The following is a 72,089-nucleotide window of genomic DNA, read 5'->3' as shown; positions in this document are numbered from 1 at the left end:
TTTTTTTTTGCATACTTTAGATCAATAAAATTAAATGATAACAAAATTTGTCGCCCCGCCCTCGGGTAAAGCAATTTCGGCTCAACGACCTAGTCTTTAACTCACGACGAATTTTAGAAATCATTTTTTAAACTTAATGAATTAAAGTAAATTTTGTTTTTAAATTCACACAAAACTTAAATTTAAAAAGCATATTAATTTCATATAAAACCTACAAAATAAAAAAAAATCAGAATGGGGGGAGAAAACTAGTTCTTTAGTGTCAGCTAGTGGAAAAGACCAATCGGATTACATTCTCGGAACTACACGAGAACAGAACAACTAACTCCAAACAGCATTTTCTTTTTAGAATATTTGAATCTCCTCACACTTAGGTAGATGTGGTGTCGAAATTGTGATTAACTTCATCGTCAATTTCTCTTGGACCATAATCAACTTGCATATCTGTGACTTTTGCTTTAAGCCAGTGACCAGCTTTTTCCGTAATATCCACAAATTCAACTAGCTTCGCCTTTTCTTTAGGCGACAGATTGGATACTAACCGGTTATATAACTTAAAGTTCCCCTTACTTTTAGCATCAATAACCCGTTTAAAAAGTTTCTTCATTGAACTGTTAATAACGGGGTCATTTAATTTCGTATCAACTATGGGGTTCTTTATTATCAAGTCATCATTAGGTGTTACTTCATTTTCCCCACACTTAGGTGTTCTATTATTGTTAAGCATTACCGTTGGAGTTGGTAAAACAACATGGTTCTTACCAATCGTTTTTTTCGGTTCAACGGTTTTGGTTTGTGGATATTTAGACTTTCGAATCATAAAGGTGATCGATTTCTCATCATTACTAAGTGTCATTCTACCCTTTCTTACATCAAATAACGCCCTGGTGGACGCTAAGAATGGTCGACCTAAAATTAGAGGAATGTTTGGGTCCTCTTCTATGTCAATGACAATAAATTCGACTAGAAAGGTTAAATTGCCTACTTGAACGGGTAGGTTGTCAGCAATTCCAACTGGGTGCTTAATGGTTTGATCAAAGAGTCGAACACTCATATCCGTTGGACTTAACTTACCTACACCTAATCTCTTATATAAGGAAAGAGGCATAACACTTACACTTGCACCTAAATCTGCTAGTGCATCATACATGACACAATCACTAAGTAGACAAGGAACAATAAATTCACCCGGATCACCTACCCTAGGTGGAGGTTTTGGTGGAACTGTCTTCACCGGGTTTACTTCTACGGCTTTTGTTTCTTGCACTTTCTTATTCTTCTTCTTCTTCTTCTTTCCAATGGTATCACCAACTTTATTACCTATTACTTGCTCATACTCAACTCCTTTTCTTGGAAACGGGATGGGTGGTTTATATGGTGCCACCACTGGCTTTACATACTCTGGTGGTGGTGGTGTAACTTCTTCATTTTTACTCTCATCTAAAACCTTCCCATCTTCCGGAGCTGGTTTTTCAGAATTTGTTGAAACCATATTAACATTCTCTTTCCGAGGATTTACTTCAGTATTACTCGGTAGCTTTCCTTGTTCCCTCTCACTCATCATGCTAGCAAGAGTACCTACGTGTTTTTCTAGATTCAAAATGGAAGCTTGTTGAGTTCTTAATGACTGATCAAACCTCTCGTTCGTTTGAGTTTGAGTTTCAATAAATCGTGTTTGAGATTCAACTAGCTTAAATACCACTTCTTCCAGATTTGACTTTTTCTCTTCGGTTTGTTGTGGTGGTTTATACAAGCCAGGTCTTTGTTGATTGAAAGTGTTGTTTTGAGTTGGTTGGTTATTCGGACCTTGTTGGTTATACGAGTTATTGTCGGGTCCTTTTGGATTGTAAAGAATGTTTTGATTTTGATTGAAGTTTGGCCTTGGCGGTTGATAATTATTCTGATAACTATTTTCCAGCCTTTGGTTCATGTAGACAACATTCTCACGTTGTTCCATCGTTTGTTCAATGTTACAATCTTTCGTTAAGTGTGGTCCACCGCATTGCTCACAACTGATTCGTATTGCGTGAATGTCTTTAGTCATCTTTTCCATTCGTCTCTCGAAAGCATCTATTTTTGCGGAAACAGAATCAAAGTTATGGCTAGAATCGGCTCTAGCTGCTTTAGATGATCTAACGATATCTTTTTCTTGGTGCCACTCATGCGAGTGGGAGGCTGTGTTATCAATAATTTTGTAAGCTTCAGTTGCGGTTTTCTTCATAATGGATCCACCAGCGGTTATGTCGATGTCTTTTCGTGTGGCGATGTCTACGCCTTTATAGAAGATTTGTACTATTTGAAAAGTATCTAATCCGTGTTGAGGACATCCTCTCAACATCCTTCCGAATCTTGTCCACGCCTCATATAATGTTTCATTTGGATTTTGCGCGAACGTAACAATTTCTCATTGAAGTCTCACGACTTTGGATGCCGGAAAGAATTGTTTAAGAAATTTTTCAACTAAAACATCCCATGTGTCAATCGCCCCTTCAGGTAACGATTCTAACCAATCTTTGGCTTCTCCCTTTAAAGTCCAGGGAAATAACATGAGATAGATTTGTTCGTCTTCCACTTCTCGGATTTTGAATAGTGTACAAATTCTATTAAACGTACGAAGATGTTCGTTTGGGTCTTCATTCGGCGCACCACTGAATTGGCATTGATTGGTCACCATGTATAGAATTTGTCCTTTGATTTCATAATCTGGAGCATTAACTTCTGGTTTAATAATGGCATGACCTTGGCCCGTGCGTGTAGCTCTCATTCGGTCTTCCATACTTAGAGGTTCCGTTACTTCCATAATTGAATTTGTTGAATACGAATCACTAGAGGATTCTGATTTAATGGTTTGTGGCTCAGGAGGAATAATTAGTGGTTCAAGATCTTGGAATTGTCCTTGAATATGCTCCGGGTTCTTAATTGTGAAGTCGGGTTCAAAAGATGGATTATCGGAAATTTGAGTTGGAGTTCTTGTTCGACTAGATGACGATTCTAAAGAAAAATCAACGGCGACAATATTTGCTAGATGTCTTGATCGAGTTACAGGTAGTGAATGTATGAAAGGTGGTGAACGTTTTGCTCGGTGCATTCACAGAATATCCTATTAGTTATAAAAATAGAAAAACTTATATAAGTTGTCCAATTAATAGACTTTTCTGATTTTGCCCACGTTTTGAATAGCCAAAAGATGCAGCAGAGGGGCAGGATTCGTTTGGTCTCAATATAATTGAGTACTGTTTGGCTCCAATAACCCGGTCCACGTACAAATCCAACTATTACTACGAACCAGAAAATTTTGATGTCTATCAATTTAACCACTTAAAATAAATTTTCGTAATTTTAAGAAATTTAGATAAGAAGTAGAATAAAAATCTATGTCCTAAAACTAGAATAGCGAGAAATAAGAAAGAAAAAGATTGCGCGTCGAAAAAGGTCGAAAAATAAAAAGGTCGAAAAATAGGCGTCGAAAAATAAAAATAAGAAAGTAGTGCGAAATACGGCGTCGTAAAATTCTAAAGCACCTAAAACTTAGTCTAAGGAATAAGCACTTAAGGGATTTTACGGCAAAGCCTAAAAATTCTAGAAGTAAAAATAACTATGGCAAAACTAAACTTAATACTAAAAGTTGCCACTATAGTCTAAAAATCTAAAGGTAATAAAACTAAAAAAAACATTTTTTTTTATAGACAAAATCTTAAAAAAAATATTTTTTTTTTTTAATAATTTTTTTTTTTTTTTACGTTTTTGTTTTTTTTACGTTTTTTTTTTTTAAAAAACAATTTTTTTTACAAATTAATAATTTTTTTATAATTATTATTTTTTTTCAAAACTTTTTTTTTAATTTATTTACTATTCATGAATAGTAAATGAAAAGAAATTAATTAATTTACTATTCACATGAAAGCGATATGATAGAAATTATTAATTACAAGTTACATAATATACCCCTGAAGTATTTAATAAATACGACTTTTTAAAACTTTACGTATCAAATTTTGATTCTAAAATATTATTATATTATTATATTCTATTTCAATATTATTATATTCTATTTCAATATTATTATATTCTATTTCAATATTATTATATTATTATATTTTATTTCAATATTATTATAATTAAAAATATAGCGTTTTAGCGCTCCCCGGCAGCGGCGCCAAAAACTTGATGTGTGTAGCGTGGTGTACGAAATAGTTATATATTTTTAATGCGGATTGCTACAAAATATGACAAGTTTTAATTATTTATTTACAAATGGGATATACCTAAACCTTGCTACAACACTATAGGCAGTGTACCTAATCGTAGAGTAGCGTAGTTTTTAGTAAGTCCGGTTCGTTCCACAGGGAGCTAGTGAAGTTTAACACTATATTTTTAACAACTATATTTATACAAAATATATATAATTATATAAGTAGTATTATTATTATATAAAGGGGAGTTTTTACCGTTTAGTGACCGGTTTGTCGATTTTAAAACTTAAGTTACAATTAAAACCTAATGCAAAATATTAAATATAAATATATCTTAATTTTAAAGCGTAAAGTAAATGACAATAATTAAAATGACAGAAAATTAAAGTGAGATAAAATATGAAATAAAGGAATTATGCTTATTTAAACTTCCGTAATCATGATGTTTAGCGTGTTGATTTTAATTTAGTCCGATGGGTTAATTGTCCTTTGTCCTGGAATTATTTGAAACCTATCTGGCTTTTGACCAAAATAGTTCATCGGTTATAATTATAAAATGCTCGGCAATTTAGCCTTATACCCGAAGTCAAATAACTCCAACTAATTGGGGATTTAAACTGTAACAAGGTCTTAATTCTTTGTTTAATGAATACACCAGGTTATCGACTGCATGTATTCCAAGGTTTTAATACTCTGTTAACAATTACACCCAAGTTTCCTTAAATGTAATCCACCCCTGTTTCAACTAGTCTAGTGACCAATAATTCACCCCCGTGTCCGGTCAAATGAACAATAATATGTACTTATAAATATTCCGCCCACCGTGTCCGATTAAGCGTATATGGATATTTATAGATACATAAAATTATAACCTTTATATAAAATTAATGAGGTATCGTTAATTAAATATAAAGCCCATTAAAAGCCCATAGTCTAATTTCCACAAGTGTCGTTCTTTTGTCCAAACCCCAATTATGGTCCAAAGCCCAATTACCCAATTTTAGTATTTAGCCTAACATCACGATTACTTCGGTATTAAATAAGCATAATAACGGCTTAGCTACTAAACAATAATGAAAATAATATAAACATAACTTACAGTGGGTATTAATAGCGTAGTATTACACGGGCAGAGCTTCGACTTAAAACCCGTAAAACATTTCTTACAATAACCCAATTATTATTAAACTTAAATTAAAATTAAAATTATAAATATAAATTACATATAGGGAGAAAGAAAGATTGAAAAAGGTGTACTTAAATTCATCGATTACATGGCCTTTTATAGGCAAATGATTAATTTGAATTTTCACTTATGACCCCTGAACTATGCTCAATTAACAACTTTTTATTATTTAATATTATTCTTATTATGAATTATTTAAATATTATATTATATTCTTTTGCATAGTTGACTTGTACTTTCAGCTCCGTTGCGTCGAGCGTTGAAAGTTGGTTCATGCCTCGGTTCCGGATTTTCGAACGTCCTTTCGTACAATTTTATATCGTGTACTTTGCGTTTTGTAACTTGTACTCTTGTCGTTTTTAGATGTTCTTCATCAATAATTTGAACCTTTTTAATTGTATCTTGTACTTTTTAGCTTTTTGGACCTTTTTGTCTTTGAATCTTCGTTTTCGCCTTTTGTCTTCGCACTTATTTAATATAAACGAATATTACTTGAAAATGGAACAATTGCAACTAAAATCTTGTCTTTCTTGGGGGATAATGCTATGAAATATATGTTCCTTTTTAGCCTTATCAGTTATCTAAATTCATATCTTTTGTTAACTAACGTTCTTAATAATTCCGTTATTCGATTATAACATCTCCCGTTAATTCGCGTATCAAAATTTATTCGTTTGATTGATTCACACACCCCATTAAACTCGAGGGACCAAAGTTGCCAAGGGGCCTAAATAGTTGACTAGGTCAACTAGTCAAACCCCACCACCACCATTCATTTCATTTCACCTCCCCAAAATATCTCTACTACTTCCATTATTCTCCATTTTCACTCAAATCACTAATTCATCATCTAAATCCAAACTAGGAGGCTAACATCAAAACAAATTACATATTCGTGATCCTCTTTCATCCTCTACATTTCCAATTTCGTCTCGTTTGGGTAACATTTCTAAAACTCTAGATTTCTCAAATTAGATTTTATGAACTTGAAATGGTATTAGTTACTGTCTATGGCTCAAGTATAACATGAATATGTGTTTGGTTTGCTCGATCTGTTGTTTTGAGTAACTAGCATGAACACTTGAAATGGGTGTGCTTAATCTTGAGTTTTGGATGATTAAATGTTGTTTAAATGCTAAATTTCTTGTATTAAATATGTTACTAGCATCATTAGCTTCAATTTGATGTGTAGGTTGATTTGGAAAACATCACTAACATGATTATTGATTTTGTGATTCTTGGTTAGGGTTTGAAAGCTTTTAAAATGAACTTTTGATGCTTTGAATGCCATGAAATGTTATTAGTAAGTGTTTAGTTGTATTGTATGTTTAATTACCTTCAAAACGGCGTATCGTATGTGTAAATTGGATTCCCGAGTCAAGAAATGCGTTTTATGAACTTGAAACTTTGATTTTGAACGTTTAATGATCATTTATTGATGTTTTCATTATTGTTAATGATGGAATTAATTGATGAAATGTGTTTAGTTGTATTCCTCTTTAAATTACCATTCCAACGATATAAGATACATGTTTGAATGTTTACGGTTCATAAGTTATGGTTGTTTGAAGTTGAAATCGTCTAAGTGTTAAACTGCCCAGAAATTGCTGAAACAGATGCAGATGTGGCGCATCTGCCTTGGATGCGGCGCATCTGAGGCAGACTGCCCAAAAATGTCATTTTTCGTTTAATTCTAGCTATGCTATGCACCCCCGATTGTCATAACCCGACCTTAACCATAAGGACGAATACAATAACATATGATTTCATCGCGAGGTATTGACCTCTATATGCGACATTTTTCAAAAACTGCATTCGTTTTTACAATACAAACCATAGCTTTTATTACAAATACAAGGTTTAAACAACTTAATAATGATTATCGTTTAGCGATAATCTTAGACTTACAAACTTTACATGTGATAATAACAATACGACCTCCAACATATTTTACATTACAAATCCTCCGATATGCAGTTTTATTTTTGACACAAATATGCATACTCAAGATCTTGCTTAAATTCAACATGTTGCATCCGAAGCTTTTAGTTATCACCTGAGAATAAACATGCTTAAAACGTCAACATAAAGTTGGTGAGATATAGGTTTAATGCCGGCAGCGTTATAAATATAGACCACAAGATTTCATATATAAACGTTTTAATAAAGATATTCTAAGTTGTTGAGCACTTGATAACCATACTTAACATTTAATCAAAGTCGCATATTCCCTTTATTATGAAATCTTACTACACCGTACCAAGTGTAGTCACCGAAACGAAGTACTGTGTAACCGTTGAATACTGGTCGTCCAGTCCGGTTGGGGTTGTCAGGCCCGATAGATCTATCAACAGGATTCGCGTTTACAATACCTCATGTAAATAGTAGTTACCAAGTTACAGGGAAGTATGCCAGTGGTACAACTCAACGTAGAATATATATTTTTAATCACTTGTGTCCATAACGTAAATCATAAAATGCATGTATTCTCATCCCGAAATATTTAGAGTTTAAAAGTGGGACTATATACTCACTTTTGTCTTGAAGGTATTTAACTCGACTTGGTCTCCGATAGATATCACGAACCTAACCATATATATAATATATCAACATATTTTCTTTTTAAGCAATCGTTATATATATATATATATATATATATATATATATATATATATATATATATATATATATATATATATATATATATATATATATACATACTTTTAATATTTTCTTAGTCCGTAGTTAGCAATCCGATGTTTAGTGGTCCACAATTAGTTGCTTAAATAAAATAAATAAAGACCCCATCGTATTCGTATTGATCAGAATTAATCTCGACCCATGGTACCATGTTGTCAAGTGACGTGTTGCGTACATAAAGTACCGTGTTGTCAAATGACGTGTTGCGTACAATCATGAGGTCTTATGATTAATCTTCTCGTGTTGTTTACGGGTGATCCTGAAATATATAAAATCAAATCATAAGTAAATATATATTAAATATTATGTTAATTAGCCAAGATATGATTAATCCGATTTTGTCATAATATGATATATTACAGGTCTTGAAGTGTTTTTAAAAATCAAATTAGAAGGATCTATTTAGTTTGCGAACAAGTTTGAAATCACTCAAACTATGTTCTTGTTGTTAAAATTTTACAACACAAAATAAGATAGCTATATAAATATGAATCGAATAAGGTTGTGAATAAGGTTACTACCTCAAGTTATTTGGACAAAGCTACTGGAAAAGGTAAGAAAAATCTTAGAATCAAAAGAGTGGTGGAGTGGGATTGATAGATTGGAAGTAATCTCCTTGAAATCGGATGACTATATTGATACGTTCTTAAGTAGGTAAATGAAGAGAGATTAGGGAGTGAATTAACTTGAAAGAAAATTGGAAATGAAATTGTATGTGTGTGTGTGTGTGTGCAAAATAGCATGATTATGGGATGGATATATAGGAGATTTAGTTTGTTTTCTTGCACAAAAGTCACACATGAGGTTAAATGGCTGGTTCCCACATGTAACATCATGTCTAGTGGCTGATCATTGAAGTTTATTGTTGGCATATACCAATAGTAAATACGTATAGAAGCTGGGTATGATACGGTTACATATACCCTAGATATACTTGTAGAAATTTTGAGGAATCGGAACGAGAATTCAAATATGGACGGGCTTATAACTGTAAAAGAGGCTCAAAACTGGTCATTTATTTTTGGGTCAAACCGGGCCAAAATAAAATTTTAAGACATTTTTAATAAAGCAATGTTAGCCCTAACCCCCGTCAGCTCGACCCCAGCCAGGGGCTCTGCCCCTTGGACCCTGCCAGGGGTTGCCACCCCTTGGACCCCGCTTATTGGGGGCGCTGCCCCCGAACCCCCGTCATAATCAAGATAAGTTCAAACAAGTGTGCACTCCACACTTCCCCAAACTTGTTCGGCATTTATCAAGATTATTTTGGTTACAAATTAATCCCATTACACTTAAATCATATTGGTGACATAGATCACCAACACATTATAGATTGTAAGTATATATGTCAAAGAACGTTACATATAGTTATCGTTTTGAAAACTTAAGTTAGTGGTCTCAAAGTATACTTATAACTCATTGTTGTTAGTTCACAATGAAATGTTAAACCATCCTTAAATCATGTTAAATATGTATAGATATGTACATATACATAATCGTATAATTATCGTGTGTTATATAGTTCGTGATATCACCGGTCAGATTGGACGGTCAAACGTTGTGTGAAACTCTTTTCAAAAACATAAGTCTCAACAGTTTGGATTGCTTATCATGTTGGTAAGGTTTATTTTATGTAAATATTAATCTCATAAGTATAAAATGATCGGAAAAATCCGGGTCGTTACATTGATTGACATGAAACTTGGCCAACATGCTTATATATGACTTCTAAGCTTAGAAAAATAGTTCGGGGCCCGAACCGAACGTGTTGACTTTTTCGTTGACTTTGACCAAGTTTGACTTTTAGTCAAACTTAACAAAATGCTTTTTCAATCGTTCTAACATGCTTTTATACTTGATTCTTGCATGAAACTTGACAACGTGATTCACATGCTATATATTCGAGTCGTAACGAGCCATAGGATTAATTGAACACATTTCTACCGACCTTGTGTCGTAAACGGTTAATTGATACAACTTACTTGTTTAGGTCAAGGCTAAGCAACTTTCATGCACACGTTTACTTTGTGAAGTACCTTTATACTCATGCACTCGAGGTGAGATCATAGTCCCACCTTTTCAACAACTTTTATACTTTTAAATTGTGGGCTGAGAAACATATACATTACATACTTATATACATTTCATATGTATATATACTTTTCATACTTTTATACTTGAACACGAATACAGAAGCAAAGATACATATGAGTTAGAACAGAAATCCTCAAGTCCAATTACCATTAGTTACACTTGTAGGGTGTAAGCGAGAACTTATGTTGTGTGGCCATACGCATTTGACGAACCCTCATCTGACAGATGAAACATATTTTCGGGGTATAGTGTAGGTTCTAACACTATTATGCAGAGGTAAGATTCAGTTAAGTTTTGGTAATTGGGTGCTCGTGATACAAACAACATCCTTTGGGATGTATACGCTTGATATTCACTTTATACTAAATCTTAAGGTTCACAAACAACATCTTTTGAGATGTATATGCTTGATACAAACACATCTTTAGAGATGTATACGCTTTGATACTAAACCTTGTGGTTCAAAAACATACTTTTACAAATACACTTATAATCTCACCAATGTTTTTCGTTGACAGTTTTCTACATGTTTTCTCAGGTTCATACTTGGCTATTTGTTACATGCTTCTGCGTACACTCATATTTTCTTGGGGTCAAGCATACATGCATACACTCTGATTACTTGCTTGGAGTCAAGCTTACATACATACTTACGCTATTTATAGCAACCGTGATTTTAAACTAATTATGTCGCAAGTTATTTCATTTATACTTTATAAATTTTGTAAACTTAAACTTGTTTTCGATTCGTTTGGTAAACAAAACTTTGCAAGTCTTGCACGTTTCAAATGAATGCGACATAATTTTGGTCAAACGTGTCTCATATAGGGACTACGACCACGTAACGGGACCTAAGTTAACGACGCCATCAATGATGATTTTGTCGGGTCGCTACAGATGGTATCAGAACGTTGTTTGTAGGGAACTAGGATATGCATTAGTGTGACTGACAGAGTCGTTAGGACGCATTAGTGAATCTAGACTACAACCGGATAGTTAGCCATTGCATTCTGACATACATTTGCTATAGATAGCACTTACTTGACTACTTGTGCATTATACTTGAATCATTCTCAGGCAAACCTTTTAATGGTACCAAACTTTCATCATACGAATCCGTATTCTACCACTTTTTGGTAACACACGTAAACTCAAGATTCATACGCGTAAGGATGACGACGACTTCATTAGTCACACTTGTTCGGGAACTCTGTCTCCTAGATTGTTATTCGCCACCGTCTCAACTTGCTATCTGTGTCACACCGGTGTTCCTTACTATCTACCATTTCTTGTTACTACCATCACTACTCTCGATGAGTATCGTCATCAATATTTATCACTACGGTTGCGTACTACTCATTATCATGATTCGTTACTCTTTTCGTACCTAAAGACATTATTGTTTGACTTGAACCGCATTGACGTGAACAATCATTTATACACTTCTCTAGGGAAACGCATCTTCAGAGTTGCACAAATTCTTTCGATTAATACGAGTCACGTTAGAGATGTCGTTACACTTCGTTCATTTTAAAGCTTCACGATTACACGAACTTGAATCTATGGAGTGATGTGGGAATGGATGTGACGATCCTTCCAAATCCCTTTGGACGAATACATCATTTATTGATTTCATAGTGAGGTTTTGACCTCTATATGATACGTTTTGTAAACATTGCATTCTTTTCAAAAGGTACACAATAAATGAATATCAATTTCTAAGGTTTTCAACGTTTGATGATTTCTACATATAGACAATCACCATCAATAATAGTTTACCATAATACATTCGTTGACAATGCAGTCAAAATAAGATACACGGTGATGATTTTGTGAATGCAAAGTTTTCTTGAATAAAGCATGTATGACTCCATGCACATAGCTTGTATCACATATAAGCAATCAGCGGAAGACTTCTAGAAACCTGAGAATAAACATGCTTAAAAGTGTCAACACAAAGGTTGGTGAGTTCATAGTTTTAATATTGCACATAATCTGTATATAAAGGTGGATCACAAGATTTCAGTTGTTTCATCCGAAACGTTTATCAAAATATTCTACAAAATTGAGCACCCTGGTAACTAAACTTAACGTATATATAATTTGTACCCTTTGTATAATCATCTTAATAATACACGTAAACCAACGTGTACGCTTCTCAAATAGCATACGTCCGTTAAAAGGCTAGCGCTCTAGCTCGGACGGGGATATCAAGCCCTATGGATCCATATACTACAACTCGCGCCCACCAGTTCTTATAACCGGTAGTTACTAGTTACCAAAGCTAAGGGATTTTCGGTTCAAACTCAGTATAGAAATTATTATGTCTAATAAGCTAGGTTGGGTCATAGTGTATCACAATTCACAATCTTAATGCTCGAAACCGATATATGAAAGTTAACAAAAATCATTTCAAAAGTCAACCTGACCCAATATGATCTTTAAATCTATACATGTTTATTATATTAACATAGTATAAGTCTTGATAGTTGAACGAATTTATAGTTTATCAAACTTAAAACATTATTTATTTCAAGAGTTATATTGTATTTGAATGATCATGGCAATTGAATATATTTTAACATTTCATATAGTTTCCCAATACTTGTAAAATCAGATTATAGTGTTTATAAAGCTTTAAAACATGATAAGACAGCCAACTTTGACAATTGTTCAACAGGACGAGACGTGCCTTATATAGAAATTCATTTACTCGATTATTAATATTTGAAAATCCAATTTATCAATCTTATAAACAAGTTGTTTAAATATCAATTGCAGATTCAAAAACAATTTCAATTAATGTTAATTATAATTCAGTTGACCATAACTTTTAATCCGTTCATCGAAAACATACGATTTCTAAATGAAAAGTTATTAATTTTTCGACTGCTTTCCAACGATATGCATATCATATACCTTTTTTCAATAACATATGTATCAAATTCGTGATTCATCATAAACTATCTAATGACAAAATTAAAGCATACAAGCATGCATAACATATATACTCGAGCACTAGACATGGATACACTATTTAATATATAAAAGATAAGATATAAATGCTTACATATCAATATTGGGATTCAATATTGTAGAAAAATGCGTAGACGCAACGGAGATGATAAACACTAGTTTGACTTACGAGCAATACTCCCGAATTATACCCATAACTTCCATAGCTATAACTCATAATTTCTTTAGCTCTATCCCGTTCAAAAAGCTTGTTTTGAAATAATTCGCTCATGACTTCGTCGTAGTATTTTATGTATAATACTAATAATGGTAATCCTAATACTACTAATAATAATAATATGATTAATAATAGTAATAATATTAATATTAATAATATAAATATAAGTACAGAGAGATATAGATTTGATATGTGTGTGTAATTATGAACGAAACGAGTTTGATTTATAAAGGATTTCAGTACCTCGACTCCATGCGATCGTATGGAGTCCACTTGATAAAATCATGTGATCGCATGATGTAGTAGCACAGCTCACCTTCTTGTTTTACTTTGCCGACACTCTCTTAACATATGATACATATATTTATATATTATTTAATTTATAATATATTTAATCTTTAGAATTAATTAAATATTATATTATATTTACGTGCGTAGTAAAAATGTAATTTTTGTTCAAATGTCTCGTACGTTGTCACTCGACTCGTGTACCACTTTCGAATTTTCGAACGCACTTTCGTACGTTTAGAAAACTGGCCTTTTACGTTACGCGACGTGTACCCTTATTAATAATTTGACTTACTCATCAATAAATTACCTTATAAAAAATGTAACTTATAAAATGGAGCGTTGTGGTCATTTGCTTCTATAAATCAGTGACTCGTTGTTTATCAAAATATATTATTTTAAATCAGGAAGTTTTTTGAAAAGTTAATATTATATTTTTGTATAAAAAACATATATATATATATATATATATATATATATATATACGTATATTTTCCAATCCAATTATAATGGTTCGTGAATCGTCAAGGTTTGGTCAAGGTTAAATGAATGTATGAATACAGTTTACACTTCTAGATATTCAACTTAACAAACTTTGCTTATCGTTTCGGAATAATATAAAGATAAAGTTTAAATTTGGTCAGAAATTTCTGGGTTGTCACAGTACCTACCCGTTAAAGAAATTTCGTCCTGAAATTTGATTGAGATGGTCATGGCTGACAATAAATATGTTTTCATGATGCATGCGAGCTGAAAATTAAAGTTTTATCATCAGCGAGTAATATAGATAAAACAATTTGGTTACGCGAAGAGTATAAATGAAGTTATCAAAAGGAGTAAAATGAGTAGGTAAAGTTTCGTCATATCTTTTGACGTAGACAGGTTGATTTCTAGAGTTCAAGAGATTTGGAGAAGGTCTTAGTAATAAGATTTGATTCTTCGAAAATTAAGAAAATTAGGATCCGCTTTAAATACGATCATCTGTTTTGATTACTCTGTCGAATATTTCACTATAAATCCACCCCCTTCGTTTCCTTACTTTTACCATTCCTATACTCAATTCCCAAATTTAAAAGATTGTGAAAATGCTTAATCCAGTTCTGATCCTTATCCTTATCCTTACTATCGCAACAATTATTCACATTTTCCAACTTCCGCCAGAGGAATCTGCTTACTTCTACTTTGCCCTTGGGGTTATAGTGCTTTTAATTCTCTCGTGTCTTTATGTTGCGATAAACATTGATATACACGGTTTGTAATTTATGTGTTGTTATCGGGCTTTATATTCTCCCTTATATTTTAAAGTTCCTGCTTCTGTCTTCTATAATTATTGTCATTCCCAGTTAATGCTCTCTTTTATTTGCTGCGATTTATACCCCAATTTCTATTTCGGAGTTTTGTCCCTTCGTTTCTTCTTCTTGTGACTAAGCATTGCTTGTAATGGTCCAGAATTCGTAGATATGAATTTCGGAATGAACATTGTTAATGTTCTAAGAAGAAAATGGTAATGGCACGATCTTGATTTGTGAAATTACCAGAATACCCAGGAAAAGACCGAATCATCAAGAAATATTTTCTTGATATTTTAGAGATTAAATAGAATACAAGAGTCGTATGACATAGCACATGATGATGTTATGATCTGTGAATCATCACGTTCCATTTAGAAACTCAGCATGAATTACTGTAATATAATCACGTTGATCAAGTGTCATTATATTATACTAACTCAAGCTTCAGTTCCCAACACTACTTCAAAAACATTCATATTTTAAACTCGAAGGATTCAGAATTTAGAAACTAAAATGGTTTCTTTTATGATGTAACACGGATAGCGCGAAGAGATAAATAATCTCAGATAAGAATAGTTATGAATATATCTTCAGAATTATTGAAGATATTTATAATGAAAAATATGATGATATCTTAGAATTTCTAATATCAAAGGATAATAAAGAAGATTTGTCCGTAAAGATTTAGAGTCAGAAGCAAGGTATTCGTTAATGACTTCAGCAGATACTGAATCATTTGGATTCTTTGAAGGAAGGTTTAGTCTTTGTGATTTGTCAACAGCCTCCTTCATGGTTTGCTCAATTCATTTTTCAGTACCAAATTTTCTCTTTTTCTGAGCTTTGCCAACAAACTATTCTTTATTGTCAAACTTTTGACTGTTAAGGTCGTTTTCAGTTTTTGCTGTTTCATCAGCTTTTTAACATTTAGAGTATTGATTCGTAGACTGGTTGCTTTTCAGATATTCGGAATGAAAGCTCATAATTTTAAGAGATGAATGTTATATTTATACATATGATATTCTAGTACAGTTTTGAATTCAAAGTATGGCATTTGAAAGATGTAAGAATTTAAGAGTGATGTTTTCTGTTAAATCTTGGCTTGGATTATGATTTTTCAAAATCAGAATATGTAATCAAATTTGGATGCGAATGGTTGTTTTGATTTCTAGGAAAGAATGTATATCGTTGTGAAAGTAGTGAGTATAGTTGATGATTTGCTGAATCAGAATCGAAGAATGTAACATATTAATTGTGAATTTATATATCTTTCGGGTATTACCTACCCATTAAAAGTTTCACAAATAATATTTTGTACCAGAGAATTTTATTACAGTCTTTATGAAAATATATGTATGTATACTTTTTTCAGATGTAATACAGATTTAATGAGTTAATATCATATTAAGCTCATTTGATTTTCGACTGGATTAGAAATGAATAATCTCTAAAACATTAAATATTTCATAATCTTCGCGGAGTAATTCACTAATGTAATCAATACTTCGTTATTTGGTTTTTATAGATATTTCCTCAGTGAATCATGTTGGTGCTTATGGAACTCTTGCTAACTTCGCAAGGTACGAATGATGTTTTCTGGAAAGTTTCAAGTACATCGAAAATGAAAGTGTAAAATCAAACATGTATTTGAATAATACACTTGATTTATTACGAAATGGAATCTATTAAGTCGAAGAAGAGATTATGGTTAACGATTGTTAAGTCATTAACGAAGGATGTACATCATAGCATATTAATAATATGAACTAACTGAGTAGTTAAGATTCACACGTAATAGCTTAGTACGAAAAGATTTATTTTGATCTCAAAATTCATATATATATATATATATATATATATATATATATATATATATATATATATATATATATATATATATATATATATATATATATATATATATATATATATATAAAATATACATATAATTTCTTCAAAGGGAATGAGTTAATACTTCATAACTCGTTGATATGATATACGCGTTGTTGATTAGTGATGATGTTTGTGATTACGGAATTGACGAAACTTGTAGTGCTACAGGTTTTGCCGGTGTTGGTGATACTGACGGTACTGTTGATGCTGCTGGTAAAACAAGTCTAGCTTGTAAATCGTGCTTCGTGCACCATTTCGGTAAGGGTTTCTACTCTTCCTTTTATCGTTTCGGTCCACTCATCTGATTTACGGTTATGGCTGAAATAGATAATTTCTAAGACTTTAGATATTACATAATCGCCGCAGAATATTTCTCCAATGAAGTTATGAATCAATACTTCATCGGTTATTATTGTTGGTACTCCTTGGTATCTATGGTGAGTATGACGTTGATGCTCAAGGTACAAATTGTGATGTTGAAGTGTGGGATGTGGATGTTGTTGTTGGTGGTGGTGATGGTACTGTTGGTGTTGATGATGGTGGTACTGTTGCTGCCGGTGCTGCCGCTGGTGCTTGTAACCTTTGCACCATATTTTCCAAAGCCACTACCCGAGCGCGAAGCTCGTTGACTTCTTCTATTACACCGGGATGATTGTTGGTTCGGACGAGCGGATGAATGAGATCTAGAATGTGAGATAGTATATAATCATGATGAGATACTCTAGAAATGAGAGAGAAAATGGTATTACGAACAGGTTCGCCTGTAAGTGCTTCAGGTTCTTCGCCAAGAGGGCAATGTGGTGGATGGAAGGGATCGCCTTCTTCTTGTCTCCAACGATTAAGTAGACTACGAACCCATCCCCAATTCATCCAGAATAGATGATGGCTAATTGGTTGATCCATTCCGGTTACACTGTCTTCGGAGTTCAGGTGAATATCCATATCGGAATAGCTGTCGGAGTTTAAGGAATTTGAACTAGATACGTGATCCATCTTGTATAATCAGGGAATTGATTTTGATATGAGATACATTATAGGATTTAGTTTGGTATTCTCCGATACATAATTTACATATGTATATATAATACCAAAATCCCATAAGTTACGGAGAAATTTTCGAAAAGTGTAAGACAGAGTTTACTGTAATAGATATGCTTAAGATACGAAATTTGTCCATACACTATCTATGCAATCAATGCAGTAAAACATGTCTTAAGATAATAACAGGTAATTTTTGACAAGAAATAATAAGCAAAACTCGGTAAAAACAGATACGGTCATAGTCCAGACTCACTAATGCATCCTAACAATTACCAGTTAAACACACTAATGCAAATTCTGGTTCCCTATGACCTCAAGCCCTGATACCAACTATGACGATCCTTCCAAATCCCTTTGGACGAATACATCATTCATTGATTTCATAGTGAGGTTTTGACCTCTATTTGATACGTTTTGTAAACATTGCATTCTTTTCAAAAGGTACACAATAAATGAATATCAATTTCTAATGTTTTCAACGTTTGATGATTTCTACATATAGACAATCACCATAAATAATAGTTTACCATAATACATCCGTTGACAATGCAGTCAAAATAAGATACATGGTGATGATTTTGTGAATGCAAAGTTTTCTTGAATAAAGCATGTATGACTCCATGCACATAGCTTGTATCACATATAAGCAAACAGCAGAAGAATTCTAGAAACCTGAGAATAAACATGCTTAAAAGTGTCAACACAAAGGTTGGTGAGTTCATAGTTTTAATGTTGCGCATAATCTGTATATAAAGGTGGATCACAAGATTTCAGTTGTTTCATCCGAAACATTTATCAAAATATTCTACAAAATTGAGCACCCTGGTAACTAAACTTAACGTATATATAATTTGTACCCTTTGTATAATCATCTTAATAATACACGCAAACCAACATGTAAGTTAAAAGGCTATCGCTCTAGCTTGGACGGAGATATCAAGCCCTATGGATCCATATACTACTACCCGCGCCCACCAGTTCTTATAACCGGTAGTTACTAGTTACCAAAGCTAAGGGATTTTCGATTCAAACTCAGTATAGAATTTAGTATGTACTTATGTCCATTTTTTTAAAATAAAGTGCATGTATTATCAGCCCAAAAATATATATTGCAAAAGCATTTAAAAAGGGAGCAAATGAAACTCACCTTAGCAGCACATAAGGTCATTCACCAAAAAGTGACCGAAACTCGGAATGCAAAATTAACCGTAGATCTTAACCTAGAGAACATATGTTGGTCAATACAAGTCTAATAAGCTAGGTTGGGTCATAGTGTATCACAATCTTAATGCTCGAAACCGATATATGAAAGTTAACAAAAATCATTTCAAAAGTCAACCTGACCCAATATGATCTTTAAATCTATACATGTTTATTATATTAACATAGTATAAGTCTTGATAGTTAAACGAATTTATAGTTTATCAAACTCAAAACATTATTTATTTCAAGAGTTATATTGTATTTGAATGATCATGGCAATTGAATATATTTTAACATTTCATATAGTTTCCCAATACCTGTAAAATCAGATTATAGTGTTTATAAAGCTTTAAAACATGATAAGACAGCCAACTTTGACAATTGTTCAACAGGACGAGACGTGCCTTATATAGAAATTCATTTACTCGATTAGTAATATTTGAAAATCCAATTTATCAATCTTATAAACAAGTTGTTTAAATATCAATTGCAGATTCAAAAACAATTTCAATTAATGTTAATTATAATTCAGTTGACCATAACTTTTAATCCGTTCATCGAAAACATACGATTTCTAAATGAAAAGTTATTAATTTTTCGACAGTTTTCCAACGATATGCATATCATATACCTTTTTTCAATAACATATGTATCAAATTTGTGATTCATCATAAACTATCTAACGATAAAATTAAAGCATACAAGCATGCATAACATATATACTCGAACACCAGACATGGATACACTATTTAATATATAAAAGATAAGATATAAATGCTTACGTATCAATATTGGGATTCAATATTGTAGAAAAATACGTAGACGCAACGGAGATGATAAACACTAGTTTGACTTACGAGCAATACTCCCGAATTATACCCATAACTTCCATAGCTATAACCCATAATTTCTTTAGCTCTATCCCGTTCAAAAAACTTGTTTTGAAATAATTCGCTCATGACTCCGTCGTAGTATTTTATGTATAATACTAATAATGGTAATCCTAATACTACTAATAATAATAATATGATTAATAATAGTAATAATAATAATATTAATAATATAAATATAAGTACAGAGAGATATAGATTTGATATGTGTGTGTAATTATGAACGAAACGAGTTTGATTTATAAAGGATTTCAGTACCTCGACTCCATGCGATCGCATGGAGTCCACTTGATAAAACCCTGACAATTTATAAAGGATTTCAGTACCAAACCCTGACGATTTATAAAGGATTTCAGTACCTCGACACTCTCTTAACATATGATACATATATTTATATATTATTTAATTTATAATATATTTAATCTTTAGAATTAATTAAATATTATATTATATTTACGTGCGTAGTAAAAATGTAATTTTTGTTCAAATGTCTCGTACGTTGTCACTCGACTCGTGTACCACTTTCGGTTTTTCGAACGCACTTTCGTACGTTTAGAAAACTAGACTTTTACGTTACGCGACGTATACCCTTATTAATAATTTGACTTACTCATCAATAAATTACCTTATAAAAAATGTAACTTATAAAATTGAGCGTTGTGGTCATTTGCTTCTATAAATCAATGACTCGTTGTTTATTAAAATATATTATTTTAAATCAGGACGTTTTTTGACTAAGTTAATATTATATTTTTATAATATATATATATATATATATATATATATATATATATATATATATATATATATATATATATATATATATATATATATCCGTATATTTTCCAATCCAATTATAATGGTTCATGAATTGTCAGGGTTTGGTCAAGGTTAAATGAATGTATGAATACAGTTTACACTTCTTGAGATTCAACTTAACAAACTTTGCTTATCGTGTCGGAATAATATAAAGATAAAGATTAAATTTGGTCAGAAATTTCCGGATTGTCATAATGGAGGTATGAGTTAGCGTAATATAACGACACTCGATCAACGTGGTTATATTAAGGTAAGTCATACCAAAGTTCTAATGACTTGTGATGGTGATTGGACTCGATCAACCCAATCACCACCATGTGCCATGTACATGACTTCATTTTTCTTGTTTGAACATCCGAAAACTCCGAGAATATTGATAACAACCATACCAAGGACACACCTTCGATTATTGTCGAACCATATTTATGCTTCCGAATGAATGACAATTTCTTTCGACTTCAAACATATGATACACGTGTATACTATCTCGTCTTCGCGCAGTTTTATCGACAAACTACGATATGCTTGTTATGCTCACATCGAGGCGGAAACTTCTCTCGCCTTACACTCGTACTTTCGTTTAAGGAAATCTTTTATCTAAATTCTCAATGGAGAGAGAGACTCTTCACGTGATACTAGTATTCGCCACGAGGGTGAATAATCCTAACGAACATTTTCGAAAACCGATAAATTTTCCGCGGCGCGAATTGTTCAAATATATCTTAAAGAAATGTACCTCGTTTCGGACCGAGATGCTTGTTTCACTTCTAGAATTACAAAAAGCCTTGGGACCACGTTTAGACATGAGTACGGCGTATCAACCACAAACCGACGGACCAAGTACATGTACGATTCAAACCTCGGAAACCATAATACGAGTTTGTGTTATCAACTCCAAATTTACTTGAGAAAAGTCTTTGCCTTTAACCAAATTCTCTTACAACGATAGTTATCATTCAAGTCTTAACGTCACACCTTTTGAAATCTTATATGACCGGAAACGTCATTCTCCTTTTGTAGAACCAAGTAAATGATAATCAAATCACCGGACCCGCACTCATTCATGAAATAACCGTTAAGATCGCTCAAATCCAAGAAAGACCCAACACAACTCGTAGTCACCAAAAGAGCTATGCCGATGTTAGACGTAAACCTTTCGAATTCCAAGCGGGAAACCGCGTCACGTTAAAAGTCGCACCTCTAGGAGGTGTAATCCGTTTCGAGAAACGTAGGAAGCTAAATCCGCGATACATTAATCCTTTTGAAATCTTGGGGCGTTTTGGACCCGTTTCTAGCCGTTTAGATTTTCCGACCCATTTGAGTCTCCGTCCATCCTACATTCTATGAATCAAAACTTAAAGAAGTGTCTTGCCGAACAAGAACTTGTTATTCTTTCCGATGAGCTTAATATCGATGATAAACTCCACTTCATGGAAAATCAGTTGAAACTATGAATCGTGAAACCAAACTCTGACACAACGTAAAATCCCGACTGTCGAAGTTCGTTGAAATGCCCAAGGAAGTACCTTCACTTATCCGTAGGATTGACAACGCAAGATCTCGAGGAAGAAACAAAAACTACTACTTCCAACTAAATTTCGGGACGAAATTTCTTTTAAGGTGTATGTAATGTAACATCCCGCGTTTTTTCGTTAAATTTATTTTAACGCTTTCTTTTTTTTTAGATAATATCGTGCGTTATATAAATTCATATCTTTTGTTAACTAACGTTCTTAATAATTCCGTTATTCGATTATAACAACTCCCGTTAATTCGCGTATCAAAATTTATTCGTTTGGTTGATTCACGCACCCGCATTAAACACGAGGGACCAAAGTTGCCAAGGGGCCTAACTAGTTGACTAGGTAAACAAGTCAAACCCCACCACCACCATTCATTTCATTTCACCTCCCCAAAAGATCTCTACTACTTCCATTATTCTCCATTTTCACTCAAATCACTAATTCATCATCTAAATCCAAACTAGGAGGCTAACATCAAAACAAATTACATATTCGTGATCATCTCTTCATCCTCTACATTTTGGTACCAATTTCATCTCGTTTGGGTAACATTTCTAAAACTCTAGATTTCTCAAATTCGGTTTTATGAACTTGAAATGGTGTTAGTTAGTGTCTATGACTCAAGTATAACATGAATATGTGTTTGGTTTGCTCGATTTGTTGTTTTGAGTAACTAGCATGAACACTTGAAATGGGTGTGCTTAATCTTGAGTTTTGGATGATTAAATGTTGTTTAAATGCTAAAGTTCATGTATTAAATGTGTTACTAGCATCATTAGCTTTAATTTGATGTGTAGATTGATTTGGAAAACATCACTAACATGATTATTGATTTTGTGATTCTTGGTTAGGGTTTGATAACTTTTAAAATGAACTTTTGATGCTTTGAATGCCATGAAATGTTATTAGTAAGTGTTTAGTTGTATTGTATGTTTAATTACCTTCAAAACGGCGTATCGTATGTGTAAATTGGATTTCCGAGTCAAGAAATGCGTTTTATGAACTTGAAACTTTGATTTTGAACGTTTAATGATCATTTATTGAGGTTTTCATTGTTGTTAATGATGGAATTGATTGATGAAATGTGTTTAGTTGTATTCCTCTTTAAGTTATGGTTGTTTGAAGTTGAAATCGTCTAAGTGTTAAACTGCCCAGAAATTGCTGAAACAGATGCAGATGCGGCGCATCTGCCTTGGATGCAGCGCATCTGAGGCAGACTGCCCAAAAATGTCGTTTTTTGTTTAATTCTAGCTATGCTATGCACCCCCGATTGACATGAAACTTGGCCAACATACTTATATATGACTTCTAAGCTTAGAAAAATAGTTCGGGGCCCGAACCGAACGTGTTGACTTTTTCGTTGACTTTGACCAAGTTTGACTTTTAGTCAAACTTAACAAAATGCTTTTTCAAACGTTCTAACATGCTTTTATACTTGATTATTGCATGAAACTTGACAACGTGATTCACATGTTATATATTCGAGTCGTAACGAGCCATAGGACTAATTGAACACATTTCGACCGACCTTGTGTCGTAACCGGTTAATTGATACAACTTACTTGTTTAGGTCAAGGCTAAGCAACTTTCATGCACACGTTTACTTTGTGAAGTACCTTTATAATCATGCACTCGAGGTGAGATCATAGTCCCACCTTTTCAACAACTTTTATACTTTTAAATCGTGGGCTGAGAAACATATACATTACATACTTATATACATTTCATATGTATATATACTTTTCATACTTTTATACTTGAACACGAATACAGAAGCAAAGATACATGCGAGTTAGAACAAAAATCCTCAAGTCCAATTACCATTAGTTACACTTGTAGGGTGTAAGCGAGAACTTATGTTGTGTGGCCATACTGGTTTGATGAACCCTCATCTGACGGATGAAACGTATTTTCGGGGTATAGTGTAGGTTCTAACACTATTATGCAGAGGTAAGATTCAGTTAAGTTTTGGTAATTGGGTGCACGTGATACAAACAACATCCTTTGGGATGTATACGCTTGATATTCACTTTATACTAAATCTTAAGGTTCACAAACAACATCTTTTGAGATGTATACGCTTGATACAAACACGTCTTTAGAGATGTATACGCTTTGATACTAAACCTTGTGGTTCAAAAACATAAAAAAAAAAAAAAAAAAAAAAAAAAAAAAAAAAAAAAAAAAAAAAAAAAAAAAAAAAAAAACATACTTTTACAAATACACTTATGATCTCACCAACGTTTTTCGTTGACAGTTTTCTACATGTTTTCTCAGGTTCATACTTGGCTATTTGTTACATGCTTCCGCGTACACTCATACTTGCTTGGGGTCAAGCATACATGCATACACTCTGATTACTTGCTTGGAGTCAAGCTTACATACATACTTACGCTATTTATAGCAACCGTGATTTTAAACTAATTATGTCGCAAGTTATTTCATTTATACTTTATAACTTTTGTAAACTTAAACTTGTTGTCGATCCGTTTGGTAAACAAAACTTTGCAAGTCTTGCACGTTTCAAATGAATGCGACATAATTTTGGTCAAATGTGTCTCATATAAGGACTACGACCACGTAACGGGACCTAAGTTAACGACGCCGTCAATGACGATTTTGTCGGGTCGCTACAAAATAAAAGTCAAAATTTCTCAATAAATATAATGTCTTCTAATTGCCCAAATATAATTTTGATTCGGTGCAAAAAATATTATAATTTATTTTTTTTCAATAAAGATAATATTCGTCCACATGTGCATCCTGATAGGTGCCATCTGATCGAAAACCTAATGAGATGTGACGCCACGTCGTCTAATTATCCAATGCTACATCGTCCATTATTCTGGCAAAATATTTTCCTGAGGACTTTTTCCAGCGACCACCTCACCGAAGAGGATGATAATGTGGGTTGACCAATGATGGCTTGTTTGTCTTTCAAGGCTACCTGCACATATGTTTAGTGTGGGTGAGCAACCTTCAAATTTTCCTACTCACGCTTAAATGCGTTCATCCTCATATTCAAGCTGCTAGTTTTAACTGTATATTTTGTTAGTTAGGTTGTGTTTTGTTTGGCTTGGATGATGGATCTATATCAAGATTGATACTTGAATAATTCTCCGATCTCAATCCAAATTGAAACCATATACACTATTAGGTAATATATAATTCAAATTTAAGATGTTTTTGTTTGACTTAAAGGTACTGAGGTAACTTTAGGTTAATGGTTTAAGTACAAAGGTGAACATTTGTATATATTAATTTGTGAAAAGTATATAAACCTTGCCTTTAAAAAAAAAAAAAAAAAAAAAAAAAAGTATATAAAATTGTGTGGAAAATGTGTACAAATATATGTGAACACGTAATCTTATCATATGTACCATATGAGACAAGTACATATGGCGTAGGTATATATTGGAGATGTTTAACAGAAACTATGAGACAAAGTATCTAATTCTATCGACCATCGACAAGCGTAATAGTGGCTTCATTTACCGAACACTGTGCATCTACGCTAGCTTGAGCGTGAAGTATATTATCTTGTGTAAACAAACCCGGTTGCTTAGGTTCAGGCAACACACCTCCAGATAACATTAAAACCACTGATGACATACTCGGACGGTCTCCTGGAGAGTGTCGACAACGTAACAAACCCACTCGAACCGAACGCAAACATTTCTGAATCATAAGGCGATAAACGTAATGATGCATCTATTAGTTCCATGGTCCTATCCTCTTTATATAGCCTCCAAGCCCAGGGGCGAAACTACATGGGGGCAGGGGGCGCCCGTCCCTAGTGGATTTTTTTTTCGGTGTAAAAATTTTGAGTTTTTCGACTTTGTCCCCGGTGGATTTTTTATCTTGCCTCAAAACCTAGATATTTTGCCGCAAAACCTTCAAATGTTGCTCCAAAACCTTCAAATGTTGCTCCAAAACCTTCAACTTTTGCTCAAAAACCTTCAAATTTTGCCCAAATACCTCAATTTTCCCCCCAAAACCTCCATATTTTGTCCAAAAAAATTGCTACGATAATATTTGTTTTTGCCCCCGGTGAAAAAAATCCTGTCCAAGCCTAAATAATGTCATTCAATTAGAGCAATGCGGGATATATCTATCAAGACTGCTAGAAAGACGTAAAAGGGTAACAGGATACGGTTATTTCTGTTTAGGCTACCCGGCTATATGGTGAAGGTGCGTATGTTTATATGTACGCTCCTAACCGGGTTATTCAGTGACAAACCATTTGTGACTTTATCCCTAGCCACCCCATAATATACGCTAATAGTGAGGTTTTGAACCATAGCAATCTTGTAAGAATATCATGGACCCCAACCTCCACCAGTAGGCTAATTCGAGATGGTTTTGTTTGAAAAATGTGTTAATAAGATTGTGTAGGCAGCGAGGAGCTCTACTTACATGCCCAAAAAGAGTATCGTTATGGTTGGGCTGAAAGAAGCTTCTATTTTTCTTGCCACTAACGATTTCCAATATTATAACGCCAAAGCTGAACACATCTGATTTCACCGAGAAAAGCCCATGAACCGCGAGACATGTAACCACTACAAAGAATGTTGATATAAAGAGTTGGAAAATATATGTCGTGGTTGAATTATTGGTATAATTGAATGACTGATATAGATTTGCATATCACATACATGGGAAGTTGTTCAAGCATACAACCTTACATTCATCCAAATTTATTGTCTTGTTATACCAACAAGAGCTCGTATAATTTTAAGCCCCGAATACTTGCCAAAGCCATCACTTTTGGAGTCCAAACTTTTGTCCAAAGGGTTTTACCTACACTTGTGTAGGTGGAGAGTTAAAGCCGCTGATCTCTAAAAAGCCCCCTTTAACTCCACTCAAGCATATATATTCCCCTTGACGGAAATATGCACTACTAGAAAAAAAGGGTTTTAGTGACAAACGCTTTTTGGTCACTAAACATACAAAAAATGGTCACCAAGTCAAATTAGTGACCAAAATTAATTGGTCACTCTTCGTCACTATAGGTCCGTCACAAAATTTAATTAGTGATCAAAATATCAAAGTGGTCACTATAGTGACTAGTCTATAATGGTCACTTTTTATGGTCACTATTATTAGTGACCAAATAATGGTCACTTGCATTGGCCGTTTGTGACCAAAAGGTGGTCACTCAGATTGATCATAGTGACCAAAAAGTGGTCACTCACATTTATCCTTAGTGACCAAAAAATGGTCACTCACATTGATCGTTTCTGACCAAGAAGTGGTTATTCATATAATCATATTGCCCGTTTGTGACCAAAAAGTGGTCATTCATATTGCCCGTTTATGACCAAAAAGTATAGGTGCACAAAAACCGGATCCGGACCGGATCCGGATTTAAAAAAACCGGACAAAAAAAATCCGGATTTTTCCGGATCCAGTTCCGGTTCCGGATCCGGTTCTCGGGGTCGGTTTTTTTTCGGATTTTTTTTCGGAATCGGATTTTTTTCGGATCTCGACCGGATTTTTTTCGGACTAAGATCTTTGTCGGATTTTGTTTTTTACTGGTTATATTTTTACCGGTTCGATTTTTATAACTTTTGAACAACAATAATATAATCAATATAAACAAAATATATAACGCTACAACAATTATAAATAATACAACAACATTTTTATTCAAATGATTAACCACTAAAGATAATATAAATAACAATAACAATACATTTATTTGAACGATACAAGTTACAACTATAAGTATACAAAAGTTAATACATTATTCGAGCTTCGGCATGGCCATCACCCGATAATGTATTACGAGCAAAGTATATTGAGCTTCGGCATTGCCATCACCCATTATACATTACTCGACTACTCGTCTTGCCTTCGTCGTTCGAAATAGTCTTCACTTGCTTCAAATTCGGGGTCATCAACCGCAAATGTTCGTTGGTAATTTGCAATATATTCTTCCATGTTAATGGGATCATATTCACCTTCCTCCACTTCGGTCTCGGTATTTCCTTCGGTTGATGAAGGTGATAATCCCGCTTCTATTTCTTCCACCTCTATAAAATCTTCAACGTCATTATCTAACGGACATTCTAATGACGTTTGATCTTGTATCCTATCTACCCCGTCCAAATAATCCTTCAAACATACGCATACTTCCACGGCTTGGGGGGTAAGTCTTGACCTTCTTTCCGAAATAATTCGACCGCTAAGAGAAAAAGCCGATTCGGAAGCTACGGTTGAGGCTTGAACGGCTAATAAGTCACGAACCATAGCGGATAATATTGGATAGGTGTCTTCTTTTGTTTTCCACCAAGCCAAAACATCAAAGTTGTGAAATTGTTCGGGATTCATGTTTAGTGCAAAGTTTCCAATTTTGTAATTTCCCAACTCGCTTGTGGGTGCCGATGTTCGGGCACGTTTTGAAGCGTCTTCACGTAATTGGTTAAAAAGAGTAATATTAAGGTCTCGGGCCCTTCGAGAAGATGATCCGCTCTCAAATTGGTCAACAATTGGGTTTGATTGTCGACCATAAGTTGTTGCATAAATTGAAAATAATTGCTCAAAGGTGTCATTAAATGCGAATATTTGGTTGTTTATATAGTTGGGTTCGGCGTCTTCGGGACCATGAATACAATCCAAATTTTGATATATTGTTGTCATCAAAAGTTCCACCCCACTAAAATTGATTTTCGGGTCAACAGCGGCCGCAAATAAAAAAACTTTGGGTATTGTTCCAAAATATTTTTTTAGTTTTTTTCTTATGTGAAAAACGGTTTGTCTAAAAATACGATTATTTGAGTTCGCAAATTCGTTAATTTTTTCCGTCATTATATAAAGTTGTTGTAAAACTAGTGAGCTAGTTGGGTAATAAACACCCGAAACTTTTGTCGTTGCCTCTTTAAAAACTTGTAAAAAATTTGTTAATGCTTCCAAGTCATCCCATTCGTCGTTATCAATCGGTTCGGAATATCCCTTTCTAATTAGTCTATTATTAAAACCGATTAAAGTTTCTTTTTGTCGTAATATATTTTCAAACATAAGACAAGTAGAATTCCACCTAGTATTATTATCAAAATAAGGACCTAACCAAGTGCCATTACAATTTTTAACAAAATTTTTATAGTTTTTATGTCGTTCGTTGCTCGTACGATATATCGTTACTAATAATTTTCTAAATTTATCTTTTAACGAACTACAATAAGTTAAACAATCTTGAACGGCCAAGTTTATAATATGAGCAACACAACGTGTATGTATAAACGCACCATTTAAAACCGGTTGCATTCGTATTTTTAACATATCCATGGCACTAGTATTATTAGAAGCATTATCTAGCGAAATAGTAAAAACTTTATCGATTAAATTATATTCAGTCAAAGTGTCTTGTATAATTTTTCTTAAATTATTACCATTATGCGGATAAGCAAATAATTTAAAAGCGATAGTCCGTTTCATTAATAACCACGAATCGGGATGGAACCAATGAGCGGTAACGGCTAAATAAGAATTTGCCGTTCCGTGTGGTGCGGTCCAAACATCACAAGTTATAGAAACTTTATGTTTATATGTTCGAAAACCTTCAATTATATCATTTTTAGCTTTTTTCCATAATTTAAAAGCGTCACGTCTAAGAGTAGTACGACTTACATTGTCATATCGCGGTTGTAGTCGGTTGCGAATTAGCTCCGTAAGCTTTGGATTGTCGAAGTGGTTGAAAGGAAGCCCTTGTTGAATGACAAACCTTGCCAAATCTTGACGAAGAGCTTCTTGATCGTATACAAAAATCGAACCATCCCGACCAAGTGTAGGTTGTGTCGGGTCTTGAGCGGCCCCCGAACAACTTTTTGCAAGATGTTTTCTTAAAGTAGAGTTACCCGAAACACCTAGGAACTTACCACATCTCTTGCAACGAGCTTTTTCTTGATTATCGGTCATCACGCACAAGTCGAAATTAGCCCAAACGTCGCCTTTACGACTCGTATTTTTGATCGTACGAACATCGTTGTTGGTATAACGTTGTGAAGATTGGGCAACGGAAGCGGCATCGGAAGCGGATGCTTGTGAGTTATCCATTATAGGATTAGTAAGTAGAGTTTAGTGAGTAATTATAGTGTAATTATAGAGTTTTTTGAGATTTAGAGAGAATAGAGAGAATTAGATGGTGTGTTTTCAACCAAAACCCAATACCATCTATTTATACTACACTTGAAGGGGTAAAATGGTCAAAAAAAGTTCAAAAAACTGCAAAAAAAACGCTCCAAACGGCTAGTTTTTTTTTGATTTTCGAACAGCAAAAAAAAAAAAAAAAAAAAAAAAAAAAATCCGGTTTTTATCCGGTTTTCAAAAATCCGGATAAAATCCGGTTTTTATCCGGTATTTATCCGGTTCTGGGGCAACGGCTAGATCCGGTCGGATCCGGATCGGATCCAGGAACCGGATCCGGTTCTGACAGGATCCGGATCTGACAAGATCCGGTTTCGGATTTTTTTTCGGATTTTTTTCGGATCCGGTTTTTTTGTTCACCTGTACCAAAAAGTAGTCACATTTTTTTTTTTTTTTTTGTTAATGATCAAAAAGTGGTCACATTTTACTTCTTAAAATACCAAAAAGTGGTCACAATCTTGTTGTTAAGAGACCAAAAAAGTGATCACAATCTAATATGGAATAACTTGCAACTAAATTAATTCGCATGTGAAAGAATGAAGAATATGTGAAAATAGACATGAACATACATGATTAACTAGAGTATTAAGTTAGAAGGGTAACAAGTCATACACAATAATACATTACATGTATCCTTTCACTCCTCACGAGCTTCTAAAGAAGATAAAGAGAACAATCCATCTATCCATTTTACTACATAAAGAGAACAATCCATCTATCCATCATTTTCTTCAAAAGTTGTCATTCCATTTCTTGATCAAAAGGCCTCGGCTGCTTGCAGCTTCTGATTAAGTTCAATTCTAGCCATCCCTAAATGTCTTATGTGTCAACAAATTAACACACCAACAGTAAACTTGATGTGGGGGTAACATATAAAGGCAAACAACAGAATATATATACAACTTTGTAAGATATATCAAACAACGTGTAAAAAACACAACTGAAACTTCATGAAACTTACAACTAATAAATACAATAAGAGTAATAAAAGTAACCTAACCTCCTCAGGCTTTCCCTTAAGATCATTCATTTAGATCTCTTGCATATTCACTACACTGCAGGTGCAATCTTTGGGGGTTGATACTTACCATCATTATTCCATAACTCAAAACAAATCAACATGGGACATACTTCTGAATTTTAGGAACATCAAATTATTATAGAAGCCCAACCAAAATTGAGAATAGGCATGAAAAGAACAGATAGCAGGGCTCACTAAGCAAGAGAGGAGATGAATACGTCTTTATTATAGTGATGAAAAACCTGGAGATGAACACGAAGTTTGGTTCAAGAACTTGATTAGATTGATCGGTGCAACTTCGAGAATCATATACATTTTCCAAAAATCAACAAGTAAAATTCATCAACCTGAATAATTCACAAATGCAACTTACTAAATATAGTAAAATAGCCCACGTAGTTGAGAATCAAGCCAGATCACAACTTCAAGTTTCAAGTTAAATAGCTTGAAACAAAACTTACAAGAACATTTAAGCTCTCAATTTCACTTCCATTGCCCACTACTTTCCTGCAATATAGATGACAATATACGAATTGACTCAATGCTAATTAGAACCACAAGTTAAAAGTAAACACCATTACTGATACGTATTATCTCAGCTTCATTAAAATACTCTACAACTGGTTGCAGAAACATAATGGTCTGTGTTTTCCTCATAATAAACACATACATAAAGGTATGATTTAAAAATATGACAATTGAAACTGAATATCATATATCATATATAATTTATATGTGTGCATAACAGCTTGTGAAACGCATCAATCGCCTGGATTACTGTCCTCATTAAGAGAAGAGATAAAGGTGTTCGGCCAACCTAAAATGAAACAAAAATATAGAATACAATTAGGCACACACCTAGAAACAGATTTATGTAAGGCTGGTTTTACACACTGCTAATGGTTGAAATAGGTAGACATGCCTTTTTGACTGGAACACCCTCCTTCTCAGGGTTTATTTACTGGTTTATTTACTGTTAGTACACTCATAAGTAATTAATAAATGTTGGATCAACTTACATACATAACTAGCTCCAAGAGCATTTAGCACTGTCATTTGAACATTGCCTACAAATATTATAACCATGGTGACTGCAAGTCAAAGATCATATTACACTATCACAGACCAATATATTCATTAAATGTGCAAAATGACATTATAATCCAAGTTTCCCAAATGACACAATTTCATTATATTGTCTTCTAAATACTTTCAATAACAATTTAATAATTTATACACACAATGTTTACATTATATTTATATACAACTAAATAAATTGATAACAAATGAACATCATACAAGCATGTAATGACGCAAACTAGCCGCATTGTAACAAACGAAGCAAGGAACGTTATGATCCACCCATCTTGTCACCTCGAAGGTTGACAAATGAATAGAAAGACATATAAGACAAAAATACTGAAATAATACGCTGCTATATATCTATAAATGCAAAATAAATAACTCACAGATATACACAAGGGTCAGGAACTCAAACTAGCCACCTCCGATTACCGACACAATCCACAAGCTGAAAATCGCCTTCATAACCACAGATTTTTGTAGTAACAACTAGTACAAAAATATCACACTCAGGTGACATATTATAAGTAGGGAGATACACACTAAAAAACTCTTTGAGTCCTTCCCCGATGTCATTTTCCTCAAGAACAGGCAAGCCTAAATGCCTAATTGATCCAATCTTTCAAAAATAGAGCAATACAATTGTACATTACTTGTAACAAGCTAATGTCAGAGAACTTTGGAGGTGACATGTTATAGAAAAATATTACAGAGGTTCATTTTACGATAAATCTTGATTATTCGGTTCTACAACTGAGACCTTAGATTAAATGGATCCAAATTTTAGTAACAAAGGAAGCATTAGTGAGTAAAGGTAAACAACTAACTTATTAATAGAACTATTTAAGTAGATGCATTCTCATCAGCAATCATGTCCATTAATGCCTGGTGTATTTTTGGTTCTGAATCTTGTATTGTGTTCCTGTGTGATTAATTACAAAGAAAGAGAAAATTTGATCTATATATTTTAATGTAAGTGAGGTATATGCCTAAAATACAACATGGCTGAAACGTAATAATATTCAGATGAATAAAACCATAAGAAATTGCAGTTACTATTTCCAGATGAAGTGCAACCAAAACTTTAATAATGCTGAAAACCTACAATATACAATATATACATCCATTGTTGTATATGAATATGTAATTGAAACAATAATAACTATAACTAGAAAAAATTTGACCGCGCGTTGCTGCGGTTGTATTCGGCGCGCGGTCGAATTTGGATATACCTTGTTTGGTACCTAATATATCTAATAGGTTCGGTTGTTTGTTGGACGTGTATGTATATGTATGTAATTTAACCCGAAATATTTAATTTTTTTAACGATATCCGTTTCACGTATAGTTAGTCGCGTTGTGTTCGTAAAATTAATTCGAGTTGAAAGGTGGTCTCGGAAAAATTTAACTCGCACTGAGCGTGAATATAGGGCCCGTTATTTAGTGTTTTTTTAACGATGTCCGTTTCGCATATAGTTAGTCCCGTTGGGTTCGTGAGATTTTTTCGAGTTGAACGGTGGCCTTGGAAAAATTTAACTCGCACCGAGTGAGAAGATGGGGCCCGTTATAAATTTGGGTGGAGTAAGTTTTTTTTATTTTAATAAAATTATATATTTACATTTTTTATCTCTGAAAAAGTGTAAAGTTGAGGGGCCGATGTGTAATTTGTGCGAAAGTGAGGGGCTCTTTGTAGTGTGAACGCAAACTCAAAGCGAAACCGCAGTATAACTGAAACGACCAAAAATCCGGTGACATTTAGTTTATAGGGGTATAATGATAATTAGTAACCTTTTTCACGAAATAAATCTCCAAAGCATCATAATCTCCTACATTCAAATCATCATCATCCTCATCAATCAAACATGAATTTACATTCTAAATAACAAAACCAAACCTTATTAACTAAACAAGGAAAGTTAATTCTCTAACTGTAATAAAATCAATTAGCCACAAAATATGACTGAAGTGAAAACATGATGTAAAAATTGACGTTTATAAACAATTAATTACATACCATATTCGTTGCACTCGTCCGTCAATAACCGTCGCAAGCGTCCGTCAGCAAGCGTCCGCCAATATCGTTGCAATCATCCGTAAATCACCGGTCCGTCAATCACCGTCACCATCAAGCAGTGGTTCGATTGTAAGATTAATAGTCATATTCGTTTTCATCGAAACGAATCATATGTCAATTCATTGTATTCGTGGCTTAATCAATTATCACATAGTTCTTTTCAACAGAGAGAATGAGGATTGCTTGTTACTTATTGGCTTTTAGGGTTTGTGATAGACATAAGATGTGTGAGTGGGTGGTTTTAATGTTGTTACCAAAATAGTGAATTAAGAAGTGAGAAAACAACACAACTAGTAATAGTAATTTTCAGGCTGATCTTTATTTATTAAGAAGTGATTAGGTGATTTTATTTTGCAAATCTATTCGAACTATATCGATGGGCTAACTACAAAAATGTTATGTACGTGTAACAGACTAAAATTAGATAATGACAAAGGAAAAGACCACTATACCCTTATACCCTATTTAGGGTGCAGCAAACCAAAAATGTGACTGCATAGTTACACAGTAAGTTTTATATTTCGAACTTTCACACAGATAATAAATAACTAGTGAAATGATCCGTGGAAACACGAGTTTTTTAAACGAAACAGTTTAATGATATGTTTTAGGTATTAAGTGAATGTAAATGTTAAAGTCATTTAGTTTATTACCCGGATTCCGATTAAGAAACTAGTCGTTGATTTTACAAACATAAAGTTCGCTCAAAGTTGAGTATTTATATTTAAATTTTTAATAATAATAATTATAATTATTAATAATAATAATAAATGCCTTTTAACTTTTTTTAGAAAATTAAAATTAAAATTTATGAGAGATTAATATTTCCTTTTATAAAAGATTTCGTATTATTTTTCTAATTAAATTAACATATAATTAAGACATCATTATTATGAAAAATAAAGTGTAATTAGCTTAATGATTACATCATCATTTTAGAGCTTTATATATATTATAGATAAATAAAACATATTAAAATAAAACATCGTCGAGTTGTATATATTTTTTTCGCGTGTTAAAAGAAGTGTGAAATATTTATGTTAAATTTTAATGACCACTCTTTGGTCACCAACTATCTAATTTTGAAACCACCACTTTTTGGTATCTATTTGTTTTTAAATTAGTGATCAGTTTTGGTCTCTATTTCTATATTTTAGGGACGACTATCTTTTAGGTCACTAATAATATTTAGTGACTAAAATTTTGTGACAACTTTTTTATTAGTAACTAAGATAATATTATTAATGATCAAATTATAAGTGGTCACTAAAAAATGGTCACTAATGACCATTTTTCTTGTAGTGATGCATAGCAACTTCTACTTTGATGCTGCAAAACATAATTCTCCATTTTTGTTACTTTTACTTATATACCCTTGGGCCTGTTATCTCTTTTTCATAACGAGTGTTGTACACGTATGAATGCTATTTTAGTGGTAATTTACCTTAAAAGAAAATAAAACTCGAAAATTATAGTGTCCGAGTATTTAAATTTAGTAGTTTTCTAAACAATTAAAAAATACTATAAATTTGAAAAAATATATAGGGTCATGCGATTAAATTTAGTGGTGTCCTATATAATTTAAAGAGTATTTTATATTATAAAGGAATAAAATTTGTAAAGAAATAGGATAAAAAACTGTAGAAAAAGAATTGAAATAAAGGTATAAAAAAAAGTGAGAAGGTTGAATATGAAAAACAAAATGCCGTAGGAGAGTATGAGTATGTTTGGATGACAAGCTTATTGTACTTTATGGGAGTTTGAACTTATTTTTCTCATAAGCTTCAATTAGTAGCATTGTTTGAGTGACAAATTTTGTAGAGCTTATGAAAAATAACTTCTAGAAAAAAACTACTTCATATAGCTTAAAAAATAAGCTACTACTATTACTCGAGTCAATATCAAACGTCGACTTATTGATGACTTGACTGTTCTTAGAATCTCATGTTATATTAAAACCCATGAAAATTTGATTCTACCATTTTCATGGTGTCTCACACTTTTTTGTTATTTTTTTAACCTACTTATTGGTCGGAGGTTCTTTCGAAAGCAATCTCTCTATTCATAGAACATTGAGAGGGAAGACATTCTCTACTCTTGGGGTGTTTCACTCTGGGTGAAGAAATAACTTCTCTTTATTCTAGAAATAGGGGAATGATTGTCTACATCTTACTTTTCTCATATCTCACTTTTGTGGGATTGATTTTTGTTTTTCTTGTTATTGTTGTTGTTTACGAGTGTGTTTCAACAAAAGGAGCTAAATAATGTTTGTTAGTGTTCAGGGGTGAAACTATTTGGGGGCAGGGTGGGGCGCGCGCCCCCAGTGGATTTGCAATTTTCAGTGTAAAAATTTTGAATTTTTCGACTTTGTCTCCGGTGGATTTTTTTTGCCCCAGAACCTACATATTTTGACCCAAAACCTTCAAATTTTGCCCAAAAATCTTCAAATTGGTCCCAAAAAACTTCATAATTTGTCTAAAAACCTTAATTTTTTGCCCCAAAACCTTCATATTTTGGCCAAAAAATTGCTACGGTTATAAATGTTTTTTGCCTCCGGTAAAAAAAATTCTAGTTTCGCAACGATGAATTGTGTATCTATCTAGTACGGGGTAATAAATAATAATATGATAATATCGGACCAAAAAGTAACCTTGGCTCATTACTGAAATTTCGACAAATCTCAGGAACCATTCTTGTAATTTTGTAATGTTAAGAAAATCACACCTTCATTTTCACCTACAATTCAGTTTTGAGTTTATAAATTGCCTCAGTTTTTCGATTTCTGTTCATTGCTTCTCCCTTTGACGCTTGAAAGTCGATACTAGATTCCGAAGGGACAATGATCAGGTACAAACCTTGTTAATATTCATTTATAAGTTTCATAGTCAGTCTTGAAGGAAGATTTGTTCATATTTGAATACATTCAATTGCATTAGGTATAAATGCATTATTCATTGGAATCTTATCTTAAATCTTAATGGTATGGTAATTAGGGATAATTGGCAGAAATGACATAACATTACAATTGTTAGCAGTATTTACTAACGAGATTTTAGGCCGATTTTATGCTAATTTAGGACTTATTGATATGTTCAATAGTGGATATTAAGTGAGAATTGAGAATTGAACTAGCAAACAATCCGAAAACTCCAAAATGTAAGAAAAGAGTAATGAGAGATGAATGCTTAGGGTTTATTCATAACCAAATGATTAATTACAAATGATTGAGAGAAAAGGGATGTATATACCCACAAAATTACAAATAATTGGAATATTATCTTAATGGTATGCTAATCAGGGCTGATTATCAGAAATAGCATAACAATACGATTGTTAGTGTCTTTTAGGAGATTTTTTTTCTTTTCTAAATTAAGATATATATGGAAACTTTTGAGGTTTATAAGAATTTTTGAACTTATTTTTAACTTTCTTTAGTATGTGTCAAAATAGTTATAGTACTACTAGACACAACACAAGTCTCCTACTTGAACCTGCAAGAAAGGGGCCTGACATGCTGGTGCTACAGATATTTAGTTAGGTGACATTTGTTTATTTTTTTACTTTGCGAACCTTATTAAGCCTTATACCTTTGAGGGGTGTACATACATTTTCATTTTAGAGTGTTTGTTTTTCCGATAAAAGAGTTAAAGTTACGTCTTATTTTGTCTGCACATACTTGAAGATATGGTTACTACTGACATATATAAGGTGAATGATACATTAATGAAAATAATAATATATGCGTGTGTGTGTTTAATAAGTGTTTCAATATAATTTAAAGATGATATTACATGAAATTTAAGTGTTGAACGATGAGTATTTCAATTTAAAATGATTCAACAATGAATGTTGAATCATCTAGTCGTTAAGTCACAAACAAACATGTCAATAATACTACTCTATCCGTTCCGTTATAAGGTCTAGTTTTGAAAAGTCAAAAGTGTGTTAGATGATATGTTATGACCCACGTCCAATTGTGGCTTACGGTCCATTAGTGATAATTAGTGTTTGCAGTGTTTGTAGGATTGGCTCGTAACCGTCTTCCTACACACGACTCAACCTGTCTTCACGGGGTTTAGAGATTGAATATATAGGATGTATGCTTTGTGACGGTCGTATAGAATCGCTAGTTCACCTTTTGTTTCCGTGTTCATTTCAATGGATCTTTGGCTCAAGGTGAGGATTTGGTTAGACATCTAACTACTGATTTTCAATTCATGGGACATTTGGTTGCAATGGTTTGATGCTTGGCAAGTCGTGGCTAATATGAAGGACATTTTGTATGCTATAGTGGCTACTTTGGTGTGGTTTATATGGAGATACCGGCACTTGGTTCTACACAACACAGAACTTGAAGAAAAATTCTTTATTTGATTGTATTTCCAATACTCGTATGTCTTTTAATTGGTGTCGTAGTAGAGGTAAGATTGATGTGAGTCGGAACGATTGGCTTGTTAAGCCGTCGTAATTGTTGGTGGTTTTTAGCCTTCCTAGTGTTTTGCTAGGGGGTTAAGTTTTATAAAATTTGACGTTCCAAAAAAATATAATATGCTATACCGATGGGGTTTACATTTTCTAACATGGTATAGAGGGTATAATGCCAAAAACTAGTCGCCGCCTCGAGCCGCTGTCTCTATAACAACATGATTGTAAAACTCGGAATTACTCCGTGAGTACTTGGCTTTTGAAGAGCTCCGAGTACTCCCCGAGTACTTGGTCAAACCATAACAAAACTCGATCAAACTCGGGCAAAACTAGTGATTACTCGAAAAGTTGGTCAAAACACGACCAAAATTCGGAAAATCAGTCAAAACTCGGGATTGCTTAGAAACTCTTTCATAGTTGGTCAAAATCGGTCGAAAGCAAACTTGGTTAACCTCCGAGTACTTCTTGAATTGCCAAGCACTCCCTATAATTTTCCGACCGAGTACTCTTAGAGTAGCAAATCTTGCAACCTTGTATAACAAACATAAAAGCAAACAATTTGTCAGCATACAACGTTCAATAGTTGAACCACGCATTTTTCTGCAAACAAACATCATCAGACATAAAACAATATCAAAAACAAACAACACCTTATTATACTTAATTGTTACAAATATGTTTTCAGCCATTACCTAAAAACAGTCACTACTCCAAAAATGAGCAAAGAAACCCCTATTAGAAACCTCTTTTTAAAAAAGTCTAAAAAAACCGGTTTCAAAAACATAAGAAACCGGTTATTGAGGTTTTACTTAAAACCGGTTTCTTTGGACCACTTTAGGAACCTATTTTTAACAAAAAACCGCTCACATCCTTTGAAACATCTTTCTTTTAAAAAACAGGTTCCTTTACTTCCACTTTCAGAACCTCTTTTTTATTAAAAACCGGTTTTAAATTTTTAGCACCTTTTTTAATTTTAAACCGGTTCCATATTTCTATCTTTTTAACCAAGATCAGATACGCACAAATTAAAAGTAAAAAACTGAGTCAATTCATTTTATATATCAATAAAGAGAAAAATTCACTTTACGCTTGATCACCATCTACTTTCACATTTCATTTCCCTTCTAATTGACCATCACTCTCACTTCCACCACTTACTCATTTTCTAAAATACTAAAAACATCCTCCATTTTTAGATTTCAAATCGTAACATTTTTATCTAGATCTGAAACCCGCAACAGAGATTACATCCAACTTTGAGGGAACAAGATCTGAACAAGATTCAAAGATGACCTGCAAGAGAGGTTTCGACCCATATCTGAACGAACAAGATTTATGATGACGGTGAACAAATAAGTTCTGATTTAAAGATGATGATGATGTTCTAGTACACAAAAGGTTTGATGTGTCAGCAAAAAGTTCCTACTTGTAGAATTTTTATATTTTAATCTTAGAAAATGAGCTACAATTTTTGATGTATAAGTTATATGTTTTGATTTAAAGATATGTATGATGTTATACACGTATACGGAGTATTGCACAAAATTGTTTATTATTACTGTATTATGGATTATAGATATATATGAATATATGTATATGGAGTATTGTTTATTTTTATAGTGTATTAGTTGTTTTGTTTATGTATATATTGTGATTTACAAGTTACAGATGCCAAATAAATCAAGAAAAAGAACATATATAAATTGAATAAATTTTGTTAAGAAGCAGCTGAAAAATAAATTAAATTTTATTTAAATTACAAAGAAACCAGTTTTTATTTAAAAAGAGGTTTCTAATGTTCAGAAAAGAAACCGGTTTTTAATTAAAAAGTGGTTTCTTTGCTCCAGCAAAGGAACCGGTTCTTGAACCGGTTATACTTTTGGAACCCCACCTAAAGGAACCTCTTGTAAAACAGGTTCCTAAAGGCCAAAAAAGAAGTTCCTTTGCTTATTTTTTGTAGTTGTGAGTTTGCGTGAAAGTGATGAATCCATTAGAACAATGATAAATGGCTCTTTGATTATATTGTAAATTTTGCGTGAAAGACGGATCCCTACGAATGTGCATTGATTATCGTGAACTAAACAAATTGACGGTTAAGAACCGATATCCTCTTCCTCGCATCGATGACCTCTTTGATCAACTACAAGGGTCTTGTGTATATTCAAAAATCGATCTCCGCTCGGGTTATCATCAATTAAGGGTTAAGGGGAAAGATGTCTCCAAAACCGCTTTCCGGACTTGTTACGGTAGTTATGAATTTCTTGTTATGCCATTTGGTCTCACTAACGCACCGACGGTGTTCACGGATCTTATGAACAGCGTGTGCAAACCGTATCTCGATAAATTCGTTATTGTATTCATCGATGACATCTTGGTCTATTCTAAAAGCGAAGAAGAGCACGAACAACATCTCCGAATTGTGCTTGAACTCTTGAGACAAGAACGACTCTATGCCAAATTCTCCAAGTGTGAATTTTGGTTGAAGGAAGTTCAATTTCTTGGTCATGTTGTAAGTAATCAAGGTATTAAAGTCGATCCATTGAAAATCGAAGCCATTAGTAAATGGGAGACTCCTACTACTCCTACTCACATTCGTCAATTTTTGGGTCTCGCCGGATACTATCGTAGATTCATCAAGGATTTCTCTTTGGTTGCTCGTCCTCTAACCGCGTTAACTCACAAGGGAAAGAAATTCATTTGGGCGACCGAACAAGAATCCGCATTTCAAATCTTGAAAACAAAGCTAACCACCGCCCCTATCTTGTCACTTCCCGAAGGCAATAATGATTTTGTTGTATATTGCGATGCCTCGAAACATGGTTTTGGGTGCGTATTGATGCAACGAAAGAAAGTCATTGCTTATGCCTCTCGACAACTCAAAATTCATGAACGAAACTACACGACACATGATCTCGAACTCGGAGCCGTTGTCTTCGCACTTAAAATGTGGAGACACTATCTTTATGGAACCAAAAGTTCCATCTTCACCGATCACAAAAGCCTTCAACACATCTTCGATCAAAAACAACTAAACATGAGACAACGACGGTGGATTGAAACTTTAAACGATTATGATTGTGAGCTCCGTTACCATCCCGGGAAGGCAAACGTAGTAGCCGATGCCTTAAGTCGAAAGGAAAGAGCGGTGCCTCTTCGTGTCCGAGCTTTAAACATCACCATTCACACCAACCTCAATAGTCATATTCGTTTAGCCCAAGACGAGGCTCTCAAGGGTGAAAACATCTCTCTCGAACACTTGAACGTCCTCACCTCTCGATTCGAAGTTAAAGAAACCGGACTCCGATATTTCGCCGGAAGAATTTGGGTGCCTAGTTATGGGGACTTGCGAAGCCTTATTTTAGACGAAGCCCATAAGTCAAGATATTCGATTCACCCCGGTGCCAATAAGATGTACCACGACCTCAAAGAACAATATTGGTGGCCGAACATTAAAAAGGACGTTGCTACTTATGTTGGAAAGTGCCTAACTTGCTCCAAAGTCAAAGCCGAACATCAAAGACCGTCCGGACTACTTCAACAACCCGAAATCCCGCAATGGAAGTGGGAAAGGATAACGATGGATTTTATCACCAAACTACCAAAGACGGTTGGCAGTTATGATACTATTTGGGTTATTGTTGACCGTCTCACCAAATCCGCACATTTCCTAGCCATGAAGGAAACCGACAACATGGAGAAACTCGCACAACTTTACATTAAAGAAATCATAGCCCGACACGGTGTGCCCTTATCGATTATCTCCGACCGAGATGGCCGATTTGTTTCTAGATTTTGGCGTACTTTACAAGAAGCGTTGGGAACACGTTTAGACATGAGCACTGCATACCATCCACAAACCGATGGACAAAGCGAGCGCACAATTCAAACCTTGGAAGACATGCTACGAGCTTGCGTTATCGACTTTGGAAAAGCTTGGGATAAGCACTTGCCTCTCGCCGAATTCTCCTACAACAATAGTTATCACGCGAGTATTAACGCCGCACCATTCGAAGCTTTATATGGCCGAAAATGTCGTTCACCTCTTTGTTGGGCCGAAGTAGGCGACACACAAATCACCGGACCCAAACTCATTCATGAAACAACCGAGAAGATCGTTCAAATTCAAGATAGGCTTAGGACGGCCCGAAGTCGTCAAAAGAGCTATACCGACAAAAGACGCAACGACCTCGAATTTCAAGTCGGTGATCGCGTAATGTTAAAAGTCGCGCCTTGGAAAGGTGTAATTCATTTCGGGAAATGCGGGAAGCTAAATCCGCGGTATATTGGTCCTTTCGAAATCTTGGAGCGTGTCGGAACCGTTGCTTATCGTTTAGATCTTCCGCCTCAATTGAGCTCCGTTCATCCTACTTTCCATGTATCCAACTTGAAAAAGTGCCTTACCGAACCCGATATCGTCATCCCTCTCGAGGAGCTTACCATTGATGACAAACTTCATTTCGTGGAAGAACCGGTTGAAATTGTGGACACCTCCGTCAAAACGTTAAAACAAAGCCGAATTCCAATTGTCAAGCTCTGTTGGAACGCCAAAAGGGGACCCGAGTTTACTTGGGAAAGACAAGATCAAATGCAAAGGAAGTATCCTCATCTCTTCGCGAATTCGGGAACGCAAGATCCCGAGGAAGAAACAACGACTACTACGCCTACTTAAATTTCGGGACGAAATTTCTTTTAAGGAGTAGGTAATGTAACATCCCGCCTTTTTCCGTTTACTTTCCGTTTATTCATTTTAAAGTCCGTTATATGTTTATAACATCTCCCGTTGATACGCGTTTTAAATTATCTCGTATAGGTAATTCACGCACCCGAATGAAACTAGAGGGACTAAACTTGCCAAGAGGCCAAAGATTTGACTAGGTCAACTAGTCAAACCTTCAACCTCCTCTTCTCATTTCATCATCTCCATCTTTACTACTTCCTTCTTTTTCTCTCAACACCCCAAACAAAGAATCACCATGTATTTCAAATCGAGCAAGCAACAATCCAAACAAATTACATATTCGGAATCCTTGCAACTTCCTCTTCGATTACATACCGATTTCATTACATTTGGGTAACTTTCTAAAATCACTAGATTTTGTGTTCTTGATGTTTTTAACTTATAAAGTTGTTAATTAGTGTCTATGGCTCAAGTCTAACATGAATATATGATTTATATGCTCGATCTCGTTGTTTTAGTGTAACTAGCATGAACATGAAAAGTGTGTGCTTGATTTTGAGTTTTGGATGATTTAATGTTGTTGTTATGATAAAGTGCAAGTATTAAATGTGTTCCTAGTATCACTAGCTTCAATTTGATGTGTAGGTTGCTTTAGAAAACTTCATGAACTTGATTATTGATTTTGGTGAATTTGGGTTAGGGTTTGATGAACTTGAAATGGACTTTTGATGCTTTGAATGACATGATATGTTATTAGTAAGTGTTAGGTTGTATTGTATGCTTGATTACCTTCGAAACGGCATATCATTCATGTAAATTGGTTGCCGAATCATTGAGTTGCATTTATGAACTTGAATGCATTAAATGATGAGCTTTGAATGTGATTTTGGTTGTTGTAAAGGTAAATGTGATTGATGAAATGTGTTTAGATGTTTTCCTCGTCAAAATACCTTTCCGATGATATAAGATACTTGTCTTGATTGTTTGCGGGTCATAAATTAGGATTGTTTGAGTTTTGGTTCGTGCACTTGTGTGTTTTCAGCAAAATGTTTTCTGCCCAGATGTTTGGATGCAGTCCAGCCTTTTGGACGCCGTCCAGGATTTCAAACTTGGACGCCGTCCAGGCCTTTTGGACGCCGTCCAATTTGCCTGTTATGTGCTGTCTTGATTTTTCATTTTACGGAAAATGTTTGCTATGCTACGCACCTCCGATTCACATGTAACTTGTTCTAACATGCTCGTATATGATTAAAAACCTCAGAAAAATAGTTCGGGGCCCGACCCGAACGTGTTGACTTTTTCGTTGACTTTGACCCGACCAAAGTTGACTTTTAATCAAACTTAACCAAATGTTTGAGTTTTCGGGTTTACTCCGTAAACCCTCAACCCTAAACCCTAACCCCTAAACCCTAAACTCAAAACTGTTCGTATTAAAAACTCATTCTAAAACCCTAATTTCTAAACCCTAAACACTGTTTTTTAATCAAAAGTCATTTTTTCTTTGTTTTTTGTTAAGATGCATCCGATGCATGAAAGACAATTAACATGCAGCAAACAACGGATAACATGCATCAGATGCATCTTAACGCTTCAGTTAAAAAACCAGTTCGTAACTGACTTCTGGAACTCTTCCACCTCCGAAGGTGTCTCTAGCCGACTCTCCGGATTCCTTGACTAACTGTGCTTGAAGCGAGTTTTTTTTTTCTGAATCTACACAATTAAGAAGATCACAGAATTTTTTTTTTTAAATCGGAGCTGTAGAAAAAAAGATATAAAAATCACAAAATCACTTATCTCCTTATCCCAAAAAATCTCCTTAGCGTTGGATCCTTACCCATATATATATATATATATATATATATATATATATATATGGGGGGAATTGGCTCAAGGAATTTTTTTTCTTTCAAATTTTGGTTTATTAATGGGGAAGTAGCCAATTGTTTGGGGGGGGGGGGGGGGGGGAGGGAGGGATTGGCTCAAGTAATTTTTTTATTTTTTCAAATTTTGGTTTATTTCGAAATTTTTTTTCACGCATCAAGATCACACGAATATATGAACATTTAAAAAAGACACTTCGTGTTGAATGTAATTATTTAGGCGGGAGAACGATCGATAAAAATAACATTCAAGATAATATTGATCGTGAAGAATGTTAATCTTCGAACGTTTTTTTCTTCATGTTTTGTGAAATACGTTTTGTCAAAATTTAGCCCGATTTAGAGTTTAGTGTTTTGGGTTTAGTCCCTAAACCCCAAACCCTAATCCTTAAACTCTAAACCGTTCGTATTAAAAAGTTAATCTAAATCATAAATCTAAATCCTAATTTTTAACCCCCTAATTTCTAAACCCTTATAAAAAAATCAGAATTAAAACATTTAATGCATTGAATGTTTTCATTTTTTTCTTTGAGCGTTTTACAGCCAAAATAATAACCTTCATCACAAAGTGTCTTTTTTAAATGTTCATATTTTCATGTGATCTTGATGCCTGAAAAAAAATTCGAAAAAAACGAAAAAAAATTACTTTCCCCCTCTCTCCAAAAAAGTGATTCCCTCTTGATTAAATATATCTCTCTCTCTATATATATATATATATATATATATATATATATATATATATATATATATATATATATATATATATATATACGGGCATGATCAATGGGGAATTCACCAATCGGGGGGAAGCGGGGGGAAACAAGTTTTTTTTATTTTCGTTTTTTGGAATTTTTTTTCACGAATCAAAATCACACGAAAATATGAACATTTAAAAAAGACATTTCGTGATGAATGTTATTATTTAGGCGGGAAAACAATCGTCAAAAATAACATTCAAGATAATATTGTTCGTGAAGAATGTTAACGTTTTTTTTTATGTTTTGTGAAGTAAAATTTAGGCCGATTTAGAGTTTAGGGTTTAGTGTTTTGGGTTTAGTCCCTTAACCCAAAACCCTAAACCCTGAACCCTAAACCCTACACTCTAAACCGTTCGTGTTAAAAACTCAACCTAAATCTTAAATCTAAACCCTATACCCTAAATTTCTAAACCCTAATATCTAAACCATATAAACCCTAATATCTAAAACCTTAACATACGCTCGAAAAACACGATAATTGTTATATATTAATTCTTCGAGCGTTTTCCCGCCAAAATAAAAACATTTATCACAAAGTGTCTTTATTAAATGTTCATATTTTCATCCAATCTATAATGTTCGTGAACAAAGTTTTTTCAAAGAACGAAAAAAAAAATTTGTTTCCCTCCGCTTCCCCCCGATTGGTTACTTCCCCTTGATTTTACCACTATATATATATATATATATATATATATATATATATATATATATATATATATATATATATATATATATATATATAGTTTTAATCAAGAGGGAAGCACTTTTTTGGGGGGAAGTGGGGGGAAGTAATTTTTTTTCGTTTTATGAAAAAACTTTGTTCACGAACATTATAGATTAGATGAAAATATGAACATTTAAAAAAGACACTTTGTGATGAGTGTCATTATTTTGGCGGAAAAATGCTCGAAGAAAAAAATAAAAACATTTAATGCATTGAATGTTTTGCTGCTCAGTTTTTTTTAAGGGATTAGAAATTAGGGGGTTATAAATTAGGTTTTAGCTATTAGGGTTTAGAAATTAGGGTTTTGGGTTTAGAAATTAGGGTTTAGGGTCTAGAAATTAGGGTTTAGATTGAATATTTTAACACGAACGGTTTAGAGTTTAGGATTTAGGGTTTTGGGTTTTGGGTTTTCAGGTTTACTCCGTAAACCCTAAACCCAAAACCCTAAACCCTAAATCCAAAACTCTAAATCGGGCTAAATTCGAAAAAAACACTTCACACAAGATGAAAACAAAACGATGCAAATAAACTCTGCAGCAAAATATTCATTGCATTGAATGTTTTTATTTTTTTTCTTCGAGCGTTTTTCCGCCAAAATAATGACATTCATCACAAAGTGTCTTTTTTAAATGTTCATATTTTCATTTAATCTATAATGTTTGTGAACAAAGTTTTTTTCAAAAAATGAAAAAATAAAAAAAATAATTTGCTTCCCCTTCCCCCAAAAAAGTGCTTCCCTCTTGATTATGACCCTATATATATATAGGGGCATGATCAATGGGGAAGTAACCAATCGGGGGGAAGCGGGGGGAAGCAAATTTTTTATTTTTCGTTTTTTTTGGAATTTTTTTTCGGGCATCAAGATCACACGAAAATATGAACATTTAAAAAAGACACTTCGTGATGAATGTTTTTATTTAGGCGGGAAAACGATCGACAAAAATAACATTCAAGATAATATTGATCGTGAAAAATGTTAACTTTTTTTTTCTTCATGTTTTGTGAAGTAAAATTTAGCCCGATTTAGAGTTTAGGGTTTAGGGTTTAGGGTTTGGTGTTTTGGGTTTAGTCCCTAAACTCAAAACCCCAAACCCTAAACCCTAAACCTTAAACTCTAAACCGTTCGTCTTAAAAATTCAATCTAAATCCTAAATCTAAACCCTAATTCTAAACCCTAAACCCTAAATTTTTAAACCCTAATATCTAAACCCTATAAACCTTAATATCTAAACTCTAATATCTAAACCCTAATATTCAAAACCTCACCATACGCTCGAAAAACACGATAATTGTTATATATTACTTCTTCGAGTGTTTTCCCGCCAAAATAAAAACATTTATCACAAAATGTCTGTATTAAATGTTCATATTTTCATCTAATCTATAATGTTCATATTTTCATCTAATCTATAATGTTCGTGAACAAAGTTTTTTCAAAACACGAAAAAGAAAATTTTTTTGCTTCCTCGATTGGTTACTTCCCTCTTGATCCTACCAATCTCTCTCTCTCTCTATATATATATATATATATATATATATAGCATCCTAATTTTAAAAAACTATATAATAAAAAAAGGTTCTCAACCCGGCCCAACCCGTTCTACGCGTTTGAAATTGAGATCCGTTCAACCCATAATCCGTTTTGACCCAAACCCATTTAGTTCTCGACTCAACCCGACCCAAGCAACCCGTTTGCCAGGCATACATGTAGTAATTACCATGTATAGAATGTAATTTATGAATGCATACATTTTTATGTATAGATTATGATATTTTTAGTTTAAAATACTTAAGTAATTAATCATATCATGAGATATTCGGCTCACAATCGAGCAAATGTTTGGCCATGAAATGTACAAAAACTTCATACTTGGGATTCTTAAATATGCGGGAAATTATAATATGATTTGGGCTGCAACAAATATGCATGCATACATGTAATATTTTAGAACTTGGGAAATATATAAAAACATGACACAACAGATATTTTACTTAAAGAAAAAAGAAAAAACTGATGGGCTGCAAAACTTGATACTCACATGGATGATACTGGGAGACTTGACATTTGTTAGGGCAAAAGATGTAATTGAAAAAAAAAAAAAAAACTCACTTTAAGGACTGTTTGTGCAGTTTTTGCTAGGGAGTGATAAAATCACCTAAAAAACACTAACACGTGGACGATTTCAGTAATTTTGTCCAAAAAAAAGATATGCTAGATGTTACTTTTGGTGCCCGCTTTCATGTGTGTGATTTATGATGCTTACGGCTCAAGTCGCGAAACGTGTCACAAGTCAAAATTTATGTTTTTGAGTCACAACTCAACGACCATGGTTCTTGGTAGTAGCATTTTAGGTGGGTCTGCATATATGATTATTACCAAAAATGAATGAGTCTAAGCTTTTATTGGGCATGTACTCATAGATTAATAACTTTTCATCTCCTTTTATGCAACAGCCAAGTAGCTTCACAAGATTACGATGCTGAAGTCTCGATATGCAAATGACTTCGTTCTTGAATTCCTCAACTCCTTGGTTGGAAGTGCTATAGAGACGTTTAACTGCAATCTCTAACCCGTCCTCTAGCACACCCTGAACAATACCATCTTTTAATGTGAGTAATTTCACAATCTTATGTATACCTTTTATCAAGATCACTGACTTATAATGCCTTCTTGCTAGTTTTTAATATACTTTTGGTTTCTGCTGTAAAAAGAAAAACTTATAATGTGTGTAGATTGCTAATCAATAAATAAAAAAGTGTGCATGGTCATTTTCTTGCTGTAACATTGTTAGTAGTTACCTTATAAACGGCTCCAAATCCACCCTCTCCAAGTATATTTTCGGTTGAAAAACTGGCAGTGGCATTAGCTATTGTAGCTAAACAACGGTACTTCATTTCCCCCCTCCATTGGTCCCTCATGACTCTTTTTCTTTCGTACGTACCAAAACCATATTGAGATAAAACCTATGAGAAGAACCCCGGGAACGACTACACTTAAGATCAATTTAATGGGTGCTCCATCTTTCTTTTTGGAAGTTGATAAAGCAACTGTATCTGTATGATATTAGCATAGAAATTATGTTAGTTTGCAATCATGTAACTGTAGAAATCGGGTATGAAAACATATAATCGGATTGGTTCCTGAATCGTGAAACACTTTCATAATTAAGTATTTCGCCCCTCACAAGCCTTGGGTTAACACGAAATCTCAACTGGGATAAGACGAACGATTTTGTTTTCAGGCAAGAAGAAATCAAAATCACGAATTAGAGAATCTGTGTGTGTTTTCTGTATGTGTTTTTATGAATGCAAAAAACTGTTAAGGAAAACGAATATAATCAGTTTTCAACAGTTTTTAATGAAAAGTCACAATGAAGAGTCATAACTCTTCAAATTAGGCGGGAAAGTCAGTTATACGAAAAGGTATAACACTTGGCTAGTATTCTGTCCAGATACACTTTTCAACATAACGTATAGTGGACCCCTCCAGGGGGGCTGCCCCTCGGACCCCACAAGGGGGCGCAACCCCCTTGACCCCCATATTTTGCGCGACAGTTAGTAACCAACTCTTACGGGCATGTACTCCACACTCTCCGAATCCGTTGTTAAGTATGGCTAGCTAACACCTGCATTCAAGTAAATCTCAATTCACTAAAATGTACGTTGGATGACACTAAAATCACCAACAGTAACAGTAGTGTAACATGTGATTTTTAATTTTACCTATTTCAGATGAAGCCATTCTTACAAAAATATCTCGACCGTCAGTAGGATGCTCATGCATGTCAAAAAGATCATTGAACCAAAGCACGCAACCCTTTCCTCCTAAACTGACGTCGGGAATTGCATAAGCCATACAAGTGCAATTCTGTAAGCATTTTGCTTTGCATTCCTCCAAAGTCATGCTCATGTTGAACCATGTACCCTCCGTGTCTGGCAGTTTTAAATCAGAGTATTTGATAAAGTCTTCTGATCCGTTTTTGCAATCTAGCGGTGTTCGCTTGACACAACCACCCGACCAATCAGCCTTGTCCCAGGTCTTTTGGTTTCTTGGCACAAATCTTTTTTCATCCAAGCAAGCGCAAGCCTGTTGCGTTGCATCCACGTGGCAGATTCCGTAAGCACTACACACGTTATATGTATCACACATATCTATAGGGAATTTTAAAGTAAATTTCCAGTTTTTACTATCTTCTGTCCATACCCAATTCTGTAGCTCCCCAAAAGAATTCAAGGTGAGCCTCGATATGAGAGAGGTGTTTTCAATATAAAATTTATATGACGCCTCCTGCTCAGTTATAACTACATTGTATATTAGAATTAAGTTTTTGTCAAATAAAGATTCCCCAGTAACCCGTAAGTTTCTCCATGGTTCACCCCGAAAGGTGACCACTGCACCTTGTTTTAGTTTGTTTTCAGGATAACCGTCTAAGTCAGTGCCCAACATGAATTCGCCTGGAGCTGGATCTTGATTAGTCTTCCATGATGATAGACGCCATTCGATGCCCTTCACGTAATCTTTCTCCAGCTTCATGTGATAAAGAAGAGTATCAGTTGGATAATCAAAACTCTGCCACATCATCTTCCCCTGATGATCCATCAACACTAGATTTCCTGTGTCATGAAGCTTTGTTGTCGCATTTGGTGATGCCATCGTTGCGTTGGATGACCAGATCATGCTAGTATTGTTAAAAATGCTGAGAATTCCTGGATCCACAATTTTTAATACAAGCGGCGATAATCCGGGGAGCGGGTGGTTTCTGTTGGCAACCCAAACCGGTGTTTTTGTTGTTAGGAAATTACGGTCTCACTAATTCCCACCACCCAGCCCAACAATAATAGTAAAGAAGTAAAAACAATACACAACACAAGATTTAACGTGGAAACTCCAAAACAGGAGAAAAACCACCGGCCCCCAAGAGAGAAATACACTATATCACAAATTGTTACAATGATATAGACGACTCTCTTAAGCCAACTACACTCTCCAAAATATTTAACTAATACAACTCTCAAACAAAGGTAAGAAAGAAAGAAATAATCAAATACTTAAAGTGTATTGATTAGTGCAAGTTGGAATGATGCCCATGACCTCCTTTTATAACCAAGTCATCCACCTCCAACTTCTTCCTCCCACCGATGTGGGATAACATCCTTCACAAAGTAACCATATCAATTTTTCTATCAAAAACAAAACCAACAAATCTCCACCTTTTTGATAGAAAAAGATTACCATACTTAAGGATAACCGAAACAGATACTTTCTGGACAACAACTTCAAGATCCTCATCTTCATGCCGTTGACATTATCTCCCAAGTGACAAAACTTGCATCCTCATCAAACATTGTCAAGACCCGACAATCATTATCATAATAGACAATCATAACTCTAAACAGAATTATCATACTCCACCATTAAGAGTATAGCACTTAGAATATCACATTCCAAGCATTTCACCTCGGCACATGTTGTTGAACAACCAGCTGAAACTTTATGGTGCAACTTCTCTGTTTGGCTTTCCCGAAAGTCCCATCAGCTACAACATCAGTTTCCACCACACAACCTGCATCAATGCCAAACCAATGCCCATGTGCAACTGTGGAACCGCTAACGAACATCCCTTTCCATGGTGGCGCGGACACACCATGAGGATGACGTGACTTCAGAGGAATTCGTCACTCTCCGTAACAACGGAGACATCATTAGCGCCTTTGGAGCCATTTGCCGAATTAGCTCCACCTGGACAATTAACCCTTACATGCCCAGTCTTCCCACACCTCCATATTCTTCCCAGAGTTTCTCTTTCGCCTATCCGAACACAACACTATCGTATCTCCTGATGACGAGACCCCGTTACCTTCCATTCTTTTCTCCTCGGATAGGAGCTTGCTAGTAACGTCTTCAAACTTCAGAGTTTTCTTCCCATACATCAAAATAGGTTTCATGTGTTCATAAGACGATGACAAAGATAATATCAACCTCAAAGCTTTATCTTCATCATCCACTTTAACTCCAATAGCTTCAATTTCTGAAACAATACCATTAAGAATACTTAGATGATCTGAAATCTTTGAACCCCCATCCATACGCAGAGTATGAAATTGTTCTTTAAGACACAACCGATTTGAGATGCCCTTGCCCTGGTACAACTGCTCTAGTTTAACCCAAAGCTCCTTTGCCGTTGATAACCCGTGCACATTTGCAAGCACGTTCTTTGCAAGACACAAATGAATCGCACTTACTGCCCTCAAATCCATATCATCCCATTCTTCTTCATCGAACTTACTGCTAGAATCACTGCCGGGAACAAAGGTGGGTTTACCTTTCAATGCCTTGTGTAAACCAGACTGAATCAACACATCCTTGACTTGAACCTGCCATAAGCCAAAATTGATCCTCCCATCAAATTTCTCTACATCAAACCTCATTAGATTGAACTTCGACATCGTATCCGTATCCTATAAATAACACTTTCTCTGATTTTGCTCACGTTTCGACTGGCCGACAGATGTAGTGGAGTGGCGCATAGGATCCGTTAAATTGGAAAATCCAACACCCAGTCCACTACAAATTCTAGACACCACTTACTCCGAATCAGAAAAAATATTGTCTAACCAGATACCCTATACGATCAATAGAACTCGTTTCTGATGTGGACGATCCACTCCCGTGGCAACCACAGAGCATACTCCGACTCCTATAACCGAGACCCCCGTCAAACCTGACGCTCTGATACCAGTTGTTGGGAAATTACGGTCTCACTAATTCCCACCACCCAGCCCAACAATAATAGTAAAGAAATAAAAACAATACACAACACAAGATTTAACGTGGAAACTCCAAAACAAGAGAAAAACCACCGGTCCCCAAAGAGAGAAATACACTATATCACAAATTATTACAATGATATAGACGACTCTCTTAAGCCAACTACACTCTCCAAAATATTTAACTAATACAACTCTCAAACAAGGGTAAGAAAGAAAGAAATAATCAAATACTTAAAGTGTATTGATTGGTGCAAGTTGGAATGATGCCCATGACCTCCTTTTATAACCAAGTCATCCACCTCCAACTTCTTCCTCCCACCGATGTGGGATAACATCCTTCACAATAGGGGTGGTCAGTATTTGGTTTGAAACCGTGGAACCCGAAAACCAAACCGAAACCAAACTGGAAAAAAACCAAACTGAATTTGAAAAATGGTTTTCGGATCGAGTCAAACCGAAACCGAATTTGAATTCGGTTTTCGGTTTTGAAAATTCTGAATTCGGTTTAACCGAAAACCGAATTTAAAACTGAATTCAAAATTTTAATATATTTAATTTGTATATTTATGTCTTAATGTCATGATAATTTGGGATCCAATTAATAAAATATGTTCACACTCATTTGACGATTTGGTAGCTCGCATTATAATTATGTTACTCAAATTATAATGTTCTTCTTCTTAATAACAGAAGTTGTAAAAGTCATAATTAAGCTGTAAATATTAATAAATCATCGAATTCTTGATAATTTAATAGTACGTCATTGTTTTAGTATATAAATAACGAAGACATAGATAACGCCACAATTAAACTACCATCGTTCTCAGTTTTTTCATAATATTCGGTTTTAACCGAAAACCGAACCGAATCCGAATTCGAATTCGGTTTTCGGTTCGGTTTTAACTTTGAATTCGGTTTTCGGTTCGGTTTTCGTTTTGCCCAAAAAAATTTCAAAACCGAATACACCGAACCGAATAAACCGAACAAACCGAAAACCGAACCGATGAACACCCCTACTTCACAAAGTAACCATATCAATTTTTCTATCAAAAATAAAACCAACAGTTTTAACTGAGATTTGCTTGTACCAAATACCAATATATCTGTTCTCTGACTTATCAGGACGGAAAAACCCAAGTTCAAAAATTCTAGTTTCCGAGACCAAAGTATCTGCTTCTGTCAAGAACTGGGAATATGAAATGATGTTGAGTTCAGCTGCATTTGTTTTGTTTAGAAAAATAACCAAAAACGAAAAGAGAAACAAGGATGTTCTCGTCATTTTCAGCAATAACGGATTGATTTAGTTTTGTAATTTTAAGTTGAATATTATGATTGACTAAATTATTTACTCCGTGTATGATAGGACTACTAGCTAGCATCTTGGTTGACCATTGACGTACTGATTGGGTTCTAAAGTTTCAGGACCACCATCACATTCATTGGTATTTTATCTCTTAAATTTTCCAGTACTATTATAACTTCTGAAGTCTTCAAATCAATAATTGTACAACTGACCAGGTCACTCATATGAACCTGATTAAGTGAGGCTCGCTTTTGATAATCTATTTTACTCCGTTACATGGATTCACTACATATCTAAAAGTTGTTTCAAAATAAAAATATATTGATTCGTTATTGAAAATCAAAAGACCAAATGGATCAATTAAGGGTGAGTAAATTCAGAAAGTGATTCTGCCGTTGTCTTCACACTGGTTTATATGGACTAAATCAGTATGCTAGGGTCGAGTATAAAGGCAATGGAGATTTTTGTTTGTTTATTATTGTCTGTGTTGATCGAGGTCGATTATGATGTTTTTTACAAAATGAGACCAAACGTTTTTGGATGGTAGTCCAAGTTGATAGCTCACATTTAAGACTTTGCATGGAAAGTATGAAAGACTATTGGTAAATAGTCTTGGGCAATAATGTGCTGACTTTTTGTTCGTACAAACGTTCAGATAAATTATTGCCAAGTCAAAGAAGGAATAGTTGGTTGTACTTGTAAGATTGTTTTCATATGTAGTTTACACATTAGGAATACAAGGTAGCCCAATGATTAGCACCTTCATATTTTTGCAAGAAGTTTGATGTTCGAATGTTATGGTGAATAAGGAATATCCAATAGTGCAGATACTTTTTTATTGGAATAGGGAAAATTGTTTGAAAATGCATCGAACTTTCACCAAATTTCTATTGTATGCACCCAACTTTCAAATCTAATGATACCGCAACCCGCATGCGCACCCCGTGTCTATGCGGGCACCCGCTAGGGTGCGTATGCGTGTTCTCATATGCGTTATGCGGTATGCGGATTCGTATCTAATGCATTTGTTCTCGGTACAGCGATTACTTGGCTAACAAGTAAATATCTTTTCCATAATTACATCCGTGATTCGGGGGAGTTTGTTATGGAAATGATTGCCAATATCTCGGATGGTTCTAGAATTAGGGTTTGCCTATATATACAAACCCTAAATGTCATTCTAAGGATCATCACAACGTTACGTAATCATCCCATACTACACACCTTACGTAGCAGCATCATCTAGCATCCGCTAAAGGTTTACAGGTTAGTTCTTTGTTAACTAGCACCTACGACCTTATTTGGTGCCTTCTTGAAATGTCCCGTTCTTATTGATTAAAAACGTTCCATATTAATTGATTTCGTTGCGAGGTTTTGACCTCTATATGAGACGTTTTTCAAAGACTGCATTCATTTTTAAAACAAACCATAACCTTTATTTCATAAATAAAGGTTTAAAAAGCTTTACGTAGATTATCAAATAATGATAATCTAAAATATCCTGTTTACACACGACCATTACATAATGGTTTACAATACAAATATGTTACATCGAAATCAGTTTCTTGAATGCAGTTTTTACACAATATCATACAAACATGGACTCCAAATCTTGTCCTTATTTTAGTATGCAACAGCGGAAGCTCTTAATATTCACCTGAGAATAAACATGCTTTAAACGTCAACAAAAATGTTGGTGAGTTATAGGTTTAACCTATATATATCAAATCGTAACAATAGACCACAAGATTTCATATTTCAATACACATCCCATACATAGAGATAAAAATCATTCATATGGTGAACACCTGGTAACCGACAATAACAAGATGCATATATAAGAATATCCCCATCATTCCGGGACACCCTTCGGATATGATATAAATTTCGAAGTACTAAAGCATCCGGTACTTTGGATGGGGTTTGTTAGGCCCAATAGATCTATCTTTAGGATTCGCGTCAATTAGGGTGTCTGTTCCCTAATTCTTAGATTACCAGACTTAATAAAAAGGGGCATATTCGATTTTGATAATTCAACCATAGAATATAATTTCACGTACTTGTGTCTATTTTGTAAATCATTTATAAAACCTGCATGTATTCTCATCCCAAAAAATATTAGATTTTAAAAGTGGGACTATAACTCACTTTCACAGATTTTTACTTCGTCGGGAAGTAAGACTTGGCCACTGTTGATTCACGAACCTATAACAATATATACATATATATTAAAGTATGTTCAAAATATATTTACAACACTTTTAATATATTTTGATGTTTTAAGTTTATTAAGTCAGCTGTCCTCGTTAGTAACCTATAACTAGTTGTCCACAGTTAGATGTACAGAAATAAATCGATAAATATTATCTTGAATCAATCCACGACCCAGTGTATACGTATCTCAGTATTGATCACAACTCAAACTATATATATTTTGGAATCAACCTCAACCCTGTATAGCTAACTCCAACATTCACATATAGAGTGTCTATGGTTGTTCCGAAATATATATAGATGTGTCGACATGATAGGTCGAAACATTGTATACGTGTCTATGGTATCTCAAGATTACATAATATACAATACAAGTTGATTAAGTTATGGTTGGAATAGATTTGTTACCAATTTTCACGTAGCTAAAATGAGAAAAATTATCCAATCTTGTTTTACCCATAACTTCTTCATTTTAAATCCGTTTTGAGTGAATCAAATTGCTATGATTTCATATTGAACTCTATTTTATGAATCTAAACAGAAAAAGTATAGGTTTATAGTCGGAAAAATAAGTTACAAGTCGTTTTTGTAAAGGTAGTCATTTCAGTCGAAAGAACGACGTCTAGATGACCATTTTAGAAAACATACTTCCACTTTGAGTTTAACCATAATTTTTGGATATAGTTTCATGTTCATAATAAAAATCATTTTCTCAGAATAACAACTTTTAAATCAAAGTTTATCATAGTTTTTAATTAACTAACCCAAAACAGCCCGCGGTGTTACTACGACGGCGTAAATCCGGTTTTACGGTGTTTTTCGTGTTTCCAGGTTTTAAATCATTAAGTTAGCATATCATATAGATATAGAACATGTGTTTAGTTGATTTTAAAAGTCAAGTTAGAAGGATTAACTTTTGTTTGCGAACAAGTTTAGAATTAACTAAACTATGTTCTAGTGATTACAAGTTTAAACCTTCGAATAAGATAGCTTTATATGTATGAATCGAATGATGTTATGAACATCATTACTACCTTAATTTCCTTGGATAAACCTACTGGAAAAGAGAAAAATGGATCTAGCTTCAATGGATCCTTGGATGGCTCGAAGTTCTTGAAGCAGAATCATGACACGAAAACAAGTTCAAGTAAGATCATCACTTGAAATAAGATTGTTATAGTTATAGAAATTGAACCAAAGTTTGAATATGATTATTACCTTGTATTAGAATGATAACCTACTGTAAGAAACAAAGATTTCTTGAGGTTGGATGATCACCTTACAAGATTGGAAGTGAGCTAGCAAACTTGAAAGTATTCTTGATTTTATGAAACTAGAACTTTTGGAATTTATGAAGAACACTTAGAACTTGAAGATAGAACTTGAGAGAGATCAATTAGATGAAGAAAATTGAAGAATGAAAGTGTTTGTAGGTGTTTTTGGTCGTTGGTGTATGGATTAGATATAAAGGATATGTAATTTTGTTTTCATGTAAATAAGTCATGAATGATTACTCATATTTTTGTAATTTTATGAGATATTTCATGCTAGTTGCCAAATGATGGTTCCCACATGTGTTAGGTGACTCACATGGGCTGCTAAGAGCTGATCATTGGAGTGTATATACCAATAGTACATACATCTAAAAGCTGTGTATTGTACGAGTACGAATACGGGTGCATACGAGTAGAATTGTTGATGAAACTGAACGAGGATGTAATTGTAAGCATTTTTGTTAAGTAGAAGTATTTTGATAAGTGTATTGAAGTATTTCAAAAGTGTATAAATACATATTAAAACACTACATGTATATACATTTTAACTGAGTCGTTAAGTCATCGTTAGTCGTTACATGTAAGTGTTGTTTTGAAACCTTTAGGTTAACGATCTTGTTAAATGTTGTTAACTCAATGTTTATAATATCAAATGAGATTTTAAATTATTATATTATCATGATATTATCATGTATGAATATCTCTTAATATGATATATATACATTAAATGTCTTTACAACGATAATCGTTACATATATGTCTCGTTTAAAAATCATTAAGTTAGTAGTCTTGTTTTTACATATGTAGTTCATTGTTAATATACTTTATGATATGTTTTCTTATCATAGTATCATGTTAACTATATATATATATATCCATATATATGTCATCATATAGTTTTTACAAGTTTTAACGTTCGTGAATCACCGATCAACTTGGGTGGTCAATTGTCTATATGAAACATATTTCAATTAATCAAGTCTTAACAAGTTTGATTGCTTAACATGTTGGAAACATTTAATCATGTAAATATCAATCTCAATTAATATATATAAACATGGAAAAGTTCGGGTCACTACAGTACCTACCCGTTAAATAAATTTCGTCCCGAAATTTTAAGCTGTTGAAGGTGTTGACGAATCTTCTGGAAATAGATGCGGGTATTTCTTCTTCATCTGATCTTCACGCTCCCAGGTGAACTCGGGTCCTCTACGAGCATTCCATCGAACCTTAACAATTGGTATCTTGTTTTGCTTAAGTCTTTTAACCTCACGATCCATTATTTCGACGGGTTCTTCGATGAATTGAAGTTTTTCGTTGATTTGGATTTCATCTAACGGAATAGTGAGATCTTCTTTAGCAAAACATTTCTTTAAATTCGAGATGTGGAAAGTGTTATGTACAGCCGCGAGTTGTTGAGGTAACTCTAGTCGGTAAGCTACTGGTCCGACACGATCAATAATCTTGAATGGTCCAATATACCTTGGATTTAATTTCCCTCGTTTACCAAATCGAACAACGCCTTTCCAAGGTGCAACTTTAAGCATGACCATCTCTCCAATTTCAAATTCTATATCTTTTCTTTTAATGTCAGCGTAGCTCTTTTGTCGACTTTGGGCGGTTTTCAACCGTTGTTGAATTTGGATGATCTTCTCGGTAGTTTCTTGTATAATCTCCGGACCCGTAATCTGTCTATCCCCCACTTCACTCCAACAAATCGGAGACCTGCACTTTCTACCATAAAGTGCTTCAAACGGCGCCATCTCAATGCTTGAATGGTAGCTGTTGTTGTAGGAAAATTCTGCTAACGGTAGATGTCGATCCCAACTGTTTCCAAAATCAATAACACATGCTCGTAGCATGTCTTCAAGCGTTTGTATCGTCCTTTCGCTCTGCCCATCAGTTTGTGGATGATAGGCAGTACTCATGTCTAGATGAGTTCCTAATGCTTGCTGTAATGTCTGCCAGAATCTGGAAATAAATCTGCCATCCCTATCAGAGATAATAGAGATTGGTATTCCATGTCTGGAGACGACTTCCTTCAAATACAGTCGTGCTAACTTCTCCATCTTGTCATCTTCTCTTATTGGCAGGAAGTGTGCTGATTTGGTGAGACGATCAACTATTACCCAAATAGTATCAAAACCACTTGCAGTCCTTGGCAATTTAGTGATGAAATCCATGGTAATGTTTTCCCATTTCCATTCCGGGATTTCGGGTTGTTGAAGTAGACCTGATGGTTTCTGATGCTCAGCTTTGACCTTAGAACACGTCAAACATTCTCCTACGTATTTAGCAACATCGGCTTTCATACCCGGCCACCAAAAATGTTTCTTGAGATCCTTGTACATCTTCCCCGTTCCAGGATGTATTGAGTATCTGGTTTTATGAGCTTCTCTAAGTACCATTTCTCTCATATCTCCAAATTTTGGTACCCAAATCCTTTCAGCCCTATACCGGGTTCCGTCTTCCCGAATATTAAGATGCTTCTCCGATCCCTTGGGTATTTCATCCGTTAAATTTCCCTCTTTTAAAACTCCTTGTTGCGCCTCCTTTATTTGAGTAGTAAGGTTATTATGAATCATTATATTCATAGATTTTACTCGAATGGGTTCTCTGTCCTTCCTGCTCAAGGCATCGGCTATCACATTTGCCTTCCCCGGGTGGTAACGAATCTCAAAGTCGTAATCATTCAATAATTCAATCCACCTACGCTGCCTCATATTCAGTTGTTTCTGATTAAATATGTGTTGAAGACTTTTGTGGTCGGTATATATAATACTTTTGACTCCATATAAGTAGTGCCTCCAAGTCTTTAATGCAAAAACAACCGCGCCTAATTCCAAATCATGCGTCGTATAATTTTGTTCGTGAATCTTCAATTGTCTAGACGCATAAGCAATCACCTTCGTTCGTTGCATTAATACACAACCGAGACCTTGCTTTGATGCATCACAATAAATCACAAAATCATCATTCCCTTCAGGCAATGACAATATAGGTGCCGTAGTTAGCTTTTTCTTCAATAACTGAAACGCTTTCTCTTGTTCATCATTCCATTCAAATTTCTTCCCTTTATGCGTTAATGCAGTCAAGGGTTTTGCTATTCTGGAAAAGTCTTGGATGAACCTTCTGTAGTAACCAGCTAGTCCTAAAAACTGGCGTATGTGTTTCGGAGTTTTCGGGGTTTCCCACTTTTCAACAGTTTCTATCTTTGCCGGATCCACCTTAATACCTTCTTTGTTCACTATGTGACCGAGGAATTGAACTTCTTCCAACCAAAATGCACACTTTGAAAACTTAGCGTACAATTCTTCCTTCCTCAATACTTCTAACACCTTTCTCAAATGTTCACCGTGTTCTTGGTCATTCTTTGAGTAAATAAGTATGTCATCAATGAAAACAATGACAAACTTGTCAAGGTATGGTCCACACACTCGGTTCATAAGGTCCATGAACACAGCTGGTGCATTAGTTAAACCAAACGGCATGACCATAAACTCGTAATGACCGTAACGTGTTCTAAAAGCAGTCTTTGGAATATCATCTTCTTTCACCCGCATTTGATGATACCCGGAACGTAAGTCAATCTTTGAATAAACAGACGAGCCTTGTAGTTGATCAAATAAGTCATCGATTCTCGGTAGTGGGTAGCGGTTCTTGATGGTAAGTTTGTTCAACTCTCGGTAGTCGATACACAACCTGAATGTACCATCTTTCTTCTTGACAAACAAAACAGGAGCTCCCCACGGTGATGTGCTTGGTCGAATGAAACCACGCTCTAAAAGTTCTTGTAATTGGCTTTGCAGTTCTTTCATCTCGCTGGGTGCGAGTCTGTAAGGAGCACGAGCTATTGGTGCAGCTCCTGGTACAAGATCTATTTGAAATTCAACGGATCGATGTGGGGGTAATCCCGGTAATTCTTTCGGAAATACATCGGGAAATTCTTTTGCAATGGGAACATCATTGATGCTCTTTTCTTCAGTTTGTACTTTCTCGACGTGTGCTAGAACAGCATAGCAACCTTTTCTTATTAGTTTTTGTGCCTTCAAATTACTAATAAGATGTAGCTTCGTGTTGCCCTTTTCTCCGTACACCATTAAGGGTTTTCCTTTTTCTCGTATAATGCGAATTGCATTTTTGTAACAAACGATCTCCGCTTTCACTTCTTTCAACCAGTCCATACCGATTATCACATCAAAACTCCCTAACTCTACTGGTATCAAATCAATCTTAAATGTTTCGCTAACCAGTTTAATTTCTCGATTCCGACATATATTATCTGCTGAAATTAATTTACCATTTGCTAATTCGAGTAAAAATTTACTATCCAAAGGCGTCAATGGACAACTTAATTTAGCACAAAAATCTCTACTCATATAGCTTCTATCCGCACCCGAATCAAATAAAACGTAAGCAGATTTATTGTCAATAAGAAACGTACCCGTAACAAGCTCCGGGTCTTCCTGTGCCTCTATCGCATTAATATTGAAAACTCTTCCACGGCCTTGTCCATTCGTGTTCTCCTGGTTCGGGCAATTTCTAATAATGTGGCCTGGTTTTCCACATTTATAACAAACTACATTGGCATAACTTGCTCCGACACTACTTGCTCCGCCATTACTCGTTCCGACACCATTTGTTCCTTTCGTTCTATTAGCCCCTGGTCCGTAGACCTCACACTTCGCCGCGCTATGACCATTTCTTTTACACTTGTTGCAAAATTTGGTGCAGAACCCCGAGTGATTCTTTTCACACCTTTGGCATAGCTGCTTCTGATTGTTGTTATTGTTGTTGCGGTTATTATTGTTGTTGGGATGATTGTTGTAGTTGCTGTTGTTGTTGTTGTTGTTGTTGTTGTTGGGCCGTTTGTTGTAGTTGCGATTGATGTTGCGATTGTTGGGATAATTGTTGCGATTATTGTTGTAATTACTATTGTTGTTGTATTGGTGATTCTTATCACCGTTTTCCTCCCACTTTCTTTTGACTTGCTTCACATTGGCCTCTTCAGCAGTCTGTTCTTTAATTCTTTCTTCAATCTGGTTCACTAGTTTGTGAGCCATTCTACATGCCTGTTGTATGGAGGCGGGCTCGTGTGAACTTATATCTTCTTGGATTCTTTCCGGTAATCCTTTCACAAACGCGTCGATCTTCTCTTCCTCATCTTCGAATGCTCCCGGACACAATAGGCACAATTCTGTGAATCGTCTTTCGTACGTGGTAATATCAAATCCTTGGGTTCGTAACCCTCTAAGTTCTGTCTTGAGCTTATTGTCCTCGGTTCTGGGACGGTACTTCTCGTTCATCAAGTGCTTGAATGCTGACCACGGTAGTGCGTACGCATTGTCTTGTCCCACTTGCTCTAGATAGGTATTCCACCATGTTAACGCAGAACTTGTGAAGGTATGCGTAGCGTACTTTACTTTGTCCTCTTCAGTACACTTACTTATGGCAAACACCGATTCGACCTTCTCGGTCCACCGTTTCAATCCGATCGGTCCTTCGGTTCCATCAAATTCTAAAGGTTTGCAGGCAGTGAATTCTTTGTAGGTGCATCCTACACGATTTCCTGTACTGCTAGATCCAAGGTTATTGTTGGTATGTAGCGCAGCCTGTACTGCGGCTATGTTTGAAGCTAGAAAAGTACGGAATTCCTCTTCATTCATATTTACAGTGTGTCGAGTAGTCGGTGCCATTTCCTTCAAAATAGTCAAATGGAACAAGTTAATCATACAGAATATTAAGAGTAGTTAATAGTATTTCGTAGCATAATATGAACTCATTTATAAAAGCTTTTTCTTCATATTAGCGTTTTATAAATTTAAATTCGGGTAGCACCTACCCGTTAAGTTCATACTTAGTAGCTAATATACAATTCAACTACTACAATTCTATATGAAAAACTGATTATAATAATATTTCGCGTTCAAACTTTTATACAATATTTTACAAACTTACAATACCGCTTATTTTACATAAAGCATGAAATATAGCACACAATAACTTTGATACAAGATAGTTGTGAAGATAATTCTAGCTAATACACAAGTCGTTCAACAAAGGCAATAAAGACACGTAATTCATACGTCCAGAAACAAGTCATGCATTCTGGTTTTACTAGGATTACTTCCCATCCTTGGTCTTGTGGAACATAACCGTTATGGCCGTTGATAAGACAGCGTGTTGTAACGTCGTCAAAGGGACGAGGGTTACGTAATGTCCAACAATCCCGTAACAATCTAAAAACCTCATTTCTTACCCCAATTACCGACTCCGTCACTTGTGGGAACGTTTTGTTTAATAATTGTAGGCCGATGTTCTTATTCTCACTTTGGTGAGAAGCGAACATTACTAATCCGTAAGCATAACATGCTTCTTTATGTTGCATGTTAGCCGCTTTTTCTAAATCACGAAGTCCAATATTCGGATATATTGAGTCAAAATAATTTCTTAACCCATTGCGTAAAATAGCATTTGGGTTCCCCGCAATATATGCGTCAAAGTAAACACATCGTAACTTATGGATTTCCCAATGTGATATCCCCCATCTTTCGAACGAAAGCCTTTTATAAACCAAGGCATTCTTGGAACGTTCTTCGAATGTCTTACAAACTGATCTCGCCTTAAATAGTTGTGCCGAAGAATTCTGACCGACTCTAGACAAGATTTCATCAATCATGTCTTCGGGTAGGTCTCTTAAAATATTGGGTTGTCTATCCATTTTGTATTTTTATACTGTAAAATAGACAAGAGTTCGATTCATAAAAAAAATACTTATTAATACAAGCAATTTTTACATATATCATAAAGCATAAGCACACTATATTACATATATTACACCACACGAATACAACTATCTTATTCCGACTCGCTTGTTTCTTCTTCTTCGGTTTTGGTTCGTTTTGCCAAGTTTCTAGGGATATATGATGTTCCCTTAATACGAGCCGTAATTTTCCACATTGGTTTAGAAAAACCTGGTGGTTTAGAGGTTCCCGGGTCATTGTTACAACTTAAGGACTTCGGGGGTTGACGATACATATAAAGTTCATCGGGGTTGGAATTAGATTTCTCTATTTTTATGCCCTTTTCCTTATTATTTTCTTTTGCCTTTTTAAATTCAGTTGGGGTAATTTCTATAACATCATCGGAATTCTCGTCGGAATCCGATTCATCGGAGAATTGGTAATCCTCCCAATATTTTTCTTCCTTGGCGGAAACACCATTGACCATAATTAACCTTGGTCGGTTGGTTGAGGATTTTCTTTTACTTAACCGTTTTATTATTTCCCCCACCGGTTCTATTTCTTCATCCGGTTCCGATTCTTCTTCCGGTTCCGATTCTTCTTCCGGTTCCTCTTCGGGAACTTGTGAATCAGTCCACGAATCATTCCAATTTACATTTGACTCTTCATTATTATTAGGTGAGTCAATGGGACTTGTTCTAGAGGTAGACATCTATCACATAATATCAAACGCGTTAAGAGATTAATATATCACATAATATTCACATGTTAAAAATATATAGTTTCCAACAAAATTTGTTAAGCAATCATTTTTCAAGTAAACACGGTCGAAGTCCAGACTCACTAATGTATCCTAACAAACTCGATAAGACACACTAATGCAAAATTCTGGTTCTCTAAGACCAACGCTCTGATACCAACTGAAATGTCCCGTTCTTATTGATTAAAAACGTTCCATATTAATTGATTTCGTTGCGAGGTTTTGACCTCTATATGAGACGTTTTTCAAAGACTGCATTCATTTTTAAAACAAACCATAACCTTTATTTCATAAATAAAGGTTTAAAAAGCTTTACGTAGATTATCAAATAATGATAATCTAAAATATCCTGTTTACACACGACCATTACATAATGGTTTACAATACAAATATGTTACATCGAAATCAGTTTCTTGAATGCAGTTTTTACACAATATCATACAAACATGGACTCCAAATCTTGTCCTTATTTTAGTATGCAACAGCGGAAGCTCTTAATATTCACCTGAGAATAAACATGCTTTAAACGTCAACAAAAATGTTGGTGAGTTATAGGTTTAACCTATATATATCAAATCGTAACAATAGACCACAAGATTTCATATTTCAATACACATCCCATACATAGAGATAAAAATCATTCATATGGTGAACACCTGGTAACCGACAATAACAAGATGCATATATAAGAATATCCCCATCATTCCGGGACACCCTTCGGATATGATATAAATTTCGAAGTACTAAAGCATCCGGTACTTTGGATGGGGTTTGTTAGGCCCAATAGATCTATCTTTAGGATTCGCGTCAATTAGGGTGTCTGTTCCCTAATTCTTAGATTACCAGACTTAATAAAAAGGGGCATATTCGATTTTGATAATTCAACCATAGAATGTAATTTCACGTACTTGTGTCTATTTTGTAAATCATTTATAAAACCTGCATGTATTCTCATCCCAAAAAATATTAGATTTTAAAAGTGGGACTATAACTCACTTTCACAGATTTTTACTTCGTCGGGAAGTAAGACTTGGCCACTGTTGATTCACGAACCTATAACAATATATACATATATATTAAAGTATGTTCAAAATATATTTACAACACTTTTAATATATTTTGATGTTTTAAGTTTATTAAGTCAGCTGTCCTCGTTAGTAACCTATAACTAGTTGTCCACAGTTAGATGTACAGAAATAAATCGATAAATATTATCTTGAATCAATCCACGACCCAGTGTATACGTATCTCAGTATTGATCACAACTCAAACTATATATATTTTGGAATCAACCTCAACCCTGTATAGCTAACTCCAACATTCACATATAGAGTGTCTATGGTTGTTCCGAAATATATATAGATGTGTCGACATGATAGGTCGAAACATTGTATACGTGTCTATGGTATCTCAAGATTACATAATATACAATACAAGTTGATTAAGTTATGGTTGGAATAGATTTGTTACCAATTTTCACGTAGCTAAAATGAGAAAAATTATCCAATCTTGTTTTACCCATAACTTCTTCATTTTAAATCCGTTTTGAGTGAATCAAATTGCTATGATTTCATATTGAACTCTATTTTATGAATCTAAACAGAAAAATTATAGGTTTATAGTCGGAAAAATAAGTTACAAGTCGTTTTTGTAAAGGTAGTCATTTCAGTCGAAAGAACGACGTCTAGATGACCATTTTAGAAAACATACTTCCACTTTGAGTTTAACCATAATTTTTGGATATAGTTTCATGTTCATAATAAAAATCATTTTCTCAGAATAACAACTTTTAAATCAAAGTTTATCATAGTTTTTAATTAACTAACCCAAAACAGCCCGCGGTGTTACTACGACGGCGTAAATCCAGTTTTACGGTGTTTTTCGTGTTTCCTGGTTTTAAATCATTAAGTTAGCATATCATATAGATATAGAACATGTGTTTAGTTGATTTTAAAAGTCAAGTTAGAAGGATTAACTTTTGTTTGCGAACAAGTTTAGAATTAACTAAACTATGTTCTAGTGATTACAAGTTTAAACCTTCGAATAAGATAGCTTTATATGTATGAATCGAATGATGTTATGAACATCATTACTACCTTAATTTCCTTGGATAAACCTACTGGAAAAGAGAAAAATGGATCTAGCTTCAATGGATCCTTGGATGGCTCGAAGTTCTTGAAGCAGAATCATGACACGAAAACAAGTTCAAGTAAGATCATCACTTGAAATAAGATTGTTATAGTTATAGAAATTGAACCAAAGTTTGAATATGATTATTACCTTGTATTAGAATGATAACCTACTGTAAGAAACAAAGATTTCTTGAGGTTGGATGATCACCTTACAAGATTGGAAGTGAGCTAGCAAACTTGAAAGTATTCTTGATTTTATGAAACTAGAACTTTTGGAATTTATGAAGAACACTTAGAACTTGAAGATAGAACTTGAGAGAGATCAATTAGATGAAGAAAATTGAAGAATGAAAGTGTTTGTAGGTGTTTTTGGTCGTTGGTGTATGGATTAGATATAAAGGATATGTAATTTTGTTTTCATGTAAATAAGTCATGAATGATTACTCATATTTTTGTAATTTTATGAGATATTTCATGCTAGTTGCCAAATGATGGTTCCCACATGTGTTAGGTGACTCACATGGGCTGCTAAGAGCTGATCATTGGAGTGTATATACCAATAGTACATACATCTAAAAGCTGTGTATTGTACGAGTACGAATACGGGTGCATACGAGTAGAATTGTTGATGAAACTGAACGAGGATGTAATTGTAAGCATTTTTGTTAAGTAGAAGTATTTTGATAAGTGTATTGAAGTCTTTCAAAAGTGTATAAATACATATTAAAACACTACATGTATATACATTTTAACTGAGTCGTTAAGTCATCGTTAGTCGTTACATGTAAGTGTTGTTTTGAAACCTTTAGGTTAACGATCTTGTTAAATGTTGTTAACTCAATGTTTATAATATCAAATGAGATTTTAAATTATTATATTATCATGATATTATCATGTATGAATATCTCTTAATATGATATATATACATTAAATGTCTTTACAACGATAATCGTTACATATATGTCTCGTTTAAAAATCATTAAGTTAGTAGTCTTGTTTTTACATATGTAGTTCATTGTTAATATACTTTATGATATGTTTTCTTATCATAGTATCATGTTAACTATATATATATATATATCCATATATATGTCATCATATAGTTTTTACAAGTTTTAACGTTCGTGAATCACCGATCAACTTGGGTGGTCAATTGTCTATATGAAACATATTTCAATTAATCAAGTCTTAACAAGTTTGATTGCTTAACATGTTGGAAACATTTAATCATATAAATATCAATCTCAATTAATATATATAAACATGGAAAAGTTCGGGTCACTACACTTCTAATCGACGATCGTCATTATAGGTGGAATTAATCACTTGGCCACCCCGCCGACATCATCATGTCGGCCAGGGTTATTCACAGTAGCCGGACCGGAGAGCCTCGTTCTAAGATCCTTAAACCCCATTAATGTTTAGAGCAGGCATGTTAAGCCCTATGGTAAAAATATGCATGATCAAGTGGTGCTTTCGTTGAGAGTCGAATTAGTTCAAGACTGTTTAATTATTTTCTCTTTTAAAAGGTTTTGAATTATAAGGCTTATTGTTCACGAAATTTTTTGAATTTTTTTCTTTTTACAGTATCATGACTTCCGAGGACTCGTCGGAACGTACTCAAATGGATAATCAAAACACACCATCTGGCAGTCAGCATACGCAGGCTATGACTACGGGGGTGGGATACGCGCCATATCTTCCACCTGTATCCGGCGAGCCTTTTCAGAGGTATAAGCCGATATATCCAGATGGGATTACACCGCCAAGGGCAAACTCGCCAGTTACCACCACGCGGTTGGATTTTTCAGCAGTGGATCCAAGGGTCATCTTGGTAGGCACTAGCGGTGAAACAGTAGGCCCGCACGTAGTATGCTGCGGCCAGGTACCTATTTATAGTACCACGGTTTCAATCCATCTGCAAACGCAGAGTGTTCAACAGAATTCATCGTTTACACCGTTGCAACCTTGGCAACCACCGGGTCCAATTTCGCAGTTTTTGACTCCTGTGGATGCGCAGGCATTACTTAATAGTTGGGGGTTCAGTGTCATTCCGGATGCCAATTCTCATTGGACGCCGATAACTGCAGAACAGCAAAGCACTCGCATACGGTTGGGCTTATAGCGGCATATCCTCAGGTCTCGCAGGCATCTGCACCACAGGTTTCGGCATCTTTTCAGATACCCATATACTCTGTGCCGGAAAGCCTGCCTTCTTTTCCAAATCAGCTTTGGTTGTATCCGCAGACGCCAGGGCAGCCCTGCCAAAATATTCAAGGGCAGGCGAATCTCGCAAGCCAATTTATGCTGACGGCACCTCCTGACATGGTCCACCTATTTTCACAACCTGATTTTGTTCAGGATATGATGAGGCGTTTCTTCGCAGGGCTCAAAGGTAACCCTGTTAAACCACCTTTTGAGCTATAAACTACTTTTGATAAGTTTCCTCCGCATATAACTGCATATCCGTTTTCGTCTGCACCAAAGATACCTCATACGTTGGGTACTTACAATGGCTTAACTGATCCAGATGACTTTTTACAGCGTTTTGAAGGCGCAATGCGCACTCAAGGTTGGGTGGATCCGGTTGCGTGTCAGATATTCCCGATGACACTGCATGGTATTGCTCGTGAATGGTTTAATAAAATGCCGGCGGGTAGTATAGCCGGGTTTATGGATCTGCGGACGAAATTCTTGCTGCAATATCAGAATCAGAGGCCACGCAAATGCACTCATATCGAGTGTCATGATATTGTGCAGAAATCCAAGGAATCTTTGGGTGAATTTCTCACAAGATATACTAATGAGTGTCTGCGCATACCAGATCTCAAGCCAGAGCAACAGATTTCCGGACTCATACATGGTATAAACTCAGAACGTCATCCAACACTGGTAAGGCGTCTGCGCCATACGGTCCCAACAACTTATGTTGAAGCACTTAATGAATGCCATGACTATATGCGGAGTGGCGAAGATAATGATATTCCAACAGCTAGTTCACGCAACGAGAGGAAAGACGATGATGATCGTTCGCGTGATCAAAATCGTGGCAACAACTCTCGCGGAAGGTATCCTAGCGGTGGTCCTATCAGGAATGATAAAGGGAAATCAAGTGGCAGTTATCGAAACAATAATCAGCGCGGCATTAATAATCAGAGCTATGCGCTGCTTAAAAGTTTGTCTAAAATGCCAAAAGAAATTTTGGCAACCGAACCAGTGTGCGCAACATTTGCGGTTCCAACTCCGCTTATAGAATTTGGTAAGCGGGACAAAACAAAGTATTGCGAATTCCATGACGATTACGAGCATGACACTAATCGATGCAAAAACTTGATGGAACGAGTGCTCGAGGCAATACGCGCAGGTAAATTGGATCACCTAAAACCACCTAAGAAGGGAAAATCCGCAGAAGAAGGGTCGAAGGCTAAAACTTTCACATGGCAAAAAGTTCATTAAACAAAAAATGCCGACTTAACCATTACTATGGTCGACGCAAAGAAAGTTAGCCAGCGGAGAAAGTACAATGATCACCATGACTGGGAACTTCTCCCAATCACGTTTCCTCCTGTAATGTCAATCGACACAGTTAACGAGCCCATTATCATCAAGTGTCGCATCCCTACTTGCGGAGTACAAGTTAAACGCATGCATGTTGACACCGGGAGTGGGGTGGACATTATGTACGAGCATTGCTATCGTTTCCTCCCTTCAGAATTTAAAACGCAGCTACGCCAGTCTGATATTACGTTCTGGGTTCTCCGGGGAAATCTCATGGCCGCTAGGTCGGATAGAGCT

The 72,089-nt window shown here is 34.7% G+C and overlaps 1 protein-coding gene across 1 annotated transcript; it reads right to left on the bottom strand.

Annotated features, from left to right (window-relative positions):
* Positions 1–39,386: 39,386 nt before the first annotated feature.
* LOC139851886 (G-type lectin S-receptor-like serine/threonine-protein kinase At4g27290) lies at positions 39,387–51,751 on the bottom strand. The gene is made up of 8 exons (XM_071841080.1): positions 50,821–51,751; positions 50,040–50,151; positions 49,897–49,948; positions 49,788–49,799; positions 49,475–49,685; positions 45,339–45,445; positions 39,750–39,802; positions 39,387–39,657 (listed from the first exon to the last, which is right to left on the bottom strand). The coding sequence occupies exons 1-8, from the start codon at positions 51,749–51,751 to the stop codon at positions 39,387–39,389; spliced, it is 1,749 nt and encodes a 582-aa protein (XP_071697181.1).
* Between the last annotated feature and the right edge of the window lie 20,338 nt (positions 51,752–72,089).

The sequence above is a fragment of the Rutidosis leptorrhynchoides genome, chromosome 1 (assembly GCF_046630445.1).
Source record: "Rutidosis leptorrhynchoides isolate AG116_Rl617_1_P2 chromosome 1, CSIRO_AGI_Rlap_v1, whole genome shotgun sequence".
Classification (NCBI taxonomy): domain Eukaryota; kingdom Viridiplantae; phylum Streptophyta; class Magnoliopsida; order Asterales; family Asteraceae; genus Rutidosis; species Rutidosis leptorrhynchoides.
Note: the sequence above shows the minus strand (reverse complement) of the source record. Positions and strands in the feature narration are given on the sequence as shown.

Bases quoted from the DNA above. Each gene is read 5' to 3' on its own strand.
- LOC139851886 (XM_071841080.1), bottom strand. From the start codon at position 51,751: ATGGCATCACCAAATGCGACAACAAAGCTTCATGACACAGGAAATCTA. The intron at 49,949-50,039 runs GTACGTACGAAA...TGCCACTGCCAG, and splicing joins TTTATCTCAATATGGTTTTG to TTTTTCAACCGAAAATATAC. The intron at 39,803-45,338 runs GTTTTTTAACTG...TTTTTTAAAAAG, and splicing joins CAGAAGTCAGTTACGAACTG to AGGTTTCTAATAGGGGTTTC.